This window comes from Triplophysa dalaica, chromosome 20, assembly GCF_015846415.1.
Source record: "Triplophysa dalaica isolate WHDGS20190420 chromosome 20, ASM1584641v1, whole genome shotgun sequence".
Lineage (NCBI taxonomy): Eukaryota > Metazoa > Chordata > Actinopteri > Cypriniformes > Nemacheilidae > Triplophysa > Triplophysa dalaica.
In genome coordinates this window covers 8963800-9035888 of record NC_079561.1, presented here as the reverse complement: position 1 = coordinate 9035888, position 72089 = coordinate 8963800, and the positions used below count along the sequence as shown (strand labels likewise).

At 37.1% G+C, this 72089-nt stretch overlaps 1 protein-coding gene across 1 annotated transcript; it reads right to left on the bottom strand.

Annotated features, from left to right (window-relative positions):
- Positions 1 to 18272: 18272 nt before the first annotated feature.
- On the bottom strand, positions 18273 to 48140 carry oprl1 (opiate receptor-like 1). Its single transcript, XM_056733125.1, has 4 exons — positions 47822 to 48140; positions 47230 to 47441; positions 25526 to 25878; positions 18273 to 19888 (listed from the first exon to the last, which is right to left on the bottom strand). Exons 2-4 carry the CDS (start codon positions 47436 to 47438, stop codon positions 19365 to 19367), a joined length of 1086 nt encoding a protein of 361 aa, XP_056589103.1. The 5' UTR covers positions 47439 to 47441; positions 47822 to 48140; the 3' UTR covers positions 18273 to 19364.
- Between the last annotated feature and the right edge of the window lie 23949 nt (positions 48141 to 72089).

The following is a 72089-nucleotide window of genomic DNA, read 5'->3' as shown; positions in this document are numbered from 1 at the left end:
TCCAATCAGCACTCACTGACCATCTACTTCCCCTCACAGAGGGAACAGATGACATCCGGACACTGGTTAATGTCATTGCCTTTGTGCAGTTGTGCTAATAGAACGATAGCTGCCTGCAGATGACAGGAAGTGCCTTTGAGAGGGGAGGGACATGAAATATCCTGAAACACTAAGAATCACCGTCCTGTATAAAAGCGAATTAAATGATGTCTGTGTGAACGAGTAAGTGAAGTCAAACAGCTTTTCTGTTCTCGAAATAGTTACAAATATAGATCATAACCACAGTGACAGTGCATGATGTCTCATTAATAAATGAGTCAGGACACAAGCTCATCCATCAAGTCACCAGATTCATAAAAACATGAGAAATGCAATGTAAAACAGTATTTACAATTATGCCTCTTTTAAGTACAAGGTCACCATGATATCAAAACTGACCATGTGTTAGTTCACCCAAAAATACAAATTCAAACTCACCCTCTTTTCATTTCAAACCTGTGTGACTTTCTTTCTCACAAAAGAAGCTATTTTTCGGCACCCATTCACTTCAGTTGTGTGGTGACTAAACCAGTGCAAGTGAATGCGTGCTGGTTAACAACGTTCTTCAAAATATCTTCTTTTGTGTTCTGCGGAAGAACAATGTCATAAAGATGAGTAAATGATAAAATACATTTTTATTTTTGGGCGAAGAATAACTTTAATTTACTTTTATACACTTGGCAGACACGTTTACCCAAAATAACGAAACACCGTGAACATAATCCCACACAGATTTTTAGGACCAGGAAACACATATTTTTACGAGCGCACACACACACACACACACGTAACAGAGGAGATGTTATTTGAGTTGTGTGTCACGCTAATGCCACTTGCAGACTTATTAAGCTGTTCTCCATGGTGACGATGAGTCATTCACTGGCTCCAGACCCTTTGCCGTTGTCACTGTCAACCCCAGCTTTCAGGAAAATAAATAAATAAATTTTAAGTTACATCTAACGATAGGTTATATTAAGTTCACATCATGTCCAAATCTCCGACATCACTTCCTTTGGAGACCTATTCTTATACTTTATGTTTTATGTACCCAGTAATATTTAATGACCATATCTTATGCATACTGTTTATTGACTGCCCAAGTGTGAGTAATGGTGGTCTGTCACAGCCATATTTACCTGTGACCTCAGTTATATTTATCACACGTGAGAAAGTCTGACAGACCATTTTCATAAGACGCATGAAGCACAGTCAATGTTCCTATAACTCATTAATGGCTGACGTTTAGACAGCAGCGGTCACAACGAGACCATATGTCATTCACATATACCCTTCTGCAAGACACTCTGAATATATTTTCTTCCTCTGCATCATGCCATCTACCAGAATTCATGTCATTGCCCACAATTCATCACACAAACATTCATATAGTCAATATTCATAATTACCTCACCAGCCGAATCTCATCTTAGAGAGGCTGTTCTTTACTGACGTGAAGCATGTATTGCTTCCTTTTGGCTATTCCTCTCCTAAGCTATTTTATTTTATATGCAATTTATGTCTATATTTATATTTTCCTTTTTATATTTTAAGGTTGGCTTAGTACTAAATACCAACCCCCCCAAGTCAGCACTAAAAAAAACAAAAAGCTATTTAAGGGACATTAAAGCAACGTTTATAAAAACATAACACAAATAATAATAATAAAATATTTGTCTGTTACTGTTTGTTTTGGGCAATATTTTTAACTATATTTTTATTATATTCTTTACAGTTTGTTTTTGACTGTAGACCAGAGTTATTGGTTTTGTTTTATGTTCATTTTAGTTAATTTCTTAGCAATTTTGTTAAATATTTATATACTACTATATTTATATACTACTTTAATACTACTCTATTTATATTTACCTCTTTATATTTTAAAGTTGGCTAAGTACTAAAAACCGACCCCCCCCCCCCAAGTCAGCACTAAAAACAAAAAGGTATATTTTAAGTAACATTAAAGCAACTTTTATAAAAACATAACAAAAATAATAATAATAAAATATTTGGCTGTTACTGATTGTTTTGGGCAATATTTTTAACTATATTTTTATTATATTCTTTACAGTTTGTTTTTGACTGTAGACCAGAGTTATTGGTTTTTTTGGAGTACATTTTTATTTGATTTCAATAACCAGAAGCTTCTTCTAAGTTTTAATTTTAGTAAACAAAATAACCTTGCAGACACATTTTTTTAATTCGACTGTGAGATGTATAGTCAAAGCTGTACACGCACACACACACACACACACACACACACATCTCCTCTGTTATAGAAGGGGATAAACTAAGCCGTTGTTGGGGATAAAAGGGACATAATCTCCTCTCCCTCCCTGGACAGTTCTCTTATTCAAGAACTAAAGTGTTCATTTTCTTGTTAAGAGTTTGAACCTTGAAAAAAGATTCCCTAAAGGTTTTCACACAGAATAAACAAATCTTAAAGACAGATCATGAGCGGATTTCAATGTGTATGTCTCCACTTTTGTATTTTAAGAGGCCATGCTTATGCAGGTATGCTAATTGACGATGCGCACACATTATCCGTCTGATGAAATAGATATCATCCGCTTTGGCATGGGTATAGGGATTGCAGGCAAAGGCGAAAGCAATTTATTTAGTCCACATCTGCAGAGGTCAAGCAAATAAAATTGCAAATTGATTTCCTCTCCATAATTGGGAAGCATTGTGTGTGGGGGAGAAGCAGATGTGGTGTCTCTAAACACTGCCAGATTCAATAAGCGTCAAGCAGGACTTTCTTGTGTCCACTGCGGCAGAAAACACTTATGGCTTCTGAAGAAGACCCTTCAGGTGGTCGCAGAGAAAAATATACACAGATACAGACAGATCTTGGTAGGAGAGAGCTTGTGTATAAAGCTCTAATAGGATGTGCCTGTTTGAGGCTGTCACACACGAGGGCCTTCTTACTGTGTGATAGTGGCTTGATTGTAAATGCATCCAAAGGCTTTTAAAGCAAAAGTGCTCATTTTGTAAGTGCAGGTGTGTGTGGATCAGCTTTGCCTCCATTGCGCAGGCTAGATATCACTTTAGTGGTTGTAAATCCTGAAATCACCAACCGTATGGATAGTAGGCCTACATAATACACAGTAAACTCAATAATAATGTCGCAGAGAATGTTTAAATATCCAAATGGGTTTCTGTGGTTACAACAGGTGCAGATCCAGGGTCACACAATATAATAAATCATTAAATAATTATATAACTTCTAACAAAAATTAACAAAGGGAAAAGACATAAAATATACAAAAAATATAATTAATGCCATACAGAATGATAGGGGTACATTTTACATTGGACATAAAGACATTTTTTTCAGTTTAGGGTTAGCATTCACTTCAACCAGACTCTTTATGCTATACTTTACTGACATTTTTGAAGTAGGTCAGTGGATTGAATAAAACTACTGAAAATTTGGACAAGACAAGAGCACATGCCAGCACATGCTACACTGAAGGAGAAATACAGTGACCGAGAGAAAGAGAGTTTATGATTAGATGTTGAAAGAAAGGGGCGAGACGGAGAGAGATGACCCCTAGATAGATTGAGGTGAGAAACATGAGTGGCATTATTCATAAATCATGATGGTTAAGTGAATTGCAGTTCATAGACTGAATTAAGTGCTCTAGCCTATTTTCATCTAGCCGACTTCAGCCCATACTGATTGTTTACGTTAGTATACAGCATACAAACATTTAATGCATAGAGTGTGTTTTGTATCGTGCCACATGTGTTATTGAATTGTGCTAAATGTCTAATGATTCACACAGCTTCTCACATTGCAAAGAAAAGTAATTAACACAACTTATACGTATGAACCATTAGTCCCTCTTTTATCCTGATCAACAGATGCCCGACAAAACGTTGCAAAATGTTTTTTGAATGGAAACGGTGCGGTTGAACACCCTGTTGTGATGATGCAAAAGTTGAACTATGGCAGCTGAGAAGGCCTTATTTTGTGTTCTTTTTGAAGTATTTCCGGAGCATGATAAAAAACATGTTTTGAATACTGCAAAATTCATGTCTTATATCATCAATTGTTGTGTATTCCGAGCTGCGGCTGATACATTTATAAACAACTTTACTTGTATCCATTGTGCGAGCTGTCTCTTTAATACCGCATGGGTCATATACATGATGTTGCTGATTGGGCAGACTTTCTCGAGTCACACCCAGCAAACAAAAGAAAAAGTATCTCAAACCCTGTTGCACACCATTTCCACCGTTTCAACCGCTATACTTTCGGTGCATCTCAAATGAGATATATAGCCCTACGAAGGGCCCTTCGGGAAGGGGACACCATACAAAACGTCACTCCAAATAGAGTAAAGATGACGTTTTTATGGTTCCTTTTGCCATGTAAATTTTAAACAGACAGGTTAAAAGATACAACTGCATTTTTCCCGCTAGTGTTAACACATCAAGAGCTTTATTCTTCGATGGGAGTAGGGCATATAGGGATGATCACTTCAGAATGGAACGCAGGGTTTGTTCTTCAGCTTCTTCTTGGGCAGTTGGCAAATCAGCTTATAGGTGCATTACCAATACCTTTCGGATTGGAGTGTGGATCAGAATTTATCTTGTGTATTGAAAGTTAATCCCTGATCTCTTCATCATTACAGTAAATAACTGTGTATGGTACACTAAGAATTCTGTATGCTCTTAATTCTGTGTACTGTGTAAGGTACAGTGGTTAATCAAGGTTAAACAGACATTATTACAATGTATTTTTTTTCTCATCACGGCAATTTCCTTCCTCTCCAGTGCATCAAGTGTAATGCCAGGTAGAGCGTGATATGAGGAAGTCCACAATACTATCCATAAAGACTAACACTTTCCACTTTCACACAGAGACTCTCCCATGTTTTATTCACTGGAGAGCTTGAAGTGTGCAGACCGGAGTATTAATGAGATTTAGGTGCTGTACCTGTAGATCTGAACTGCCTTCTTACTCTTTTATTCATGCTATCTCTCTTTCTCTTTGTTTGAGGAAGAAAGGGAGCCACACCAGTGTTGACTGGCTGTGTGAATCTATTAAATCGGAATGAGGACGATCTGTGTTTGAGTTTGCTGGAACAAATATAACCATTATGGATTATACAGAGGGATGCATGATCAAACAGTCAAACACGAGACACACGAACATGAACCACAAGCAAAACGTTCGTAGGGACTGCAAACACTGACGCAAAAAAAGGACATGCTAATCAGTTGACAGAACAGGAAACAAAAAGCTGTTGAGCCATATGAACAAAGTGATAGCATTACACAGACACATTTCAAATATTCAGAAAAATCATTCAGTATGGTGGTAGATCAAACATTTTTACATAGGCTGGGTAAATTGTGCATATCAGTGGTGTTCATGTGTCAAGAAACACGTGGTAGAACCCACTGCTAATGAACTAATTAGCAATCAATAACGAGGAAAACAAGAGGGCGGAATCAAAGAAGAGACCGGAGAGAGCATATGGATCGCCAATAGGAACAAAAATGCCTCTCTCCACATTAAGCAAGGAATCCTGTCATGATTCTGCCACAAGAACAAGAAAGACATGACATGATGAGGCAGAATCATGACATCATGTGGGTGCAATGGGGGCTCAAGCTGCCTCTGAAAATGTGCCCCTCTAGTGAGAGTAAAAACCTAAATTATAACCATTTTTTCAAATTACAATGCAGTTTTAAAATTGGCACTTACAAAAATAATAAAACATACAAAATCACATCCCTTGTTCAGAAGTCAGGTAGGAACTCATCGGTGCTTTCTTTGGCCAAGGCCCACCGAAGAGGCCATATGACTGACAGGTTTAGAGGCGTGGAAAATCCCCATAGTAACAGACTGATGTACATTCATGAACGTGTCAAAAGTTATCAGAAACAACAATGATTATAAATTTATGCCAAGATCCTTGCATGCCTTAAAGAATTAAGCTTTTTGTCGATCGTGATGAATTCTTATAGCAATAGTTGTAAACACTATAGCTTACTTAATTAGATTTGAAGGCTTTGTTGTTTCCAGGTGGACCGTTAAAGAATGCGACACGCACGTCTCCCGGAAACCCTGTGAAATTCAACCAATCATATGACGACTTCTACATTTTCTTAATTTTCTTTCGAACATTTTTCTTAATCGTCAAAAATATATTGTATGTTATTAAAAAAATGTATACCGTTATTATTTGAGGTAAAATAAGTTTAAATCAAGAATGATCTGAAATTAACAACATTTCAACACAACCTTTTCTCACAAATTTAAAGGCTGCTATTGAACTATTAAAGGTATACGTCATATTATGCGACCATGCATTACTCTACAGAGAGCTTACAAACTACTAGCTATATTCTGCCTTAAGACCTTGATGACTAATTAAGAGACATACAATAATTGATAAGATTCAAAATTACTCACATTTTCCCATAATCAAATGATGTGCTGCTTGTTTTGGTTTGTAAAGCGTTGGATATGTTTTCGTATTATATTTATTATGAATGCACATTTTAAGGTTCAACATTTTGGGATTTATGTGTTCATAAACTGTAAAATAGGTTGGATATTTTTATTAAAGAGACCTTTGAGTAAATAAGAACATTTTAAATGTTTGGTCAAACTGTTCTTTTAACATATCAACTTGCTGAAGGCATCTTAGCAGACAAGATCACTAACTCTGTGTCATGCCTGAGGAGACAGCAATTTTCAGCTTCTCATTTCATCAAATTAAAATGAATTACTACATAAAATTATAACTGCATTCCCCGAGGCTAAAGTGATCCTGCTCTGCGGGTTCTTCCAACCTAAAATAATGTAGTCAGAGTACCAGAATGCACTTTGTGTGGAACACCGTCATGTTTCTGCTAATATTGCTTTATATGATAAATTTTTTTTTTCATGCTAGCAGCATTTTTTTTAATAAACAACACAAAAACAGCCTATAACAGATTTAGTTTTCTTTAAAAACTTTATTATACTGTATAAAAAAAGTATGAGTGGCCATACTAGAGCGCATAAAGGCATTAAAGAATTTAAAGATTGAGAATCATATTGCACATAATTTAACCTGTTATTTTGTGTTTAGCATGAAAACAATGAGAAATGTCCAAAAAATTACGTACCCAACTGATAATGTAGATGATTAATATTGCACACTTAACACACATGACGACACGCTTTCATAACTTTACTGCCCAAACCATTAGACCTGTAGGGGGATGCATTTAAGGATTTCATTTTTGGCATACAGCGAAACGATAAAATCTAAGCAAAAGTACAGAGAGCTTTCTGTTATGGATCATTAAGCACATGCGGAGCGTGTTTCCTTGGTGGAACGATACTGTAACGGAAGCATTTAAACTCACTGATCTGTGACTGATAGAGCTGCATATACATGACGCAGGCCATGGGGAGACAGCTAAGCTGCTTTGGAGAGAAGATACAAGGCATATGGTATAAACGTCTGGCTTAGTTGCAATATTTGTTTGTGATTTTGTGGTTCCCTTATAATGTGCTCTTTATTGATACAGTTTGAATTGAGATTTGAGATCACAGATTATAAAGATTATACTGTGTCCTCTGAACTCATACACGAGGCAAATGCCAATGTGTTTAATTTGGTAATACATGAAACTGACAGTAGAAATTCAGTTGAAACAGCAGTGTAATAAAACAATCCTTAAGCAATGTGCATAAGAATCCAAAAGGCAAATAAAAGCTGCAAGTTGATGACCTATGCACCAGTGCCACCACCATCTGGTGGCTTCAGGAAAATAATGAATGTATTTAAGCAGATAAATTATTACGTATGCTAACATTTCGAAAATGAGTTTGATAATCAAAAATACATTTGTGCAATTATATATTTTTTATTACAAACTAAAATTGTATTTATGAAAATGTCTTTGTAGAATAATAAAAAACAGACAAGACAGGATCTCCTTTAAAAATCATCTCAGGGTGAGACCTCAAGAAATTTTGCACATTCTAGGCAAATGTTTCATGTAAATCAGGCCCTGATTTTTATCAAGCTTGAAGTTTGATGCAGGTTGAACATGTATGTTTGAGTTACAACAACTTACTGTTTCATAGCAGAAAACTGAAATTTGTATTGCTGCTATAGACAACTATAGACCTTTATCAACAACTCAAGATATTTGAGCAGTGCATCAAAATGGCTGACCTCCATTCAGAGCATAACAGATATAAACAGATCTAGTTGGATCTCATAAATATCATTGAAAATTTTGTGAAGAACAAAAGGAATAACAATGATAACACGGATATTAACACACATTTGTACATCACACAGGCAAGAAATTTAAATGTGCGTTCTGTGATGGACCTGTGGGGACGAACAGCTTAAATTTTTACATCAGCTATTTTTATAGTTGCAGTTCTTTTAAAAAATCCACAAGTGGGTCATGTGATTTCAGCACAACGTACACAGTCTCAAAGTGTGCATAAACATTATTTAAGCATTATTCTAATAATTGAGACGATATTGTGACAAACCTGGGCTGGTTTGTCTTTGTCAGGGTCCTCTGGCACACTCAATGGTGACGGCAAGACGTCGTTACTTTTGGCGGGTGGACTGACAGTGATGAGTGGCGTAGCCGGACCTAGGTCGTTGTCCACGCTACAAACTGTTGGTTCTTTTTTTTAATCCAGTTTCGATTGTGGATGATCAATCCATCGATCCATCTTCTTCCGCTTATCCGGGGCCGGGTCGCGGGGGCAGCAGTCTAAGCAGGGATGCCCAGACTTCCCTCTCCCTAGACACTTCCTCCAGCTCTTCAGGGGGGACACCGAGGCGTTCCCAGGCCAGCCGGTGGACATAGTCCCTCCAGCGTGTCCTAGGTCTTCCCCGGGGTCTTCTCCCGGTGGGACATGCCCGGAACACCTTCCCGGGAAGGCGTCCAGGGGGCATCCGGAAAAGATGCCCGAGCCACCTCAGCTGGCCCCTCTCGATGTGGAGGAGCAGCGGATCTACTCTGAGCTCCTCCCGAGTGACCGAGCTTCTCACCCTATCTCTAAGGGATCGCCCGGCCACCCTGCAGAGAAAGCTCATTTCGGCTGCCTGTATCCGGGATCTTGTCCTTTCGGTCATGACCCACAGCTCATGACCATAGGTGAGAGTAGGAACGTAGATTGACCGGTAAATCGAGAGCTTCGCCTTGCGGTTAAGCTCCTTCTTCACCACGACAGACCGGTACAGCGACTGCATTACTGCAGAAGCTGCCCCGATCCGTCTGTCAATCTCCCGTTCCATCCTTCCCTCACTCGTGAACAAGACCCCCAGATACTTGAACTCCTCCACTTGAGGCAGGAACTCTCCACTTACCTAATGTGGATGATGAAACGAGATAATGAATTGCAATTTGCAATCGTGAAATTATGAAATGCACGTAGCTTGCCTGTCCTGTGTGCTTTCCATATGTAAGTGTCTGAGCACGCTATATGAAACAACCAATCAAAATGCGACTTTGCCAAACATTATGTCCTTAACTAAATATTAATTTGTATTTTAACATCCACAGAATAAACTCAACACAGTTCACAAATGAAATTTATAAATAAGATGTTAAAACATCTCATTCCTTAAAATTCTAATTAATTTTGATCGCCCCGTGGGGCCTGCCCTGCCTCCTTTTGGGTTTAGGTTTCTGCTATAGGAAACCTTCCATATTCCCTCCACTTTTTTTTTTTAAATAACCTTTACTTACAATAAAATATACACCGTTTTACGTAAACCTCCAGTCTGTTTCTGTAATTTGAAATATTTATCACAAAACTATTTAAAATAATGTTGTCTTACAGCATACATGTATGTTGAAGGTAGCAGGAAGAGCACTTTGTTTAAAATTTTGTAGGTGGCGCAATTTTGCAATAGATGGTTTCAGCAGCAACATGTCACGAATTTGTAAGGGAAGAACCCAAACGCAAGCAGCAGTGGTGAAAGGGTTAACAGATTTATTACATACAAAACAAAACACCCACAAAGGGGAACACTAGGGACAGGACTAATGATAAAACAAAGCAAAACAATTCCCACGTGAGGGCAAAACAGGAGTTCAAGGAATAGCAAAATAGCAAAACGAGCGAGCACACGATAGCAAACACAAGGGCAATAAATAGGGAGACTAGCAAAGGAAGATAATAATGGGCAGGTGTGGATAATGATACGCAGTTGGAATGCTAAACGAGGAACGAGAGGGGCGGGGCCAAAGGCAAAACTGGAGAGAGTGCATATTATGTCATGATAACAATAATATATTTCTCCACCCAAAACCTAAGGCTTTGCCATGACTCTGCCACAAGACCAAGAAAGACGTGACATGATTCGGTAGAATCATGACACAACAACATAAACAAATACTATGTATTTTTTTATACTTCAGGTAAACCAAACTGTTGAGTACATTTACATTTAGTCATTTAGCAGATGCTTTTATCCAAAGTGACTTACAAAGAGTTGAGGGAGCGATAAGCGAAATATCATACAGGAGCAATAATACAGTAGGTAACAATATAAAGTTACTGGTTTCAACAAAAGCTAGACCACTACCTGTTGAAAGAAACTACCTGTTTTTTTGTCTGTCAAGTATTCAAGTATTGTAGTTTTATTTTTATAAAATTATTATTCAATAAAAAATTCATGTTAATTATATTCATGTTAATTAATTAAAAAATAAATTGTTATGGTATAACTAAACACAGACTGGAAGTTTTTTAGAGTATGTTTAGGCCCTAAAAAATGCGATTCATTTCAGAGAATAACAATAAAGAGAGCAATTCCAATATAGGGTCCTTGCACCATTGGTGCTTGGGCTTAAAAAATAAGAAACTAAGAAAAAAATAAGAAACAAGAAAATAAGAATTCATCAAAAAAAAGATCCCCAATTTCAAATTTATTATTAAAGTTTTAAATTAATCCTTCAGTATGTTTGTCATATTCCAGTAAAAGTAACAAGGAAATATCTAATGTCTAAAAGAAAAGAAATGGGTCTGGTCATTGCAAATCAAGTACATTTGGTTTACTTACTTTATGATTGGAATATTTTGATTTCAAAGTGGAAATGAAGGTGAAGACTGAAGAAATCTTGAGCTAGAGAAAATTAACCAACTGAAAAACAGGTTGTTAAAGCTTGTCATAATGAGGGAGACTGGCTCTATGACCTTCTGCTTTGACATTTCTGTCACTTGGCAATTGTAGAGCAGGAACACCTGAGGGGAAAAAGCATGCAGAGGCGGAGTGAGACGGGGTCCTCACCGCCAGTAATTTGACATTGGACAGAAATGGTGCAAACATAGAGCATCATTCAGAGACGGAAAAGGAGAGAAAAATAGACTGCCATCTACGTTTGCTTGCAGGAGAGAAAGAGATGACTTTTACATCTCTGCATGAGCGGTTGCATGAAAGTTCTGAGCTAAACGTAACCGAAAATTATAGTCAACAGCTGTAAAAGGAATTCTGTGTTGTTTGGCAACCTAAACAGAAGAGAAAATAAATAATCACCAACTAATGTGTTTTGTGATAGATGTTCTCTCTTTTACCAAGAGTCTAAAATGCTCTCAGCTAGATAAAGAGAGGGAATAGCCGGGTAAAAACAAAACTTTGGTTGAACGCGAAACATACAATACATTTTAATCAAATAACCAAGTTAATTTATCCCTTATTTAAGCACAAAAAAGTAAATCGATCGAGTTAAGTGTGAAATTTCACTGCACGCATGCCTTACTAGTTTAATGCACAAACACACTTTACACTATAATGTGAAGAATAAGAGTGGCCTAAAGCACAGACATTGATGGTTCTCATTGAGTCTCAATGACCTTGTGTTTCGAAAGGCCTTCAGCTAAGAAGAAAAAGAAAGTTATACAACAAGACATTTAAAATAGAATGACGGAATTAATGAAAACACATGAACAAACACTCATTGTGTAACTGCCCTAATAAAAAAAAACGCTGGTTAGGCATGTTTTGAAGCATGTTTCAAGCTGGTTAGAGCTGGTTTATGCTCATGAGCAGCTTAAACCAGCTCAAACTAGCTACCATGCAACACACCTAACCAGCATATTCTTTTTTAGCAGGGTGAACATCAATCATATTTCCGAGAGAGAGAGAGAGAGAGAGAGAGAGAGAGATGCAGCATATTACACAGGATATGACCAGTTAATGAGCAACAGGGGAAACATGACTTAAGACATGACATTTAGTATTTGTGTGTGTGCATGCATAATAATATAACCCAAAAGACTCCTTATTAAACCTCAATGTTCAGTCAAAAAGTGTATAAAAACACCAAAACAAGACAACTGCACTGTAAAACTTTGCTATAATTTGGCAGCAGGTTTAATTTACTGTAGATTTAATTTACAATTTAGTTTCAAGCAAAAACTTACATAGTTTCTTTCATTAAAACAAATCTGAATGTTTTTTCCTTTTATGTTAATGTATCATAATTTAAAAAGTTTTAAGTGTTTTTACTAGAAAACAAGACAAAAATGCATAGGAATATCCTTTTTTTGCAGTGTTGCTGTGCTAATGCCAGTCTCTTGGTCATTTTGAAACTCAAATGTCAAAGTGCTTTTATTTCGATCAAAGTAATTGAAAACTGTTCTAATAGGAAAGTAGAATTAAGCAGTAATTTAATCTACAGTAAGTTAAAAACCTGCTGCAAAACTACAGTAAGGTTTTACAGTGTGTGTGAGGGTGGTTCATGGCATGGAAATATTAGATATCAATGCTAACGGAAATATTGTACAAAACTGGACATAAGCAAATGGCCATGCTTTGATAAACATATGCTTATTTGGGCCCGCACAGGGCACACAAGCTTAATGGTGTTTGTTGCTTGCTACAGCATAGGGTTTGATGTTGGTATATGTGGGCGTTTGGAATGTCACCCTGGGGGAACGATCTGCACATCATCAAAGCACATCATAGAGAAACAGAAGGAGGCTGAGAGGAGAGAATAATGCAAGTAGCGGGCAGATTTAGAAATTGTATACACTGAGATTGTAAGGATATAATTTTACAGCCATGATTTTACGTATTGTACCCAACCATCATCAAACAAAAAAAGCACACTTGAGTAAACGTGAAATCATTACCTAGTGAGGCAGGTGGCCAGATCCAAGCTTCTAATTAAAGCATTCGTTAAGGTTGCTTGTTACTACCACCGTAATGATTCAGTGAGATCAAGAGAGCATGAACTGGTCATAAAGAGGGGCCATAAATAAACTCGAGTGTAGTTAAGTCTCACAGTTCAAATTTGAGAGCAAGTTATTTTCAACATGCATGTACATGATGTCCCATGGAAGATTTTACCTTATTTTTTACCATAGATTTTACACTTTCAGCGGGGAATCTAACGTGTCGAAGGTTTGTGCACGGCCACTACGAATTTAAATCACCTTAAATTCTCAATCCTAATGCTGTTGCATACAATGATATTGTGGAAAATTGTGTGCTCCAAACTTTGTGGCAACAGTTTGTGATGGGACGTCATAAAAGTATGGGAGAAATAAGAGACCACGGCAACTATTTACTATTTATGTGTTTTTTTGTAAAATTATCGTTTTTGTTCCAGTATGTGAACTACTGACAACATTTCCTCCACATTCCAAATGAAGATCTTTTTTAATATTTGCATTCATTTGTGGAAAATTACTCACAAAGAGTGCAAACTGATTAAAATAACAGAAAAGAAGCAAGTTTATATTCATGTTTAAACAACCTAATACTAACATTTAATTAGTTTAGAATCATTTAAAAAATGCATATATGTTTGAATAAACATGATTTTCTCACCACTTTTGCATTCTTTAAGTCTTTTACATCACTGTTGAGTGACTTTGTGTCATTACTGACATTTCTTTCTGTTGAATTTCAACAGACACTGGGCTGGAAATGTCTCAATACATGCATAAAGACAAAACAGGAGATCTTTTTCCTGCAGCTGTATACTCCAGCATGTCCACATCCCTATGCAAGAAGAATAAAGAAACGTTTAAAGGGGTGTGGAGCCGGTAGATCGATTTGAGTAGAATGGATTGGTAATGTTTTTAAAAAATATATCATGTTAAATAGTTCAAAACTATAACAAGCTGTTTTTCCTTTCATATACAACTTTTTAAGGATTTGCCATTAGTGATCAACCAGTGTTACGCCATGTCTCATCGCGACTCAACAAAAACAATAAACCCCATTATAAACACGATATTTGTTGCTTCTTATTGGAACACAATTGCAGATTATAAGGATTTATGTTGACTTTTTTCACGTTGAGCGCCTGTCTGCATTCGCAGATCACAGAGAAACAACATGCTCTACAAACACATGACAAACTCAACTCGTGTTAATCTCTTACAAAGTCTTTTACAATGAAAATATACTTACAGGCTGCGAATCTGAAGCACCAGAAAGTCCTTGCGAACTTGTAAAGGTTGGATTGCCCCACTTTTTAACAAAAGCTTTTGTGAACAGCCGGCCTTGATCTCTCCCAGGTTCATGAAGCAATCATCTGTGAATTGCGCTGCACACACTTGAATAGTATTGTAAATAAAATATAACCATATCGTTTTTAGTTGTCTCATCTTTTGGAAGGGCAAACAAAGAGGCTTTCTTTTCTTGACGAAACACAATGCGTCTCCACAACATGGCTGCGGCGGCGACGATACAATGAGATTTACAAGTACGCCCACCTTACTTTGCATATACATTTGGGCGGTCTTAGTCAAGTCAAACCTCAAATTAACGTAGATTTGTGGGGGTGTGGTTACACAAGGCTTTTCACGCAGGTCTGGGTGAGCATTCGCTTTTAGATAGAATGCATCTTTTGTTCCGACACTTTCATTTTTGCAATTTTACATGTCTAATACATGCATGGGCACTTATAACACACCAAAGACACAGAAAAACATGTTATCGCATCACATGACCCCTTTAACAAAGCCTAGTGTGGAGAACCTTGGCTGGTCTTTACAAAATGTATACCTGAACCCCATCAATACCTTTTGGGATGAATTTTAACTCCAATTGTGAACCAAACCTCTATTATACAACATGCACTTATGCCTGAATGTGGACAAATCCCTACAATCTTGATTCAGCTAGTCTATTTATACTATATGCTAAATAACAAGTGCTTGTGCATCCACATACATTTAATCATATATTGTTGAGCAGCATCTAAACTGATGGAGTCTTTAAGTACGCTGAGAATGATCTGCTGCGTAAAAGAAAAGTACAAAATTAGTTCAAGTTTGTTTTGAGGTTATATTCGAGAAAAACAGTTAAGCCCCACTTCTAATGTCATCTTATATCACAGACCCATATATTTTCAAAAACGTTCCCCATGTCCACACCAAAATTGGAAATAAGATGGGGATGAGAAGTCATGTTGCCATGGCAACAAAATGAAAACATCAAATATTGATGAAATGCACGCATGCCTGCTAGAGTTGGGCATGTGTCTCATTTTAGAAACGGGATTGTTTGTTTGGCCGGGAGTACTTGACATACATGTGTGGGCTGTGACCCAACGATGTGTCTTTATTTATTTCTAGCCTGTTGCTGTATTGAAGCTAATATATTCATTAAGTATTAAATGTACAGGCTAAACTGAGAGCTGATACATTGTATACAAGCTGAACTGGATTTATGTTAAATAATGTATGAATTTTCTACTGAACAGGATTAATGGTTTAGAATCTGGGCTGTGTGAGAAGTTGATTCTATCTATGGTAAGAGAACCAGACAATCGTAGTGGTTCTGTCACCACTGTATACATAAGCAAATTGTTTTGCACTAAAGAAACAATCCAGTGACCAATATCAGATTAGGTCTTGCAAACCTCAAAGAATCCATTCTCATCTGAAGGGCCAGAAAGTCCTTGCAAAGCTGTAATGGTTGGATTGTACCACTTTTCAACAAAAGCTTTCGTGCACAGCCGAGATTGATCTCTCCCAGGTTCATAAATCAATCATCTGTGAATTGCGCTCCACACACTTGAATATTCGGATTGTACTGTTCTATAAAAGTATTGTAAATAAAATGTCACCAATCGTTTTTAGTTGTCTCATCTTTTGGAAGGGCAAACAAAGACGCTTACTTTTCGCAATGAAACACAAAGCGTCCCCACAACATGGCTGCGGCGGCGGTGATACAATGAGATTTACAAGTACGCCCACCTTACTTGAGTATATAGTTGGGTGGTTTTAGTCAAGTCATACCACGAAATTACGTAGATTTGTGGGGGTGTGGTTACACGAGCCGTTTCAGACAGGTCTGGGTGAGCATTCGAAATTAGAATTTAGAAGTTAGACATAATTAATATTGCATATAAAAATTTATTGTCCGTTTCATATTTGACCTGTGGTTCTCTCTCCTATGTGTGCTTTCACTGTGCGTGTGTGTGAGTGTGTTTGCGTGTGTGGGTCTATGTCAATGTGTGTAAGTATGTATGCATATTGTGTGTGTGGAGCATTTGTAAGTCTGTCTTTTGTGTTTTCACCTTTTTCTTGTTTTTACAGGTATATGCCTTTAGTTGTTTTCCTTGTATTCAATGTGTCTCATGTACAGCTGCTTTGTTACAATGAAAATTGTAAAAAGCTTTATAAAAATAAAGTTGAGTTGAGCATTCGCTTTTAGATAGAATGCTTCGTTTGTTCCGACAATTTAATTTTTGCAAAGTTTTAAAGTTGAAAAAATCCACAGCATATTGTATTAATACTCTAGATAAGATGGATTTTGCTTATATATTTACAGTACATGTATTATAGTATATACAGTGGAACCCCACGATTGTGGATCAAAAATCTTAAACTGAAATTGAACAGGAAATTCATAAAGATAAAAATGCAAGATTATTTGTAAGAATGATCAATTATGTTACATTGTGAACTCCTTAACAACTCCATCATCAAAAAACAAGTTACCTTCAGGTAAGTTCAAGAGAAGTTCAAATGGAACATTCTCAAACATGCTTGTATAACATAATTCCTTAGGTTTTGCACGCACACACACATTTTGTCTATCGAAATAATCTTTACAAATGAACACAATATTTATTACTTTTAAAGCCAAAATACAATTGACCCTTCGCATGGAGTTTGATTGACAGGCAACCGAACCAATCATAACGGAAATATTATGCGCCCCCCCTGTAAGTCCTTTGTGATTGTTGGTAGCCATCACAAAGTCATGTCACAGTGTGAAATCTTAGTGTTAATAATGTACAACAATGAAGACTTCTTTAAACCGACTCATTCAAGAAAACTTCGAGATTTACCTCGTAGACTGACAGTCATTCGATCTGCGCTGAAGGACTGCATCTCATCAACACTGCCAGAATTTTATCGGAGGTAAAATTTGATAATCACAGTTTCACCCGTTGGCTAAACATTTCAGGAACCACTGGCGTTATCCAGACGTTGTGTAGTTACAGCAAGCTCAGTATATTATGCTAAAGATTTAATCTTTATTTTGTTTTCTTAATTCCGAGTCACTTTTACATCCTGAATATATACTTCAAATGCATATTGCAGACTTTCTTATTGCTTTTGACTTAAAGTACACAAATTATTATTTTATGATTAATATTCTTTAGTTATATTTATATAGTTTTACAATTGTCAGAAATGAAAGGCTATATGAGGCAACAGAATACACAACGGTCACTCGAAATCAACACCACCAAGCCTATGACAAACAATAGATGTTTTTTGAGATTTGTGTCCATGTTAAATATTTGTGAGATTTTTATGCATCCCCGACAACATCTGTGGTCGTACACCATGCAGCAACTTATCAACTGCCATTTTTAAGACATGGCAAAGCTTTTAAAATCACGGGCAGGTCATTACTGGTGTGATTTATGTTAGAATGTTGTGTGGAATGAAACAATAACTCCCTTCCGGATTTTGCAAACATGTCATCACCATAGCTCTTTAAATAATAATAAAACTAAAATAACAATGTAATTAGAAATGCAAAACATGTATTTCATTAGAAATCTGAATGAAATAAAAACCATCTAAATAGTGCACTCAGACCTTTGGCACCCCCTGTTTTTGCATTACATTTATGCTTTAACCTATATTTATCTCGCCCTTATTTTTAAATGACTACAACTCAGCAACAAACAGAAGATCTTTTTCATAACTGCTCTTTAATAGAGGAGAAAATATTTCCATATAGTTGCTTTGTAAACATCCACAGCACAAGATGGGGTTTCTTTTCAGTCCATCAGAATATGATCCCATCAGTAAATAAATATGCAGGTAAATGAACAGCCAGTCAATGCAGCGGGTAAACAAGTCAAGAAACAAACACAATATCAAGTAGCACTGAAATGTACAATATCTCTATATTTCACTGACACTTATATATCTTTTAAATTTGGTGTATTTGTAGTCTTTTCACATTCAATGGTCTTCGATGTAAACCTATGATACAGTAGTGCAAGCTCTTTCTTGTGTTTCTCTTAAGTCGAGAGTCTGTATGTATACCAAGCAAGAATTAGAGCCGAGCACAAAACATTCAAGAAGTTTGTGGAGGTTATACTAACCGACATCAACAATGCTAAGCCTCAAAAGCGACTGACTTCATTGTATGCACATATATTATAGAACAACACAGCAACTGTTTGCAATACTTTTCGTTTCTGTACAAATATTTTTCTTTAAACTTGAATCTGTGCTACCAAACATACATAATATCAAATGTTTTTCCTTTTTTTACAGTGGAACCAAGAAAAATAGCAACTTTTTTGAAAATAACAAACAGGTTTAACAAGTCTCCGTAGTTTCAGCTTTTGTGTCATAACTGTATATCGTTACATAATATATAGTATAAAACATACACTATATGATGTACTTAGTACAGTCCACCACTTGGCAATATCACGAAAAAGGGCAGAGAAGTGAAACCCTTAGGTTTTGATTGTATAAAGCCATGTAATCCTACAGGCTTATCTTTCAATAGAAACATTGTAAAGAACGACACAAAAGCATCTATACAAGTCTGCAACATTTAACAACAAAGTGTAATAATTCCCCCACAAGAACGAAATAAGTCATGTAGACAAGGACATCCAATTAAGACACTGTAAAGTGAGCCCCTTTGTCCCTAAAAGGGTGTGTCATTTAATTTGACTCCGCCCTTACTCTTAGCCCAACCCTTTCCCCCGCCCACGTGGCAGAGGTAAGTGTGGTGCTAGAGATTTGTAATCTGAGTGAGCTCAGAGTTTGAGTTTCCTGTCCCTGGATTGGGTCGTGGCTCAGGGCTGACCAGGGGCAGCTTCACGCCTAGTCATGCGGGGTTACTGTTCCCGTCCGCAGTCTTGCAGTTGTAGGCGAGCTCGCGTGCAATATTGCGCATGCGGCCCGACTGCTGCGTGTCGAGGCCAAAGGGCGATGGGTGGCAGAACTCACGAAAGCAACGTTTGAAGTTTTCGTCGAGGAATGCGTAGAGGACGGGGTTCAGGCTGCTGTTGACATAGCCCAGGACGATGCAGAAATGCATGAACACCACCGTCTGAACGCTGCCTAGGTTGAAGCCCAGCGACTGCGCCAGGGCCATGATATGGATGGGCGTCCAGCACACGATGAAGGCGGCGACCACTACCAGTACCATGCGCGTGATGCGACGAAGGTTGCGGTCTTTCTCCTTGGACCCCGAAAGGATGCGGACGCTTCGGAGACGTTTCACCATCAGGCTGTAGCACACGCTGATGATCGCCACGGGAAAAAGAAAGGAGAGGAGGAAGATGCATGTACCAAACACTGGGTCCCAGTAGCTGCGAGGGTCGGGCAGGACCAAGATGCACTCGATGCCTGATGAGAAAGAAAATAAGAATGTCTTTTAATATGGCCGATTATTCTCAATGGAGTTAGTCCGTTTCTCTCAAACCTGTCATTTCTCATAATATCTCAAAAGAGACAAATACAGAGTTTGAACATGAGGGTAAACAAATAATGACAAGATTTATATTTTTGAGGTGAACTAACCCATTAAGGGTGGAATCTAATATTGCGACCACCATTTACTTGCACATGTTGCCCAGTTGTTTTAACGCCTAATTTACAAAATAACTTACACAAATTAGGTAAACTGTCGGAAAAAAAATTATCTTGCGTACAATTTAAGTACTGTATTGTAGAGGATTCACCATGTCTTTTTTTGCCGAAAAAATGGCAATAATTGAAATGTGTTGCATTGCTAATGTATTTTCAAGCGTGCATTGGCGTCCCATGCTTTAAAATTCTGAGAACGACTGACAGTAAATATTCAAAAATTACCAGAAAATATCTGCACTCATAAAAATAAATCTGTTATCAAATCTTCAACTGGAGATAATGTAAATAATAAATCCCTTGTAGAGGTGCATCCACAATATTGATTTTATCAACATGAACTTTAGAGAAAATAATGTTTTTCTCAGTTAATCATTTTTTTCTGCCACTCTTAACATTTTTGATAGCAGCCTCAGACAACATTAAAAGCCTCTCCATTCTTTGAGAAATTTCAATTACCGGTGCCAAGACTTGCTTTCTCACCTGTATCTCGGCAGAACTCTTCTTTTAAGTTGGCAAGAAGGTTCAACATATACCCGTATAGACTGAAGAAATCCACAGATTCTGGATTAGATTCACTTGGAATTTCATAGCCTGGCTGTATAAAGTGTATTGGTTGATCAAAAGCAAACCATGTACAGTACTTAAAATATGTAAGGCCATTTGTTGTGCAGTAGCTTTTAAGAATAAGACCAGTTTTTGATGGAAAGAAAAGCAGCCAGCAGGTCCCCAGCATGTATAAAAACCCAACAATACTGATTTAATGTTTCTTTAAAAAGAACTAAGCCAATTTAATTCAAAGCTAAACATATTAATGAAAATTTAAATAAAACTACAATTTACAAACTGCGACTCAAATTGTTTTACAGTTTTGTCTGCTTTGTTATTATAAATGTTGCAAAATAGCAACAATAAAGAAAAACTTGCCAATCTAAACCAGTAAAGATAACATTAAAGGGATAGTTCACCCTTATAATAGAAATTCTGTCATCATTTACTCAACCTCATGTCATTTCAAACCTGTATGACTTTCTTTCTTCTGCAGAACTCAAAAGAAGATATTTTGAAGAATGTAGGTAACCAAACAACGGCGGTGCCCATTCACTTCTATTGTACAGACACAACACTATTGCAAATCATTGAGAACTTCCGTTTGTCAGTTACGTTCCTCCAAACATTTTTTGCGTTCTGCAGAAGAAAGTCATACAGGTTTAAAATGGCAAGAAATGACGACAGAATTGTCATTTTTGGGTGAACTATCACTTTAAGATTGAGGAATGTACGGTCAACCCTTTCTCATTATCACTGCTTTGTGCAGGTTATCTCTGTCAACCGTGCTATCTTCTCTTGTGTTTTGTAGAATATTGTGTATTATGCTACAGTATGTGCAAGTTTGCATCACAATGGCCTGGAACTAAATATACACCCCTTGCCCTAACTACATAAACAAAATATTTTTTTGACAGCAGTGAGATTAAATGGAGGAAAATCTATCCATATAGTCTAGTAACAATGTCATGACGAATGTCACCAACAACAATCATCTCAATTGAGTCCTTTTTTTGGCAGTAACAGTTTTTGAAGAAACACCAAAGGCTTAAATGACACTTAAAATATAAGTGTGAACTTCAGTATGTTTCCTGGGCTATGAACCCAGATATAAACTAATAAATATACAGTTTATCTCTCGGTAGATCTGCATGCATTCCTGGAGGTCAGTACATCAAAAATATGTCTCTAACTGGTGGGCATCTTTTTATATGTTAAACTATTTTTCTTGCTGCAATGCAAAGTTATTGTAATCCGGTATGCTGATCATTAAATGTTTTATTGAATGCATTCTCAAAGTGGTGTGAAAACTATGTCTCTTAAGTGCATGTTTGTTTGCTTGCTTGTTACTTTGATATGTTGAAGCAAAACAGCATCTCTGAGAAGTAAACATGGAACATTTGTCCACACTGACTGGGCATTTGCTTATGGACCTATTCCACCATCTCCCTCCACATCTACATCTCTCTCATCCTCCCTCTCTTTCATTCTGTCAAAGGCAGCAGAACGCAACCCGCATGAAGTGATGAATAAATAAATATGTTGCAAGTTGGCAGCAGTGGAAAACACTGTTTATGAAAGAAAGCTGTTCAAACATTCTGAAGAAGATACAGTACTCATCTAACTACTCTGTGTTTGTCCAAAGCTTTAGTTGTTTTTATAAAACTATATGAAACACACACGCATGCCCGCGCATTAATTCTGTATGATTTATAAGCTTGCTTCCTCATGGGGACCAAAAAATGTCCCCACAAGGACAAGGATTTTGGATATTGCCAGCTTGAAAATTGCCTTAAAAATATTTCAAATGAAAAGAATGTTGCAAAAACATGACAAAAATACAGAGCAAGAACATGGTTTTGCCATTTAGCATCATGCCGAAAATATGATTTGTAATGTTTATTAGTGGACTTCACGAGGAGGGAAGCAGAGATTACAAGTCGTTTACGTTGAAAGTTTGTCCCTTTAGGGCTACTGCAGAAAACCTGTGGTGTTTGTAGATAGAAATAGCTCATTCTAAGGTAATAAAAGCATAATACTTCATTATGTTAGGTCTTTATACACCTGTGAAGCATGGGCGCCGTAAAGGGGTGGAAGGTTAGGACGATTCTAAGGGCCCAGCCTGATTTAGAGCCCAGAAGAGCAGACCCCCTTTTTATTTTCCTATTTCTTTTCTCTTTTTTTTAATACATACATTAAATATGCTAGGGCCTCTCGTGCACTAAATGTGTATTTTGTCCGTTTTGACCATAGATTTAATATTTAAAAAACAAATAATGTAATTACTGTTTCGGTCACAACCCTCCCTGCTCCCTCTCACAATGGTTCATTCCACCTGCGCTCGCTAGTGTAGCGTCTCTTGCTTATTGGACTTGCCGCAGACAGTGACACACGCAGACACGTCACATCAAAAGTCAGGGAAACAAAAACGGAAAGAAAAGAAGTCAAGAGAAGACAGAGAACGCCAAAGTCGACAGTATGTCACACAGTTTTTCAAAAAGAAAGGTAGCTTGCCATATTCCTGTATTCCAAAACTTATTTTTGTTGCTACATGACCTGCTTTTATCTAGCTAGCTTAGTAAAATAATTACTGAATTATGATTTACATCCAACAATAATAACATCTCTGCTGTCTCCGGGACGGGTTATCATGTCTCGTAGACACAGATTCAGCGGCTGCTGCACACCCACGTCTCCCACCCCCCGTCCCCGTCTCAGCCGAACAAGGTGAGCCTGAGCGCGAAACTTCGCGAAGATTGAAGCCTCTAAACACGTCTTATCTACTGTGTTCGCCACATGATGATAACTTCGCAAAACAAAAAGTAATCTACACGCTTCAAAAATTACAAAATTAGTTTGCCGTGTCGTGTGTTCTGTGAAGTGACAGTGCGGCTGCTAAGATCGATACTGTCAAACTTGACGTTCTTAATATGAATAAAATGCCCCAGAAAAATATAATATAAAATTGAATAAAACGTGTCTCTACTGTAGCTGATGTTTCCTGAATGAGCAGTTTGACCCAGCTAAAGCTTGTTCATGTTAAGTATATGTCAATACATAATGTTCTCTTGTGCTTGCAATTGCAATTGAGATAATAAATGTTCTCCCTTTTATGTAAACAAGTACATATTTCTAAAAAAAATTCTTGTTTTTGTAGGCTTTGTACTCATCTTTAGACATTTTAACTATGCAATGTGCTAAGTATCTTTTTTTAAGTATACAGGGCATGTTTATTGGGTTAAATTTTATCTGTAAAAAATGTAGGGGGCCCAGAAATTTTGGTTTCCATAGGGCCCAGAATTTCTGGCGGCACCCCTGCTGTGAAGACATGTATACTATATTGCATTTCTGTCAGTAAATCCTCAAAAATTTCACATTGAACCTTTAAAACAATCAACATTACAGTAATGAGAAACGAATCAGAATTACCATACAAACTTACACACATGAATGCATATCCTTACATATAATTATATAAATATATATATATTTATTATAGTACAGTATGTACACTGTACTTAAGAAGAAGGACAACCTCTCTATGGTGTTAAAGCTGTTTCCTGCTGATGCAATTAACACCTCTCTCATGATTTTTTACAGAAATACACCACATTTAATAAAAACACGTTATGATTATTAAGAAGTCAAAGCCACAGGGAGGAAAGGCACCTACTGTTCTGTTTGAAAACAGAAGCAATTAAGTCTAAAGAATCTGGTAACTGCTGAATGATTTCATTAGCATTGAAATGCCCCATTGTATGGTACATGTATTATTAACATGCCATCCCACACACATATACACTGTCATATTATGGTTTGCTGCAGACCCCAGGTGCTGTTATTTGTTAGTCGGTGTGCCGTTGTTTCCTGTCGTAGCAAAACAGCTGCTCTCTTGTTGGAAAGCTGCATAAATGTTTAAAGGCCACAGTCTTTGGCTGTTTTAGAGGCTTTGATTGTTTTTTTTGAGTGTTTAACAATGGATGTTCATGTTTCGAATTTCGAAAAACGCTTTATATTTCACATATTTCAAGTCTATTGTTCATAGCTGTCCCTCTTCTCACAAAACGACTGGATTTATTCCGGTCTATATAAAGTCCCTCCTTCCGAAACGCTCTGATTGGTAAAGCTGACCAGGTCTGTGACGATTGGTTCCCCGCTTAGAGTGTGTGTGTAGATGTCCCACCTATACCATATCAGCGAGCTTCCTTCGGGCTGTTGTGATTGGTCGGTGCCCCTCTCAGTGCACGTGTTATAAACTTTTAGCAATAAACAGTAACAATGGATTCAATTTAAATTGACTCCAATTTAAACACACACACACACAATATCAGTGTGTTACACATAACAGCTTTCACAGCCGATGTTAAAGTCATGGAAGCTGTTATTTGACCGTTTAATATCTTAGAATGTGTGTAAATGAAATCTTATAACCAGCTGTTGGACTATGTTGAAATTGAAAGTGGTTTAGCGCGTAGCTCTCTAAGGAAGATTCCTGTGGGCGGAGGTTATTAAAAACACTCGGAATGATGACATCCTGTAACCGGGAAGTAGAGGTCCGACCCAGCCGTTATCTGTAGTCCTTGAAAATCGTATTCTGTTAAAGACAATATCTCGCTTGGCACTGAAATTTGAGCTTTATCATTTTGCAGGTATCATTTATGCTCTTACAGCAACATTACACACTAACTAAAGGTTGAAAAACTGTTTTGGTCAACAACTCCTTAAATTTGGTGCATTTAATATTTTCAAGACTTATATATAAGTCTTGTTATATATAACAAAAGTTGTTTTGTAGAAACATCCTTTTAATTTTAAAATATTTATTCACACAACTGTAGACACACTCACCATTGTCATCCTCCACGTCTCCAAGGACCATAGCAGGGACCCCGATGGCTGAGGCCAAGACCCACACACAGATATTGACCACCTTAGCCTTGTGGGGTGTCCTCATGTCCAGGGCTTTCACAGGATGGCACACGGCCACGTATCGATCCATGCTCATCACGGTCAAGGTGAACACACTGGTAAACATGTTATAGTAGTCGATGGAGATAACAGTCTTGCACAGGGCATTGCCGAAGGGCCAGAAACCGAGGAACACATCTGTGCCCTGGAAAGGTAGCGTTGCCAAAACCAAGGCATCAGCCAGCGCCAGATTAAAGATATAGATGTTGGTAGCTGTCTTCATCTTGGTATATCTATAGAAGTAAAAGAATAAGAATAAGAGACAGTGAGAATTAAATAATAAACCAGGTCGAGTAGTCTAAAATTAGTAAGTTACTTTTAGTGCCTGTTGCAATTGTAGTGGCAATATTGTATAATATAAATTGTGCAATGTAATAAAAAGATCGTCCAAATCTCTGATGTCTAATGATCTGTCTAGAATTATGGTCCTTGCATTTAACAATAATCACAAACAAACCATGTTTAATACAGTATATAGAAAATTTAAATAACATTTTGCCTTATAACTGTGTATGTACCAAGGCACTTCCTGTTTCTTTACACAACAACATCGACATCCCCTGGCCTGGTGTGCATACTACATCGTTTTATCCGTTATCCTTGATCCTTGTAAATTCAGACCGTTTTGATAAAGCTGTCATGTGTACGTGAAACTTTTCAAAAACGCATCATGTAAACGTGGCCTTATTGCATTACATACCTTTCTATCAAAGTTGTCTGACATTATCAAGATTCATTTGTTCTCACACAGTTTAACCTTTGAGGTATTTCGTAATTAATACCATTTTCTGAACTTTAGACAATAAACTGTGATAATGTGAGACATGTTGAAGTTGTCTGAATAAACATTGGTTTGACTTTAAAGAAGAGTGTGAAACTTTAGTACTTTATTGGCATGGTTGTTTACAATACTATCAATGCATCAAAGACAATGACGGAAGTGAAAAAGGTACCAATAATATAAATAATAAAATAATTTGATGAAAATTTTAACACTTTCATTCATGAACAACTTTAGTCGGAATTGTTATGGCATGAAAGCAATATTTGAGGATTTTTACACAAATTCTTCCCATATTTACATATATTTTCCACATACAATCACTATAGGTGACTATCACAGTTATCTTAAGTTTTGGTTTTGTCGCCTTTGTTCATGAATCATTATTAGTTAATAAGTCCAACACCTGTTTCTGTTCATCCTTATTATATAGTGCGCTTGCTCACAGCCCTTCCGTGACAGTAGGCTTGTTCGACTTGATGCGGCGCTGCAAGATCCAACAGGCGGATGACATCGAAGTACCGCGATAGCGATTCGAAACCAAATTTTTAATGATTTTTTCGAAATCGCACTCGTGGTGCTTTGGTGTAATTCGCCTGTCGAACAAGCCTAGTGTATAGACCAATTTGCAGTCGACATCATGGTTACGTCACTGCCAGCTGCCTGCCCATACTGGTTGCGGAAAAACTGTGAAAAAAATGGAATACCGTTGTTGAATATGCCATTTTAAGCTAAACAAGTCATTAAATGAACAGGCTGGACTGACGGAAACTGTGTTTATTTTATTTCAGGTAAGGTTTTCTATTATATTTTTAAGTCCTAACTAATTTGTATACCGTATCCGTGTAATTCTCTAGTCGTTATGAAGGCTATTTCTTGTTTTTTCTGCAGCCAAGATGCATGCGCATCACGAATGTTTACAAACTTATAATTAGCCTATAGGATGCGTCACTGTGCCATTATGCCATCAAACTCATGCATGCACTATATGAAACGGTTGTAATAAAATGAACTTTTCGCAGGCTGTGCTGGATGGACGGACGATTGCACTCTTCCTCACTTGCACTTGTCTATATGTGTGCGCGTGTGTTTCTATTGAGTAAAACGTATAATGAGTTTTGGGAGTTTGGAACGGTTCTTTCTTATATCTGTAACCTTATTACAGTGAAAGAAAAAGTGTGTCTCAGTCTGTGGTCACTGTATTAGTGAGGTTTAGACTTTTTTCTTCTCTTGGAAACCAAAAGAATGACGCATTTCTCTACAGCTAAACTGTGCTCAATCTGTATGTAAATCTGTAATGATGGTGATGCTGGAGATACAGCCAGATCAAATGTTTTATCGTGATCCAATAACATTTCGACTTACTTTGATGTTTATTCTTGTTTTATTACATTGTCATAAATTGATGCTATAATGCTTTCTTCCTCCTCTGGCGTCTCTTTTCTGGCCATTATGCAACAGCGAGAGCCAGACAGAGTAAGTATAGTGTCAAAGAAGAAAGAAATCAACACATTACTCCTCCAGTTGTGATTCATGCAGGTGTAGAGCAATTTTAATCATCCTACACTCAAAAAACACCAAGAAACCATGAAATGCATGCTTAAATCAACTCAATGTATATGTGAATTTAAATGCGAAAAACTGTCATTTTCACAAGTGCCCTTTTGAACTCCATTAATACTTTATTTTATGATTAAGCATCCATAAAAAATATTTAATCACATTTTCACACAGGTTTGGTAATTACAGCAGTGTGATAGGGCGATAAATGCACTCAAAGGAGTATACAGGGTATATACCACTGTGATCTGACAAAAGTAATAATATTTTTATTCGACTTCATAACTCTGATTGTGAGGCTGTGTGCTGAGTCAGAGAGAGCTATTCCACTGATATTAACAGGCTGCTTAGTAGCCCCTTCGGGTTTATTGTGAAAAGTTGAAGCAGAAAGTAAAAATATCACACTAAGAAATATTGTATTTAATAAGGAAAGGGCAGACTTCGTCATTACTGTTGAAGCTAACTGTAATTCTCTTATATTGGGCTCATAATTACAGAGAACGCCTTATTTTGATCACAATATTAAACAACAATAACAGCTACTTTTCCTGATAATAAAATCAACAAAATAAAATGTAACCCTACAAATTCCTGTCTCTAAGCCAGTGGGCAGAACAAATGAATCAATGAATTAGATATAGACGGTTTTATCTTAACAACATAAACAAATGTTACTGCGCTTGCACACTTTTGTGACCCCAACCTAACTTCCGGTACACATTCACAAACAAAAGAGTGCCAGTAGATTATTTCTGATAACAAGCAAAAGAAACCGAGAAGTACCGTTAGCTAAACTTGTCTCTTTTATTTTAATATAGACTCCGATACCAAGCTTACCCGCTAGATGTCAATGAATCATACGGTTTGTATAAATGCGACCAAACCACGGGACCCATTCAACAAATTGTTTATTTCATAAAACGAACCTACAACAAAATTAAACAAATCATTTATTTAATACAATTATTGCATTGTATATTGTGAAATAGTAATACAAATTAATATTAACATAAATTAAATTAAATATAAATAGTAACTGTATATTATTAGACACTTTCCAAACACAGAAGTTAACGCACGTGCACGCACGTCCGATGAAATTGTCTATAGAGCGAAAGATACAGAGCCCTTCTCGTATTTGTCTCCAGTAACAGAAGCCAGTGATCCCATATGTCTACTGTAGAGTTTTAAAAGAGATGTCATGAAAGAACCTTCCATCTGGAAGTGAAATACATTATTAGTGTCTTTCGTTTTCAGCAGCAAGAGACAGCTTGACTCATGAATGATGGATGGCTTGTTTTGATTGCCAGAAACCCAGATAATACATATTTAATTACGAAAAACTCCTACATAATTCTTTATTAAAATATTTCAAAAGTGTATTTTTGTCAAGGGAAAAACAGAAAGGATTCTCAAGCTTTGCTTGGATTTCGTGATTCTCTTACTGTGTGTCATCAAGTGTCTCTTTTTGTATTAATTTTAATGCATACACTCTCAAAAAAAGGTGCTTCAAAAGGGTCTTCGATGCCGAAGAACCTCTTGGTTCCATAAAGACCCTTAAAGATCGGGTAACAAACTCAGTTTTTGCACGTTACAGTAACAGCACGCAACACATCAATCCCTTTGTGTTTTGTACATTATGCAAATACACGCCAATTGCCAACAAGACATAGACATATGACTTAGTTTCACTTACTGAGTGCAGTTCATGTCCGGCATCTTTTAGCGCTGGGACCAAGCCATCTATCAGTTTAAACGATCTCCAAATCCAGTGTTATAACCACTATTTATATAACATCCATCACTGAAATGCCATGAACAAACATACACACCTAGACTTCAGCTCATGTTGACGCAGCGCCGATCACATTGATGGTAAGCGGGTCTCGCTCGTCGGTTGGCTCGTGGGGGGGGGAAAGGTTCTTTAGATTATAAAAAAGTTAGAAAGAGATGGTTCTTTAAAGAACATTTGGCTGAATGTTTTTTTGTGGAACCAAAAATGGTTCTTGTATTGCATCGCTGTGAAGAACAGTTTATGCACATTTATTTTTAAGAGTTTATGTTGAGGGTATACATAAGTGACAGAGAAGGCAAGGGAAACTCTAAACGTCTCTTTTGGCGTAAAAAAACTACTGTTGGTATTTACTAAAGACACACAGTGAAAATTAGCGCTGAAAAGGCGTGGACACAGCCGTTTTTGCGACTGGCCTTATTGCTTATGAATTTGTAGTAGTTTCCATTTCAGATGCAAACTTTATGGGAGTGTATTTAAATTAATCATGCAACATGATTTATTAAGATTCACATTTGTCATTGTACGGGTATTCGCGATTTTATTTAACACCCAAAAAAAGCATGTATTAAATCATGTGCTATTTTGTGCTCCTCTTAGTAGATTGAGTTGGTCATTTTGGGAATGAGATGTATTGCACTTGTGTTATGTAATGTGCGCCTTGTTATTACACTTTTTTGCCCTGTTTAGTCAATATGGCTCTTGAATTTAGGTACATTAAAGCAATGATGTTAACATTATGTGAAACATTTTTTCACAAAATTATTCAGATGAAGACGATAATATTTCATTTTGTCTAAAATTATTCTAATTAAAAGCATTGATATGTCATTCCTAAATCCAATTAGGTTTCATTGTCACATTGAAGCAAGCCAGCCAGTGATTACATTGAAAAATCATGTAAATATAGGGCACAATGTACCATATGAATAAAATGATTTTTCGTATTGATTAAAAAAAATATTTCACATGTATTCTGAATTTTGCACTGCATTGTGTTGTGCTTTAGGGTTAATGTAATGGATAATGTCCTGGTCTACGCCGGGTAGAACACGCGAGTCTCGCATCTTGTTTTTTGTTTCAGATGTCGGCCCGGTAGTGGGTTGGGGACCTCGGATTTAAAGAATACATTTTATTTCCTTTCTTCTCAGTATCGTCTGGTCATTCAGACTTGTCACCAGTTGAGCCATTTTGGCATTTCTTTTTTTTCATAGCTTATCAAGTCAAGCTAAAAAGAACAGAGATGACATGAAAAGTCATACATTGCACAGCAGGCATGGTTGTAGCGAAACATAAATAAACTTGGATGAGAAAAGTTAATTCTCCCTCGACACAGAAAGTTTACTTTGAAATGTGACACTGATAGTTTGGGTCGGTTGAGGAAGGGACTCGAGAGAGTTGTGGTTGATCTTTGACAGCTCATCCACATTTTAAAACCAGGCTGAGATCAGACAAAGCTGAAACCAGGCCCTGACCCTCTTGAAACGTTGGAGAGGAATAGAGGAGAGAGAGATCAATACAGTAGAGAGATGGAGAGAGTGATGCAGGTTTAGAGATCCGGCAGTTCAGAACTGAAGAGCTGACGAAGCAGCAGCGAGAATACATTCACACACATAATCTCTCTCTCTCTCTCTCTCTTTCTCTCTCTCTCTCACTCTCTGTGTATATAATCTTGTCACACTTACAGAATTTTTGGCTTAACTATCTATAGTTTTTTTTTGCATAGGCTAATCTCAGTCTTTCAATTGATGCCGTAATGGGAAATTGTGATAATCAAGGGAGAATAGACACAAAAAAAGCATCCGGGTTTTTAGTCTCTTATAATGAAAATTTGCAGATAACATAGTATTGCAATGCAGTCGGTGTTAGTATCATAGTATTTGATGAAATCATGTGATTAGATGTAACATGTTTCAGTATGATTTTATCTCAACATTTAAGAAACACACACTTTATTGAATTTAAAGGCAGTATAGCCTGTGTCTTATTGACAATTTATATGAAATAAACAGTTGCATCAAAAGTGCTATTTATGAAGCACAAAGCAAAACCACTTACGTTTGAAAAATCACTTTCTCGTCTCTTCTTGAATAGAATGAACCATTAAAGTTTCTCAATCGTCTAGATGTTAGATGAAATAACTCTTTAAATATATATTCTGATTGACAGGGAGAGAGACAGAGTGGTGTTTTCATGTGTAATTCAACTCTAATTTTTGGTCTATGATACAGCCTTCCCATATATTAGATATCCGTGCGGAAAAAGGGAATGAAAAATCACTTGATCTGTGGGATGAATTTTACATGACCTGCCATGTATGATGATATATTTATGTTAATTCAATCATTTCTCTGTCTTGGAGCCAAAAAGTCCCCAGGGGACGGGTGGAGGTAATCAGAATTTAATTTCATCTTCTGCAGAGTAATATCTCAAATCTTAAAAGGCAACGTTGTTCAGAGAGTGTTTGTCAACTTTTGTCTCAAATGATATAATATACACTATGCACTTAAACTATGCACAATGCACTCAACCATATAGTGTATGAATTTCAGAAGAGTAGTATCATCCCAAATGGAATCCTTAACGTATTTATACTAAAGAGAAGAATATCGGTATCCCAGACGAGCGCAAATGATATCAATCGCACAGCATGCGTGCAAATAAAAACCAATTTGTGCATTGTACATTTACAATAATTGCAAGTGTTAGACGTGAGAGGATGAGTTAGTGTTTGAGAAACTATTTGTGCATGACAAATTAAGAGAAAGGTGTGTGGGTAAGCAAGACAATATATATTTTATAAAAAACAAAATAAACTTTTTCAAAGCTTCTGAATACTGTGACAGGTACAATGTTTTTATTTCACATTTATAAAGTCAATGCCAATGTTACTATAAACGGTTTCATCGAATGCACGCGCCTGGCCCAAACATCTGGTCTGTGTGTTTTATACAGAATTAATGATCACGGTAATGACTTTTATAATGAACTCAATATAAATGTAAAAAGACATGGACAATTAACCTGTGTAAAGGAGCAGACCCTAAGCCCACATCAAGCAACATGCGCCACAGTCCTCGTGGACCCCATTAATACCGACAAAAAGAACCGGAGAGACGGATGAAAATTACACAATGACTGGCAGTTCACTTCAGTTGCCATGATGGGGATGATTTGTGTAAATTAGACAAAGCACACTTTCTGACTGATATCACTTGCAAAATAATGACATGCAGGGGTGTGTTAACTCTGGGGGGAAGGAATAACTAAATATTGTGAGATGATTATATTGCACCTTTATAGATTACGGAGCAGACCCATAGGAGTCTCTAAATTCAGTAATAAAAAAAAATATTTATGTATTAATAAAAAAAAACTAAATCCAGTCAGTTGCTTTGGCATAGGGCTAAACAATGGTTCACCAATGTCTGCCTTTTAGCTCTGCCATAATGTAAAGAACATTTATGATCAACGTCATACCGGCTGTACAAAAAATGACTTTCATAGAGTAAGTAAATTGACATTTTTAATTGCATCCATTATACTTAATGTTTCAGGCCAATTAAACCTATTAAAAACGGACTTCTTGAAAGTTTGTTTTTATTGCGTTAATATATATATTCATATCCTTGCAACCCAGCTCATAAACAACATCAGTCATCATTGAAACAGTCGAGAAACACCAACTCCCAGGCTAAAAACGATTCCAAATCTAATCTGTGTCCATGAATCACATGCCAAACTCTCACAGTGCGCTCGAACACATTTAGCGGCGTGCCTGATGAATCCCATCAGTGCCTGTGTAAAGCTTCTGTTTTGATTGAATGCATTCAAAAACAAAATTGAGTTTTATGCCAGCCAGTGCCAGCGCTTCAGCTAATACCCAGCCGACTCGGTGAGGATTACAGCACATGGGAAAGTACTGCAGGAGAATGCAATGACAACAAACAACTCAATTCATTCTGCGTGGGCACAAATCAAACAAGCACGGTGCTTTCAAATGAATTTCAATAAACATTGGTTAGAGTATTGTAAAAAGCCATTTAGGATAGCAATACAATGCAACATAAAAGCAAAACTCAATGGCAAGAGCAAATATTTAATGTTAATGGTCTGTGCATGTAAAATTTATATTTAATTATATCACTACATCTAGTGATAGAAGTTCAGTAGTAAAACAGAGGAAGTTTGGGATGAGCAAAACATCCTCAGTACTTTTGATACCTGCACAGTTGAGAGCATTCTATCTGGCTGAATTACCGTCTGGTGTAGAAACAGCACCGCCGGCAACCGCAAAGCACTGCAGAGAGTTGCAGGAACTGCCCATCGTGTTGTGGGAGATGAGCTTCTCTCTCTCCAGGACATCTACACCAGGCGGTGTATGAGGAAACCCAGGAAGATCATCAGTGTTCCAGCCACCCAAACCACAGGCTGCTCTCCTTGCTGCCTTCGGGCAGATGATACCGGAGCATCCGGTCCCACACAAACCGGATGAAGGACAGTTTTTTCCTCAGGCTATAAGACTGCTCAACATCAAAACTGATACACTCCACAAACTCACACTTCTTTTGACCATGCACTACAGTTTCATGGACTATAACGCACCATGCATTGTACCGAATGCAATAACAATCCATTACCAAACTTCCATATCTATATCTGTACTATCTGGACTTTATGGTTGATCCATTATACATACACGTTCATTTGTACACCTGCATATTAAATGTGTATGTTCAACGTCTAATTTGTATCTCTTGTGTATATTGTGTATATACTGTCCATATGTGTATAATGTATAATGTCTTTATTGTTCAGTCTGTCTATTTATACTTTGCACTGTTCATCTGCACTACATACTGTCACTTAAATCTGTAAAGCCATCCAGTTGTTTGTCATACAGTTGTCTGTCCAGCTGCATTCTACTTTGTATGGATTACACACCCAAAACTTTAACAATAAAAGTGAGTTGAGATAGAATTAACTCATGGATGTTAAATTAAACATAAAGTTCAACATCTTTATTCTGAAATTATGTACTGGTCACAGTTGTCACAAACAAGTTGATGCATGACGGGCAGAATTAAGCAAAATAAACTGATTTCAATAATAATGAATAATAATATTTTGTCAGGAATCTGACAGAGTTCACATTTGACAACAATTACAAACAGACGCAAACAAGCATGCGACCTGTTGCATTTTAATACACGCACAACAAATTGAGATACTTCCAAAACAAACAGCCTGGAAAATATGAATACAGGGGAGTAAATTGAATTACCTCTTAATGTTCAAAATGAATGATTTACAAATCCAAATAGAAAGAGAGCATGATAATTGTACATTTTTCTCATTTGGCAAGATGCTGGAAATCCTCATTTACTGTCTGCCAAGTCTAGTGAAGTGTTTGCATCAGACTGTCTTATCAACTGTATGCACTGCAGATGCGTAAACATTCCCATTTTGACGTTTCTTCAAATACAGACACTTTTAGCCTCAGGGATTGATTTTTTTGTAAAAAAGCAGTTTACATTGTTTACTTATTGTTTTATGAATGAATGAATGAAAAGTTTTATTTCGAACATGTAAAAATAATAACATTTTAGATTATAAACAAAACAATAGCAACATAATCTTAACATATACATGTCCGAAAAGGATTAGGAAGAAGAAACAGCATATATATTACCCCCTTCTCAACTACCCAATTATGATCATCATATTATCTTTGGAATTCTGTCACCATAAACCATTATTTAATAAAATAATTACAATTTGCTGCATGTGTTTGTTTTTATCCCCATACAACTAAAGAATCCAAAAACCCACATAGTTACATTTATATCCACCGTAAAGATGAATAATGTCAAAAAAATAAACCAACACAAAAACACGACTACAATAAATAAATGGCTGGTGCAAAACACCTTGTGAAAACCCTTCTTCCTCCCTGTACCTTGTAAAAAAACATATTTTTGTACCGCTTTTTAAACTGGCTCATATTTGGACACATCTGTTCCACACTTTTACTCCACATACAGAAATACAAAAACTATTTTAAATGGTACGGACACAAAGATGATTAAAATTATTTGAAAAGATTGAAAATGAACCAAATCATTCCATTTTAGTGTATTTGATTTTAAAAATAATTAATTTGTATGATCTCTGAAACCAGTATTGGGAATTATCCTAAACGTTCTTTTTTGTAACATAGATATATGAAGGTAACATTTTGATATTTTGATATTATGTTGTATGCTGTAGATATTATTGTCTTACTCTTGAAAATATGTTTTAAATATAAATACATTATGAATTAACCTTTACTTTTTTCTTGTGTTAAAATTATTCTATTAATTTTGCCCACACAAATAAATATATGTAACATACAGTATGTATATACAGTACTGTGCAAAAGTCTTAGGTTACCATACGAATTTAGCAATGGTATTTAAACAATGCTAGAATGACTTTATAATAATTTCTCAGTCTTGTTATTGGAAAACAGACAATACAGAATATATGTGTGTATTACTAAACAAAAACAAAAAATAATCTGACAAAAAACAGCTTTTATAATGTTGCTGTCCTTCTAAAATCACGGATGTCCAAATTCAGGGTTTTTCAGGAAACTAAAAAAATCACTTTTTTAATGTTTAAATAATGTGTAGTCACAGTTGACAAGCACGTTTAATACTTTTATTGTTTACATATTTGCAAAACCCAGTGATAAACATAAAGGGTGACTAAAAATGTTAATAATAATAATAATGTTTGCCTGAAGAAGCCATTTTGTGTGTGTACGCGTGCGTGATATACAGTTGACGTGTGATGTTAAAACAGTCTAGTGGAATAGAGTAAAAATCAGTTAAAAAAGTAAAAATAGGTAAATCACCCCTTGAGGAAACTTAAAACTGGTAAATTGCTCCTTGATGCTGCATTAACAAAAACGGCTCAGTGTGTAAAGAAGATAAAAAGGTAACTCAGCTTAGTTTCGCGTTCACATGTACACCCATTAGAGCCATTAGACTTAAAAAATCGTACAAATCAATAAACGTAAAACCCACATAATGAATACTAGAATACTTTTCTGGCATAGTGGGGGTTGTTTCAATAAAATAGACCCTGTATTCATGTCCATGACCTTTGCTCTGCTAACAAAATGCTCCACCAACTGAGCGACAGAAACACCGTTTACTCCAAATGAGTCTGTATAAATGCCTGACCTTTTCTTAATACATACAAAAGAATGGCAAAGTTTTAAGGCCGAACACATTCTACTGTTAATAACACTTTCACACCCATCTGTTTAGAGTCCTGATACAGTCATCGTCTTTCATGTGATGTACCATTGCTCACAATTTGATCTGTCTGTCTCTATTACTGAAGGGTGAATTAGTTCTTGAGTAGATGTTAAGTGACTTGCATTCTCTTGTAGAAATGACTTTCCACTGCTCGGCCATTAAGTGAAATCTTTTCCACCAGGATGAGCCATAGTTTAAACGTTCATCGTCATTATACATTCTTCTAAATGTTCAGTGACAAGCGACAGGTGCTTCCACAGCATCTAGGTAAGTGCATGTCTGTTATTTCGGAGGATGTTGATTTATTCAGGAAAAATTGATATATTTAGGTTAGATATTCTTGTGTTTGATCTGAGATGATATTATATCCCGCCAGCAATTCTGTCGTTCCTTTTTGGCTCTTTGGCTTTGATCATAGCTAATGAATTGTTGTGAAAGGAGCACACATTTCAAATTCTCATAGAGCCTTTTGTTTTCCGCATTACGCCGAGAAGCAATCAAGTGGAACTAATAATGCCAATGGTAATACGCCCTTTGACAGCACCATCCACCTTGTGTTGAACAGGACTTGGTGGATAAATGCGTCTACATAATGGTGCATGCAGATAGAGAAGAATGTATATTTTTTGTTAATAAGGAAGCTGGAATTATTTAGGCTTGCTTAGCCTTTCTTCTAATAAGGTCACACACAATAATGTGAACTTACACTCCGAAACATTTATGCATGGCACAAGGATGCAATAAAGTTTTCTTTTACAACAAATTTTCATCGTAAATGAATGACATGTAGACTGTGGTGAAGAAGGCGGGATGGGAGCCGTGAGGCGGGGCCGGTGGCGTGAGTGATAGTTGGAATCAGCTGTGCGCACACCGGTCCCGCATATCTCACGGAGGAAATCGGGAGCATGAGAAGACGAGTGACGGGACTGCTGACGAGAGAGGACCGGCCCCGGACATCTGTTTACGTTTGTATTTATGTTCCGTATTATTGTTTATTTATTTAAGTTATTTCAATGGCTGCCGGTTGCCACCTCCTTCCTTCCTTTTTCTGAACCCCGTTACATAGACCATCTGTGTTGGAGGTCCATGGTTGGAGAGTTGTACATGTACGTCTTTGGCAGACGCTTTTATCCAAAGCGACTTAAATTGCATAATAGTATGTATCAGACTGTGTGAAAGTTTACATCAGAAATGTATGAGGTAGAGTATGAGGCATGTGGAGGACGGTGTTATGGGTAAACCTTAAATAAAAATAAATTGTATTCTCCCTAATGTTGTTTAAAACCTGTCTATGACTCTTGTGTTCTTCTGACGAACACAAAAAAGCTATTTTGAGATGTTCTCTTTATGGTTCTGTCTTCATACAATGGAGTTCAATGTTGTTGGGTTACAACATTTTTCAAAATATGTTTATAAAGAAAGTATTTCATACAGGTTTGAAATGAGTGAGTTAATGGTGAAACGTTTTCATGTTTGGATAAACTTTATAGCTCCATTGGCTGAACACAGACGCATGAGGACGCTCAAAGATTTCTGAACCGGTTGAGAAATGGTCATGAAAATCATAGGCGATCTGATTCAAGTCTGTGATTTTCATTATATCATGTTGATTGTATTTCAAAATGAGTTATTTATGCTCTTCTTAACTCATTTATGAAACATAACCAGTCAGATTCACTCTAGAGTCATTCTTCCATGAATCAGACTGGTAGTGCATGTTTGTTGCTGGGTTGTTTCCGATTATTTTTTCTGTCACATCATTGAATTCAGACTGGAAGTACATTACTCAGGTGAAACATAACTTCTTTCGTAGTAGTAATAAGAAAAATGCTTTGTCAGGTAAGCTATATGCTTCATAGGGAAATTGCATTAAATTTGACCACAATTGATCGAATCAACCTGGCTACATTAAGTTACACCAACTGATGTCTTTTGGATAGATCAATTAGAAATGTAACCTTCAGAATAGATTTTTAAATGATCTAAACATTACAAATGACTCTTGCTTGAGTAACCTCATGCAGTAGGTCGATTCAGTCATATTAATTTGAATTTATATACTCTGTGGCAAATTTATTTCACCACAAACAGCTGTAGATATCCACTACATGTGAGGGGTTGCATGAACTAGTCGACATTAATGCTCTGACATTTAAAGCTTGACGTGACTAGTCACGTGACATGAGATTTTATGACACTGTACCTTTAAGAAAATGGCTGACTGTTCCAATAGACCTGCGCGGAGCAGATTTCAATCGCACCTGCTTCAGCGGGATTCTGTCACACTCCCGGCAATAATATATGTAGTCTTGTCCTGCTTCCGCATCAGTCACAATGTGTCCTGTTTTCGCCTGCACTCATTTACGATTCGCCTGCAAACACCCACTCAAGTCATGTGACTTGAGTCCCCCACCTCTGGCTGTAGGTATCCACCTGCTGCTCTTTTACTGCATGGTCCCGCTACCACTGACCTCACGGTTTAAAATAGTTGTATTGTAGTTAAGTTCGGTTGCTGCTATAAATAAATTTATATTTATTTAAATACTATACATTTAGAGTCTATATTGCGGGAGTCCCGCCATTCTCCCGCAGCCCGCCCACCAACACATTCTCACTCCTGACTCAACACATTCTCACGAGTGTCTGACTGCCCACACCCACCTGCTCGAAAAACATTCCTTAGATCTTATTTTATTTATTAATGACATCATTGACTAGTCGACGTGACTTTTATTACATAAAAGTCGTCTTTAACACATCTGAGGTCGTTCAACTACTACATGTCACTGTTTTTTACAGTGAATAAATATTAGGCCTACCAGTATTTAAAAAAAGGTTCTTAGTTCTTGAATGTAACTGTGACCAATTAACATTACAGTTTCACCAGGACTGGAGCAACACAAGCTAGAGCTTTTAAAGACCTCATTCCTGTTTATTGATTTTTAGGTAGGCTATAGCATTGCTGTGGTCAAGAGGGGCAGGCGTACATGCATGAATGTGTTTTTCAGCATCTTTAAAACAAAGTGGTGACCTCAGTGACCCTGAGGTGATTCAATTCTATAGCATCGAGCAGAGAGGTGACGTCAGCTGCTGTGCAATCGACTTGAACAGCTTTCACTAGACTGGACTAAACTGAGATTCTAAAGACCAATTTGGAGTCGTCGCATACTGGTTGCAGAATAACAGTGGAAACAAAGCAGAAATGAGTAGACGGAGTAGACAATTCCTTCAAAAACATGTTTTTGTGTTGTTGAATGTCAGAATAGGAATTGCATATTTATGGAATTATTTCCTATGGAATACCGCCGTTGAATATGCCATTTTAAGCCAAACAACTCAATAAACGAACAGGCTAGACTGACAAAATCATCCGGGTCTGTGTTTATTTTATTTTAGGTATCCGTGTAATTTTCTAGTCGTTATTAAGGCTTATCTCTTGTGGGTTTTTCTGCAACCAATAGCGTGCACATCCCGAATGTTAACAAACTTATTATTAGCCTATAGGGTTAAGACATGGTTCTTTTGAACGCTTTTGAAAATGGTTAGCTCTTAAGGCCTTGAACCAACTCCAGTAAGAGAACACTGTGACTTTCTCAACGTTCTGTATCTTATTCATAAAATTAATTGGAACTCATGTAAGTGACCAAAACTCACTCATGGCTTTTCATGTAAAGCCTTGAATGAATTCCCCAAATGAGCAAAACTGAAATTAGAGTTATTGTTTAATATAAATAAGATTATTGAATTATATTGTAGCAGTCTATCTAGATGAAAAATGAAGATAAAAATGCTGTGACGCACAGATGAAAAGAATGTAAAAGTTGAATTCTTCTGAACTTAATACCATTTTTGTGGCTTACACAACAGGACAAATCTTTAAAACGTTACATTGATGTTTTTAGCAGATGCTTTTATCTAAAGTGACTTACAGTATATTCAAGGCAAACATTTGTTATCACTATGTGCATTCCCTGGGAACTAATAACTAATGCAATGCTTTATCTACATTAGCACATACTGTATGTACAGTTTACGTTCAGTTCAGTGATAATTTGTGAAAATGATAGTTCACCCAAAAATTCTGTCATCATTTGTTCACCCTCTTGTCATTTCAAACCTGTGTGACTTTCTTTCTTTTGCAGAACACAAAAGAGGATCTTTTGAAAAATGATGTTAACAGGAACACCATTCACTTGCATTTGTTTTGTGTCCGTACAATAGAAGTGAATGGTGTCCAGTGCTGTTCGGTTACCAACTTTTTTCAAAATATCTTCTTTTGTGTACTGCGGAAAAAACTCATATACTGTAAAAGCTGAGGAATTCAGACAGACTGAGTGCATTGAGCATGCATCCACAATAGGGGTCTAACAATATACCGGCATTTACAATAACCGAGATATTAAAACACACAAGTATCATAATCCTAGTAATTCTACACACATCGTGATATTGTAAACTACTCAGCACCCATTACAAATTTTGGCATAACCGTTACAACTCTCTCTCTGCATTCATAAAACACAAAATAAAAAATGAATGTCAATAATTGCATCATTTATTTCTTTTTGATTAACATTTTGATAAATATTGAGAAAATATTCTTATCGTCGTGAAAATTGGATATCTTGATAGCCCTAATCCATAAATAAACAAATTCACTGATGCAAGCTGCAAAACACATAACCAATTTTTTACGTAATAAATGGAAGATTGCAAAACCTAAAGAAATTTTGTCCATGCCGTGTGGGGGAGGTTAAAGTTATCATGCTGGAGAACAATAGTGGTTTCCTTCTTTTGATGAAACTGCAGAAAGATTTGATCATACAGTAGATACAGGGCAGTCATAAAGGGATCTTATATTAGATCCATTTTACAGAAAGAAGAAATCGCAAGAGGGCCCGACATCAAAACCAGAGCCCACTTTGATTTGACATTGGCCACAAAATACCACAAACAACAGCCAAGAAGCATTTGCACAGATCAACAGGGCTGTGCCAATGCTGTTATGTGGCTTCATATTCATTGTAATGTACTGTCAGATCACGGACAGAGGATGAATTCATTATGCTTTGACTTAACAGGCCTCAGCTGAGTCAACTAGAAATGTATTTGCACGAAATGCCCATTCATAAACACACACTTCCGCCAAATGGCTGGACAGATAAGTGGATGGATGGATGGATGGATGGAGGGATGGACTGAGCTACCTCAGTAATCTCAGTAATCAGTCATGCATATGATAAACTAACAAATGTACAAAATCTCTTATTAGGAAAAATGGAGTTGCAATTATACACAAGTGCAACACAAGCTCGCATACTGTGTCATCCCTCACAGCTTGTCAATCATTCTGATTGGCTGAGAGACTGTTGAAAACGCTGGTCTAGCAAGTGGTAAAGTATTGCTGCGGTCAACTGCTTGCATTTACATTCCTACACACAACAAGTGATTGATTCATAGGCGCTGCACAACATGTGAGTGGGAGAGTGAGCAATGTATTGTGTGCGGTGAGAAAAACAAAAAGCAGCTGAACTCATCAAACTGGACGCCAGTCATCCGAGCAGAAGAAATCATACATTGGGTTTATAATTAAAGCCTTCCCTTCAGAGAAAGAGATGGGTGAGCTGGGCTTGAGTGGGTGAAGACCTAAAGACTCAGGAAACTGTGGGTGCCTGATGACATCACTGTGTGCCATGTGGAGGGTCATTACAAGACAACCAGACAAACCACATAAGCAGGTCATGTGACCAGAACCAAATGGGATGAAATGAACCAGAGGACATGTGACCTTGACATGACGTCCAATTTTAAAGATTTCTGCCCTCGTATCGGCTCATATTATAATTTAATTATATACAAAAATGACATTGTCATATTAATAGAAATCTGTGTTGGGATCATCATTAATAATTCATCATTAATAATTACTGAGAAAGACTTGAAACAGCATCCGTAATATTAACATATTACAAAAAACTGGAATAGATAATGTGAAAGAATGATTTGGAAAAGGTACGGACACTTACAGCACAGATTACTCTTAATGTAAGAAAATGTGAGAAACAATGAAGCAGTGAATGAAACTAAGTGGCACATTTGTTTAATAGATTTCTGATCTATGACTGTAGCCTTTGCTGACACAATGACACTTCAAGATGAAAGCATGTGGTTCTAAGAATTAAAGAGAGAAGGGGTTGGTGGGGGATGATACGCAATGGGAGGTAATTGAGTGAAAGCATGTATGTGAAACAGAAAGTGTGAAAATTAATTTAGTATCTTTAGGCCTAAAGATGCATGGTTAAGGATCTCGATCGGGGGGGGGTTGGCATGCATACGTGTCTTCTGTATTCACGTTGCGTGCATTCGCATGTATAATATGTCTGTCTGCCATCACATACTTAAGTGGTCCACCGAGAAAACTCACAGAATGCCAGATGGCCAGTCCGACCCGGCCTTCAAGTTGTTCCAAGCCTTCATACATTTTTTGTTCTGCTGTCTGTAACCAAACAATGCTCGGGCACCATTGAGAACTATAGTATGAAAAATCTACTATGGTAGTCAATAGAACATTTTAGTTTCCCGCATTCTTTAAAATATTTTATTTTCTGTTATATATAACAAAGACATTGAAACAGGTTTGAAACTACTTGAGGTTGAGTATGACAAAATTTTCATTTTGGGTGAACTATCACTTTTCTATCTGAACTATCCGATTTTTACAACCCAAAATAATTCAAGGTAGTAATATTATAATAATATCAATTTAAAAGTAATCTAAAATGGTTAGGGTAAATATTATAAATAATTATTTAATGTTGCTCAGTGGTTAAAGCATTGCGCTAGCAACACCAAGTTAATGGGTGTGATCCCAGGGATCGCACATACTAAAATACAAATGTATAGGATCATGTAATGTAAGTCGCTATGGATAAAAGCGTCTGTCATATGTATAAATGAAAAATGTAAATGCTATCAGTACTTCCTTTAATATTTGAGTTTTCTTTTTTTGGGTAAATAAATTGCTCTCCAAATAAAGTTGCAGAAAGGCAGAGAGAGAGAATCTGTAACTCTTGTGAATCTTAAAGCAAACTTTAAACTGCTGAATTTGACACTGAAAATCAGATTCTACAAAATCATTTTTAAACTGTTTTCAATGAACGTCAATTAAAAAAAATACGAGTTAGAAGGCTCTCCATGATTACTATAAAAATGTACCTATTACTCCCTGTTAATCATAAACATGTACTCAATAGTCACTGACTGCAGCTTTAATCATGTCAAGCTGCCTTGAAATATTGCAACGTTGTAAAAAGCATTACAATATATAAAAAAATGAAACTTAAATTTACAATATGTGTAGAATTAACACAGTATCGATAATCATGGCTTTTAGTATCACGGCTATTTACATTTATTCATATAGCAGACGCTTTTATCCAAAGCTACTTACAGATGGGGTTAACAATGGAAGTAATTGGGACAGCATAAGTGCAAGACCGGTCTCATATAGCCTACCTCAGAATAAGGAGCTAAGATAGGATTTTTTTAAAGAGTAGAAAAGAGATAGAACTCAGAACTGATCAAGTGAGTGTTGACGGAAGAGATGTGTTTTCAGATGATTCTTAAAGATGGCTGAAGAATCTGCTGATCTTGGAGCAGCGGGGAGATCCTTCCACATACGTGGAACCGATCCAGAGAAGGTAGTGAGAGAGATTTCTTACCTTTATTGGAAAGCACCACAAATGTGTGCATTATTTGACTCTCATAATGTCCAGCATTCGTTTTAAGCATCAGGTCGCAAGAGACAAAAACATACACTAGTACCCCAACTTTGTTTCTAAGTGCTCCCAGAGACACTATAAATGTACGGACAAAAGAATTGGGACACCCCCATCTAATGAATGGTTTTGACTACTTATTTCTGTGAGTAGAAATCTTAATGCAAAAGCCTATAATGATATTCTAGAGAATTGTGTGCTTCTGATTTTATAGCAAAAGTTTGGGCAGGACCCTTTTCGTTCCCATTATGACAATGCCTCTGTGCGCAAGATTTGGAAATAAATTCAGTCTATAGTGTGAAAGAATTTGACTGGTCTTCATAAAGTCCAGACCTGAACCCAGCTAATCACCTTTGAGTCAAACACTTATCACCCAGACCCATCAATGAGTTAAATGCAGAGCTATAGTCAATTAAAAACAGAAAAATGGCCTTGCAAAACGGTTGCATCAAAAAATTTAACAAAGATTGGAATTACTGGAATATATAAACATGTTTATTAGAAGTGAGCGTCCCAATAAATACAGTTTGCGTTGAAACACAAATTTCTTCAATGTTTCTTAAAGGTGCAGTGTTGCACTAGTTTTACAACAAAACCCTATTCTTCATAACCCCTGCTAATGGCAAATAGAAAGTGTTTTTGAATTGGAGCACCTAAAATTACAGTAACATTGTTGATAGTGCTACAGAGCCAGAATGACATTCAAAATTAAACCTGGGAAATCCAATGTAATTTTGTATATAAAAAACAATTCAATCCAGGAGCAAGAAGCTCACTTCTTGAAATTCGTTTGCTATGTCTCCAAAAAAGGATTATAGGCCAATATATTCTTTATATATGATGGTTTATGACTGTTTTGATTGTCTGATTGACTGTTTCTCCTCTGGATATAATTGTCTATTACTGCTAATGAAAGTGAGTGATTTATCATTTATTGAATAGTTTATTGGATACACGTGTGTTGAGATGTAAGTATATATATAGATATAAATATGAAGAGTTTCTAGATGTGAAATACTGAAGAAGAAACGCTTGTTCATTTTAAACATGAACTGAGCACTTTTTTTGCACATTGTGAATAAAGAGGATTGCCAGGTTTTTTCCGGCATAGAAACATTTGAGGGTCCGCCTCCGTCAAATTTGGCGCCGCCTCAGTCTCTCACAAAAATTATGTCGGGTCTCCACAAAAACACTCAGTTTGTAAGAATTTTGCAGTAAAATATCCAAAAACCACTACGCCAATGTTATATATTTTTTTCAACTGCTTTTAAATCCTGAGAAAATCGGAATTCTTAACAGTGGACCGAGACCGTTCAGTCGCCTGTCAATGGCGTCATATCGCGTTACCCTTTGTTCCCACCATTACTGACGTAGCAACCGCATGACACTGTCATAGACAGATGCGGGTAGTTTGTACCATCAGTCCAGCATTATTACAAATGATGTGGGTATGTTCAAAATAACGTTTACTATGATTCATTTGAACTTAAAGTACCAGTGAAATACAATAGGCCTACCTATTTTTTCATGAAATATTGCGACGTTTATTGTAAATAGTTTATCAATGTGGGCCATTCTCTTTTTACATTTTTTGTGCCTTCATAATCTGTAATTAAAATCGGCAAATGCACTTCCATCCCGTAATGACTATCTTTCTTAAACGACTTATGCTAGACGACTTTTCTCATTCGAAATTCCAAATGCGTAAAAATACGGAAGTAAAAACTACCGCAACTTCCGGTTCACAGGGACTTTAATAATTGCAATGATTGTTTCATCAAATTTTTATGCTTTAATATGTAAAGTGTTTGGTAAAGCCACTTAAAGAAGACCTACATTTGTGTACAAGATAAGGATGGCATCCCCTCCGCCTCATTTTGAGACAGGAAAAACCCTGATTGCTTTTATCTTGCCTGTAATCCTTTTTGGAGACATAACAAACACATTTTAAGAAGTGAGCTTCTTGCTCTCGTAAAGAATTGATTGACAACTTGAAATCGTATATAATGTGATTGGAATTCAGCGCAAGATCCTCAGTTTGTCTTTTTTGGTATTTAAAAACCATGCAGAAATACATCACCATTAAGTCTCTGCGGTTATTAGACACACAAAATTGAACAGAAAAGTTGCCTTTACAACTGTCACCAATTTAATGTAAACAAACACCTCAGTCAGTGTGGCACAGGGTCATGACCCACTGGCCTACAGTCACACTGTGTTGTCTAGGCTGTGAGAATGCCTAGTGGTTCCTTCCCGTGGACCTATTTGCCTTATTTTAGTGTTTAAACTGCATTGCCAAAGATTCCACAGTCCTTTTCATCCGCCTTCTTGCCCAATAATATCAACCAAGCAGGTGAACTTACCTGATGATGACGTACATGACCAAGCAGTTTCCCACGAGCCCCACAACGCAGACGATCATGTAGACCACGACTATAGTGATTTTGACGCCACGAGGGAAGAGGCTGTCAGTCCCGTTGAAGGCGCTGAAGTTGTTCTGGAACAGAGACTCGTTGTACAGATGGAAGTGTCTGGGGTCAGCATAGCCGCTGAAGTCATTTGGGAACTCCATGAGCTACCAAAAGCCAAACAGCAAAGACAGCAACACATAAACAAACGCGCGCACTGCAAGCTGTGTAAAATGACAACACGCATACGAGGAAATCATTTGTTCGATGTTTCATATCGAGGGATAAATGTTTATGTATTGTAAATGAATTGTGGATGCAGTTAATCCTATGGGATATGATATGCAAAAGCTATTGCATGCCAAACCGAGAGCACACCGTTTACTGTACTGTCAACAGTTTGCGCATGAGACAAATACAAAACATAACCTCTAAATTCCTTGTAGTAGATGTTCAAACCGGACAAGGCAAAAAGTATTCAATCATTTTCTCCCAGCATCGCTCCAGGGAGCACAACTAAAGCGTTGGATATAGTAAGACCACATACCGTTGTTTAAAGAAATGCCCCAAATCCCTTATGATCGTTTATGCCTGTTTGCGACGCCGCGTCCTGTAAGACTCCTGTAAGCAAGCGCAAATCGCCCTGTTGCCGTTATTCTTCTCTGTTTAAATCAGTCTCAAAGCTGCGTTTTCAACAGCAGAGAAATGCACATCGCTGTGTATCGCAGGCATATCACAACCGTATTTTTGGGCGAGCGCAATGGGAGGGGGAGGTGCGGTAAAGGACTTGCTTGTTGTTGCGAATCTTCAGCAGCGACTTGCATCTCCACTAGGTATCTTTTTCCTCTCTCGCTCTCCCCATCTGTCTTTCTCGCGCTCTCCTGGCACGCGCTCTAACCCAAACGTTGAATACGCGGCGGTGGCGCGCGCCTGCAGGTGTCTGTGGTGTGCGCGCGCCTGAACAGGTGTCAGTGATGTTTACTTTTGTCTGACTCTTGACAAAGATGTCAAGTTCTTGGTCTTTGTCATTTCCAGTTTTTGTATTTGCCTAAACTCGACGACATCGCTGGGTAACGAAGTACAACGGATGGTTAAATAATTGGTTTGCATTTAAAATGAAATACTGCGATATGCAACATGTGCCTTAAGAAAAGGGTTTTACTATAGTAACCATAACCATGTTTTTATATTTGTAGTAAAACCATCGTCATCACTATGGTCTTAACTATGGTATTTGTAGTAAAACCATGGTAATACATAGGGTAATCGAAAGACATACAAACGCTATTACTATACTAACACCGTTGTTAGTATTCCTAAGGGTCAGTCCACATTTGCACAATGGAGCTGCATGCACGTGTGTTTTCTGAGTCCCACGGGAAAGAATAGAGCAGTGCACAAACGCGTTATCAACTCTGAATGTCACTGATGCACGTGTATGCGGTGCTCTTAAATGTTTCAGCATTGAGCCATCACTGCTTTAATGTGTTTATGAGTGGGAGTGTTGGCTACAGGGGGTGCTCATGCTCAGGTTGAAACGCACCGGTGATAAATCACAGCGTCGTTACTTTGACACACCGCGTCAAACCCAACAGCCGCACAAGCATCGGTTCACCTGTGCATCATTATGCATATAGGAACTTCGAAGGCTACTTGGTGCACTAATGTAGTCCCATTAACGTTTTGCTCTGTGGATAATTCCTCTCCTGTGCTATTTTTCAGTGCAATGTTTGCACCAAGGGAATAAGAAAAGCTCCCAACATTAATAAAATCAATGCTGGTGAAAAAGTGTTTAGAAGAGTTTAATTGTGAATTAAGATTGTAGTGGTTGCTGTCCTTGGTCCTGAAATCTACAAATGGCAAACATACGAGCTCTCAGTTGCCGATAATAAGCATTTAAACAGTAATGTTGAACTACAAAATAATATAGACCATACACTGCATAAGATAACTGAAAATGGTCTTCGCTGTTTAACCACATTATCCTGAGAGTGCAGTATCACTCTGTAAAGACAACCTGTAATAGGCTGTTTAAAGGAATAGTTCACTGGAAAAAGAAGAATTTCCCATAAATTACCATTTGAATGTAACTAAGTAATATCCTGGCTATTCCCATTTTTGGGTTATGGTTTGGGTATTGAAATGTTGTCACAGGGACAACATGGTTTGAGACATCACTCACTTGGGAAAACTGGTTTGAGCAGAGAACAGTGCGAATTGCCCTGATCCTCTCTTCTATTTTAGGTTGAAGGAATAATTCAAACCGTGTTAACAGACCAGCAATATTGCAGCACAGCATACATTATTTTAATCCCAGTTGATTAGACCAGTTGATGTAAATATGAAATATCCTGCTGTGCATTTACATAACAGGAAATTAACAGCATGTTCTGTTCTGATTCATTTGATCACGGGTATCTTATACATAGCAAATGGGTTTGCTATATAAGTGTCAATGTTAAGAATAATATGAAAATGTTGCACCACTCAAATGCTAATGGAACCTTCCTTCGCAGTGTTGTAAAACCTGGCAGTATTACTGTGCTGATGTAATCCCTGATGTCATGCGCTACCATATCTATTTTCCCCTCTCTTGTGTACACATAGGCAACACGCCCACCGTTGAATCAGTTCCATTAAATACGATAAGGATTCACCTAATAGGTTTCAGATAAGATGTATCCTTTAACACACATCTTTTATAACCCCTTAATCAATAAATTAATTTCTGCACCCATTCTCTAACACAAGGGTTTTTATTACACAGTAGACATTCACCAATTTTGGGGGAGTGAAGGCTTCAGTGCACTGACAAACAAAACAGAAGCATGTATTAAATAAAAGCAGAAATATATATTTTTAAAATGCAAAACAGATACATTAAAGGCAATTACTTAATGATTTATTTATGAGTGCATGCTGGGAACTCATGCAAACATAAGATACAGAGTTCTTATATTTTTTAGTTTAAACAAAAAAAAATCATGTTATTTTACACCCACATTTGTTTTACCATATTTAGAATATAAAGTAAAATTCTAGTTTTAACAGTGTTAATCCTTCAAAAGTTGTGATAACAAACAGACAAATAATTTTTGTTCTGCCCTCAGAAACCGAAGAATTATAGGATTTGAAGTGAAAAGAGGTTGATGGAGCATTTAAAGGGCTGAAATGTGAAGACGCGAGTGGAGGTCTGCGGGGAGCAGATGAGTGATTACAATAATGGCCCGCCAGCTACATAGTGGGAACAGAAAATGACCAATAATAGATGAGAAGAACCAGGGAGGTTAAGAGATGTAACTGCTCCAAAAACACTGGATGGAGAAACGATGAAAGAACATTGAAAGTATACTGGGATTGCGATGCTTCTTTCAAACATTTCAAAGTCTCTGAAATCCACAGGATTTCTCTGTTGTCATTTAATGTGACAGTGCATGGAAGAATGCTTGGAGGTTAGAAGTTGAAAAATAAAAGGGTTTGATGCTGAAAATAAAGTAGTTTTAAAGGCAGAACAATTTTGAACATTGTTTAATTTACAAAAGACATGAAAAGTATGCTACCTGTAAATATGCCACCTGATAGCAAAAATATGACAAGGAGAGCCATTCAGATTCACTCAGAGTATACACCAAATAAATCTTATATAGTCTGTGGGTTTTAGTACAATTTTATTTTTATACCTGCTGAGTTTTCTAGAAAAGCGCTAAACATTCTACATCCCGTAATGCCACACTAACTCAACAGGATATGAACGCCACAAAGCACTCGTCATCTATGTGCTCTCAGCATTCTGACACCTGCCAGTCATGAATTAGTCCTACAGCAATCTGTCATGTTGTCAATGACCACCGATCATGCCTATAAATGCTCCGTAGCAACACGACTTATTAGCAGATCAAGGACAAGAGAACATCCTGTGGGAAAACACACACATGCGACCGAGATTTATCAAAGCTCATGTGTGTAAAGAACATCATAAAAGAATAACACGATAAAGAGCTGACAATTGATGCCCGTCATTGAGCAAGTCAAAAGGTGTGCGTAGAATATTTATAAGAATATAAGAATTTTGAAGTTCAGAGTGTAAGTGTGGCTCATTTCAATCCAACATACAAAGGAAATAGAGGTTTAAAAACAGAAACTGAGAGAGACGGATCATTAATCATTTATCGTGCAACCATTTCTTTTAGAAATTACCTGTTTGAGTTTGTATTGATTTTTAAGCTCGATTAAAGTTGCAAACTGTGTTATTGACTAGATAACAACAACCTGAGAATTTTGCACTTGCGACACATTAAAAGGAGTTGAATCACAGAAATGTGATGGTAACACTTTACAATAAGGGTGTATTTATTAACAATTACTAAATACATTAGCTATCATGAATTAACAATGAACAATATAGTTTTTCATAATTTATTAATTATAAACATTAATTAATGTTAGTTAATACAATGCTGGTTCATTGTGCATTAACTTGTGTTAACAGATGCAACTTTTAAATAATAGATGTACCGTTTTAGTAAATGCTGAAATCTCAGATTTATAAATGCTGTCGAAGTTTTGTTCTGTCTTGTTAGTTCATGTTAATTTATGCATTAACTAATGTTAACAATTACAACCTTATTGTAAACTCAAAACTCCTATGCATTGAACCATATTTTTTGTTTACACATTTCATAACATGTGCAGTTAGAGACAACAAACAACTACAACAATCCAATTCAGGACCATGGTTACTTTCCCTTACGGCCTTTCTGAGATTGTACTGTGTTCAGTTCATTTCCAGATAATATTTTCTCTCTGACTGGTCAGACGGGTTAAGCAGGCACGTGCCAATGTTGCTTTCTTTGCATTTCAGTCAATTACAAACACACCTACGCAAACACAACCAGAGACACTCGTACCAGTCATAAACAAGACAAACAAAACAGCCAGTCTGCCAGTGGGTGTCCTTTTCATAAACAAAGAGGTCTGACTCCACACTAATGATTCCCACCCGACCACCAATGCTAAGCTACATCAGCATCCCTGGGTCTCATTTGTCCACGAACCTGTTGAAAACACACACACGCACACCTGATTCTTTGCCATTATAACACTCAGAAATCATGCGTCCCTCTAACACGCAGGAAACTGAAAATTGTCTGTGTCAGCTTCCTGGATGCAACACGAGAAGCATTTATAAGGCCCGGCACATGTAATGAATGAGAACACGAGCGAGACTGACTGAAAAGCAATAACTAATTATCTCCATCTCATATTAGCCAACACGCCACACTGAACATTTGTTTCAAAACATCGCCTGTTAGGAATGTTTTGATGAGGAGGAAATTGGTTTAGAAGGCGGATGATAAACTGAAAATCTAAAATAAAGGAAACGTTTGAGCCGTGAATCAGCTTAGCTGCTTCGGAAAAGCTTGAGACACATTCTTGTGCTGCCCATCAGCCGGTTAGGAATATTGGCATGTCAGGATTCGATTTTCCTGTGGCTCCATAGTGATTCATCACATAACGCTACAGCTAAAGCAATTGGCTGAAAAACACATGTCCAGAGCATGCATGACCAACGATGGCAAAATGATCTTTCAGTTGGGGGGGGTCACGTGAGAGCCAGTTGCCATTGAGATGAATGGGAAAGTAGCTTTCTCCGGGTAATATAGAACAATTAAGAGACCATTCCAAATGTTTTAGATATATTGCGGCCATGCAAGTCCAGTTGAGTTTCAATAAAATTAAACCTCAGGAGTGTCATAAAGACATCTTACAGTTATGTGAGTACTGTCAGCATCACAAGACACATGAAAACGGATTAAAATCCAGGTTATCACATACATGTTTTTTCTAAATACATCTACAAATACAACTGTTGTATTGATTTATAGTGAATTTGAACGTGTTTTTTTTTCAGTTTTTGAGGTCTGAAAAAATACAGCGCATCTTTTCTTTTATTTGGAGGCATTTCTCCTGTTAAAATTTTCTGCAAAAAAAAGGAATTTGAAACAATGTTGCTTTTTGAAATATTGTTAGTAGTTCACAAAATAAATAACAAAATTGACAATATAGTAAATTTTGTAAATTTTGTAAAAATACTTCAAAATAGTAAATAAAAAAACTGAAACAATTTGAAATGGTCTCTTAATTTTTTGATTATGTATATTTTGTATTGATCCTCCTGAAAGAGTAACACCCAAAAGTATTTTTCTGGTGAGAATCATATAACAGTGTTATTAGAAGAATGGATCATTTAGACTGCAAATTAGCAGATGGCCAGATATGAGCATTTAAAAGTCTTCTTCTGATGTATTGAGACTGTGGGTGTGAGGGTGCGCTTATTATGACCGTGCGTCTTTCACATCGAGAATGGCAAACCCCCTCCGCACGCGGACATTCACGCACAGACCCTCTGCACGTCACTCGTGTGGGCAGGTCAGCCCCTGCCCATCTGCCTGACCTGCTGGAAAGCTGTGGAGGGAGAGAGAGACCGAACAGACAGGCAATTACACTGACGCAGAGCTTGACGGACAGCCGTGAAGGTCAAAATGCCAATCTGCAACACAAATGTGCAAAAAACGCACGCTCACACTGAAGACAGTGCTTTCTCAATCAGAACAGAATGTCTATGTTGGAGGTTTGAAGAACTGTGTGGGATGTCTGATCTGGGTGTCTGGGTGGGTGTCAAAAATATACTTTGTTTTTGTGGATCGATCGAGATGGAATAATGGTGAGCATTACAAATAGACATGTTTTTTTTGTAATTAAGACTTGTCAGAAGAGGCGTAATTCCACTGACAAGGATACAGAAAGGGAGAAAAAGTTTTTTTCTAAAGGAAAAAATCATTTATTTGCTAAATTTATAATAAATCAGAAATTAATAGAAGGTCTCAGACTTCTCAAAGTTTAGTGTGATCCTTAACATTTCAGTAAAACAAATTTTATATGTAGCACCGTCACAAGAAATATTTGAACTCTTATTAACAATTTACTTTTTAACAATTGACTTTGCCTTTCGGGGGGCACTGTGGCTTAGTGGTTAGCACGTTCGCCTCACACCTCCAGGGTTGGGGGTTCGATTCCCGCTTCCGACTTGTGTGTGTGGAGTTTGCATGTTCTCCCCGTGCCTCGGGGGTTTCCTCCGGGTACTCCGGTTTCCTCCCCTGGTCCAAAGACATGCATGGTAGGTTGGTTGGCATCTCTGGAAAAAATTGTCCGTAGGGTGTGAGTGCGTGAGTGAATGAGTGAGTGTGTGTGCCCTGCGATGGGTTGGCACTCCATCCAGGGTGTATCCTGCCTTGATGCCCGATGACTCCTGAGATAGGCACAGGCTCCCTGTGACCTGAGGTAGTTCGGATAAGTGGAAGAAAATGGAATGGAATGGAATGGAATGGAATCGAATGGAATTGACTTTGCCTTTCCAGATGTATATGACTTTTATTAAAATATTTGTTTTTATCGTCCAGCTTTAGATAATTTACGTTTTTGTCCATTGACTTTTGGTCACTATGACATACAGTTTAGTTCCATCATTAAAGTGATTCAAACAACTCAAAACATCCATCATAAAATGTTACTGTATATAGGAAGAGTTTGGTTCCAAAATGAGATAAAATCATATTTTCTATCATGTTATCATGTTTTTATTGTGTTTTATTGTGTTAGTTAGCTGTATTGTTATTATGGCTTAAATCAAAACAAACCATGTGTAGTGTTATTGATATTAATTGGAATGCACAATAAAAAACATTTATGTTATTTTGGAAGCAAACTCTTCATATATACAGCCGTGGAAAAAAAGAGACAATGAGTTTATTGTTTATAGGTATGTGTTTAGGTCAAATGGATTTTGTTGTTCTTCTATGAACTACTATATTTCTCCCATATTTCAATTTCAACTTTTGCTTCTATTTGCATTTGTTTGCAGAAAAAGAAAACTGGAGAAACAGAATAACAGAGTTAAAAAAACAGAAAAATGCTCTGTATTTTTTCAGACATCAAATACTGCAAAGAAAACAAGTTCATATTCACTTTTAAGCAATACAACAGTAATATTTGTATTTAGGAAATTAATTCAAAAATTACTTTTCATGTGATAACCTCGATTTGTATGACAGTTTTCATGTGTCTTGTGATAGTGTCAGTCTTTCATATGGCTGTTGGATGACTTTATGTCACTCCTAAGGTTTGATTTTATTGAATTTCACCAGCCACTGGATTGGAATGGCCACAATACATCTAGAAATGTTTTTTGAATGAGAATTTTGATTTGAATTTCTTCTGTTATTGCTCAGCTGACAAAGTGAATCAATACATAGGAGATTGCTTATGTGTGATTAAATGATGTGAAAAAAAATCTTTTTGGGGGGAATAATTCCCTTAAATGAAGAAATAAGTGATCATTTTTCAATTGTCATTTTGATTTAATGGTTTCTTTTTTACTACACTAACAAAAATTTGACAAAAAATGAGCCTGTTAAATCTTTGATTTTAATTGTCTGACAAAAATCGGTAGCATCAAATCAATTCAATCCAGTCTTGACACACACAATCCCACCAACTGCTTCCTTGGATGTTATTTTACTTCTTAATTATTTATTTCTAATTACTTTCTGTGATACCTGTATGACATCTAAACCACACCTGCTGTGAGTCTGACAGTGAGTGTGATGGGATTCACTTCATCCACTGAATTTATTGCAGTGACATAAACTACTGACCTTACAAATGGAGTTTATTCCACAAACCCCCCCTGACTGCCACGGGGGACGTTCCTCAGCAGCAGCAGTGCAATAGACATGTTTTAAGTTCACAAAATGAATCATTGTGTCTCTATCCAATCAATTCAACCCATCAACAACATAACTAATCCTTCACTAGTAACTAGGGTGTTATGGATGGTCAACAAGGCCCTACAATGTGGCACCTCCAAGCTCTTCCCGATCCCTCTAATTTATTGTTTGCCAGTCAAAAAACTCAATCAAAACACAGCAGCACCAACCATACTGGGCCAAATAATATGTTAAGTATCATTTATGAACAGAGCACTTGCAATATGACATACTGGACAGTATTTACATTTACATTTAGTCATTTGGCAGACGCTTTTATCCAAAGTGACTTACATTACTTTATCCTATACATTTTACATAGGCAATTGCAATCCCCTGGGTTCGAACCCACAACCTTGCGGTGTTTACGCAATGCTCTTACCACTGAGCTACAGGAAAGCATTCGCTGAAGATAAATACAGAGAGGCTTGTTCAAAATCGTCAACCTTAAATTATCAGACTGAATTATATATCTCTGAAGTATTTTTTCCCATTTTTTCATACAAAAATGAGCTAAGAGCTATTAATCAAACCAGTGAGACCAAAGAGGCTTGGTTTAGTGCCACCTCAAGAATAATAGCGTAGCACTGAGACTGTGAAGTGACATGAGACATTGAGGGGCATATTACATGCCTAGCATCTTATATGAGGAAATCACAAAAGAGAAGATGTGTCTCTTCAGATTTCTGTTTCCTAGTAAAGCATGAGAACAACTTGAGTGGTCTATTTAAAAATTCTCAACTCCAGCGTCTTAAGGACCTTACTGGAAAGTAAATGAGGATTAAAAGACAGTTATGTGATAGGCCATTGATATACCTTTATAATTTATATTACGTTATGAAATTTACCAGCAAAACAAAATAGTGCTGATACACAACACACTTCACAATCATTATTTAACATTAAAGCTACAGTTACATTACTAGGCATTTTTGGTTCACATACACAGAGACCTTATTAGCTGCATTAGCAAAGACATTCTAAAGGCAGAGTGGTTTCCATATTATTAACATATTTATAATAGGTTATCCCTTACATTTCAATTTAATTCAATTCCATTCAACTAAATTTGTAATTCAGTTTGGATGTGTAATATAAAAGATATAGAAAACAGTCCCACAAACCTGTTGACAGCATTACATTCAACCCTTATTACAGTATTATATTTTTTTATGTAAAAAGCCATAAATTTGTACTTTCCAAATTTAGGGCTGTCAAACGATGGTTAATCATATACAGAGTAAAAGTATGTGTTTACATAATGTTTGTCTCCACACTCCACACCATATATAGTATTTATTAACATATAAGGGTCCCTATCAAAAGAAATGTGCAAAACTGATTTTATGTCCATACAAACAATATTGAATGTAAATTATATGTCTACTTTTATGGAATCAAAGCTTTTGGAGAATAAAATGTCAAAATTTGGTTAAATTAATGTCACATTGTCAATCAGTGTAACACAATATTTATGTACGGTTCTTGAAAGGTTCTTCAATGATGGTTCGGGTTATAATAAGAAGGTTCTTCTGAAGAATTCTTTTTCAGCTGAAATGGTTAATTGTTTTATAAAAGGGGCCTTTTTCCCTACCATTTTCTGATTCAAATAAATCAGTTATTTAGCAGCTGCCTCCTGGTAGGTCCTGCATCAAATCCTGATGTAATGGAAATTTAGAGAAATCGGGCTAACACTCGGAGAACCAAGTTTTTGTGGTGTTTAAAGTCAACAGTGTTAAAGTGAGACAAGTAAGAACTTTCTATCAAATGGAACACATGGGGAAAGGTGACAGTCTGAGACTGTTTCTAAGTCATCAGATAACGTTCCCTCTGCTCTAATTGGCAAATTTAACGCTACAAAGTCTTCACATTTAAGCTGCCCAGACAGCAAAAGGCACAGGTGCCTATTGTATTGGGTTTGTAGGTGGCAGATTGTAGGGTTGAGACCCGGCTTTCCATTTTTTCTCATTCAATTTAGAGGAACCATCTGACCGTAACATTTTTTGTTGTCAGGATCAGTTCTCCTGCTTTAATAGTCCTGAGATGCCCGCAGACGGACACACCTGCCCACCTTAAATTATAAGATAACGTACCTGTGTACTTTAAAGGTCAAAAAAGGTTTATATCTATTTCTTGGGTCATACCTTCCAAGGTGGCATAGTTGGTTTCTCTTTTCTAAGTATATGTCTCGCATGGTTGAGAACAACGCGTGAGACTTGTTACATCCTGACATGGCCGCGTTTCGGCTACGTTCTAAAGTACTCGACAGGGCACGGTTACACTAACATCAATCATTTTCAGTCAGGACCACTTACGTTTGAAAACAGATTTTATTGAATAGTAATGCATCTATTTGGTATTGGGGTTATGGTTCTGTTCTGGGCCAACTCCATGCGCTCGTCCGGCACGATTTCCTGGAAAGGGGGGGGAAGTCAGAGAGTCGAAACCCCCCTGGGTATGGAACCGAACCATGATATACATGCATGTGATACACAAACGCATGATCGCTGAACCGCAGATTTTATTTAGTAAATGAAGTGGAGTTGGGGATGGAGGGGGGGGATCCGGTGAGTTACTGCCGAGACTGTGATGCGGAATGAATGGGAATTTAAATGCTGCACTGTGGTGTGTGTCAGATTAGGATTGGTGCATGTCAGAAAAGCTGACTGTCAGCTGGAGCAATCTAAACTGACGTGACCTGCCTGAACTAACGCGATGCTTGATTAGTCTCCATGTCTCATCTTAAGGCTTCTGAAGACAACTGAGACTTGCTTCATTCGGGTGATGCTCAAGGATGATGATCACAGCTGGAAAGTGGTGGGAATCTGCAATGATCATTGCCTACAAATTTGAGCCCCATGCCAGACCCTATATTTTTGCTTGGCCAAACACTCAAAATCATTATCACACATAGAACTAATGGATGTAGTGTCCAACCACTTAACACAGTAAAAAAAAATTCTATTTAGCAACAAAGGTTTTCAGCTATCGATACAAGCAGAAGAACCCTTTTTCGGTACTATTTAGAACCATTTCTCTTAAGAAACAAATTCAAACAACATGCTTATTCTGACTTGGTCATGTTAAAATATATAAATAATAAGGGAGCATATTAATATTGATATAATGAGTAAAAAAATGTTATTGACAAATCTGCAAAACCTAAATTACAACCAGTTAGTCTTTTAATATATCATTAATAGATTTTTGTTCTATATATGCCTTACAATATTGTTACACTGAACGACATTTTAGTGGGTGTCTTCTGTAAATGAGGAAATCATTTGTATATTTTTTGCTCAGAAAAACAAAAATGCAATTCAATTAAAAAGAAAACTTTTTCTTTTTTTAACAACAACAATTTAAAGCAGTGTTACATTTATTGTGTTTATCATTAAACCCATTTTCGTCTTTGACCCTTACACATACATGTATACATATTTAGGAAATATTTACTTGTGTTTACCAATAACTTTGTTTGTTTGTTGGCCCTCCTTTTCTGTGGGGCCTATTGACTGCTTTTTCAATTATTTTAGGTTTAAAGTCAATGTCAGCAAATCCTGACCCACAAACAAAATCCCGTCCAGAGATAAGTGAGGGAATACCACCAAATTGTGTTTTACTGTGAGTCTGAGACAACAAGATCTAATTATATGACAAGGGTCTGCCCAGAAACGGCCCTGTTTCTCCATTTACTCCCTCTCCTCTCATCCTCCTTCACGCGCACTATACCGTCATTAGCTCTTCTCCAACTGTGATTCATTCATTCTGCTTTGACCTTTATTTAAACAACAAACCATTTATCAGCTTCACAATTGACCCAACCTCTAAACGCACTCCAAGAACCTCTTGAAGTTGTTTAAGACTTGTTTCGAAAACTACATACTAACAGCGGACACCAGTTAAATTAAAATACTGTACATTTCTTATTTTTGTTCACATACTGTAGGCCTTTATTACATTAACATTTAGTCATTTAGCAGACACTTTTATCCAAAGCGTCTTACAAATGAGGTAAACAATGGAAGCAATTGGAACCACAAAATGATAACAAAAAGTCATTCCATAGTATACAGAGCTAAGTTATTATTTTTATATATATAGAAAGAGTACAAAAGAGATACAAGTAAGAACTGATCGGTCAGGTGCTGACGGAAGAGAAGTGTTTTCAGCCAATCTTTAAAGATGGCAACAGAATCTGCGGTCTTGTGGCAGCGCCAGATCACTCCACAAATGTGGAACCGATCTAGAAAAGGTATGTGAGAGCGATTTTTTACCTTTTCGTAATGGCACCACAAGACGTTGTTCTTTTGCAGAATGTAGGGATCTGGCGGGTACATAAGTCTGCATTAGCGAATGAAGATAAGGGGGTGTCGAACCAGTATTAGTCATGTCGGATAAGAGTCTTGAATTTGATGCTAGCGACTATATGGAGCCAATGTAACTTAATGAAGAGAGGAGTGACGTGTGCTCTTTTCGGTTCATTGAAGACCACTCTTGCCGTTACATTCTGGATCTGTAGATGTTTTGTCGTGCAAGCATGAAGTCCAGCTAGTTGCGCTTTGCAATAGTCCAGTCTCGACCGATCCAGAGCCTGAACTAGCACTTGCGTAGTATGATCGGATACGAAAGGTCTAATTTTCCAACTATTGTAGAAGAAAAATCTACAGGATCGAGTGGTGCTGGCAACCTTATCTGTGAAATTTAGCTAATCATCGATCACCCCTCCCAGGTTTTTGGCCATTCTGGAAGATGTGATGGTTGATGAGCCCAGTTGAATGGAGAGGTTATGATGAATCTTTGTGTTGGCCGGGATTACAAGCAGTTCTGTTTTTCCAAGGTTCATCCGCAGGTGATGGTCCGTCATCCAGAGTGAAATGTCACTCAGGCATGCTGAAATGCGTTGTTTCCGAATGACAGAGCCCAGGGATGTCATGTATATAGAAAAGAGCAACGGTCCGTGCACTGAGCCCTGAGGCACCCCTGTATCGAGATGTTGGGACTGAGAGATCTCACCTCTCCAGGACACTCTAAATTACCTACCTGACAGGTAAGACCTGAACCATTGTAGCACCATTCCAGAGACACCCATAGCCTTGAGGGTCGACAGGAGGATGTGGTGGTTTACAGTGTCAATAGCGGCAGATAGATGTAGTAGGATGAGTACAGATGAGTCAGAGGTGGCTCTTGCAAGTCTCAAGGCTTCAATGACAGAGAGAAGCGCAGTCTTAGTGGAAAGACCGCTCTTGAAACAAGAGTTGTTGCTGTCCAGGATGTGGTTCTGTGTGAGAAAGGAGGAGAGCCGGTTACATAAAACACGCTCAAGAGTTTTAGCAACGAAGGGGAGGAGAGATAATGGTCTGTGGTTATCTAACAGTGCAGGATTAAGAGTGGGTATCTTCAGCAGTGGGGTAATTCGGACCTCATTGAAGACTGTGGGAAATGTACCAGTAATGAGAGACGAGTTGATAATGTGGTTCAGAACAGTAGCAACCAATTGAGATACGGCCTGGAGGAGATGAGCGGGGATGGGATCTGTCAGGTCGTTGGGTGGTTAGAAGACATGACCTTGGAAATATCATCTTCAGATAGGAGAGAGAAAGAGGGGAGCGAGCATGTGTCAGGGGTTAAAAGGTGTTCAAGAGGCGGCAGTGCAGGGAAATGACTGCTGACGGTGGTCGTTTTCTTAACGAAGAAAGAATCGAAATCATCAGCTGTTAAGTCCAATGAAGGTGCGGGGGCAGGCGGGCGAAGAAGAGCAGAGAAAGTTTTAAAGAGAGTATGAGAGTCAGGTGAGTTATTGATTTTAGCGTGGTAGTACTGAGTTTTCGAAGAGGAGACATCTGAAGAGAAAGAAGAAAGGTGAGACTGATAGAGACAGAGGTCGGTAGGTTCTTCAGATTTGTGCCAATTTCTCTCAGCAGACCTGAGTGTGGCACGATACTCACGGAGAACATCAGATAACCAGGGGGGAGAAGGGGATGCACGAAATGGCCTAGATGTAAGAGTGCATAAATTGACTAAGCAGAAGGTTAGTGTGGAAAGATTGTCGGTGGTGCGGTTAGTATCCTAAAGAGAGCTGTTCAGAGGGAGGGAGCGTGGTGGAGACTGCAGAGGATAAGAGGGAGGAAAAGAGTGTTCAACACCTCCAAGAAATGTCCAAGCTGACCTGGGGGACGATATTACATGAATTTTTTTTGCCAGTTGAGATACAACAGAAAGTAATGGACTAGGAATACGGCCAGGAAATTATGTTTAATGTGAACATGTTCTCATCAGACCACTCTAACATAAACACTGCCCACTGATAACCATTGTGTGACTTGCAAAGAAGACAATGACACCAAAACAATGTCTAATTTACTCCTCTATTATGAGAGCAACTGCTAATTAGCATACACTATTATTATTATTATAAAGAATAACAATGTACATGGTGAAAAGACATTAAAGGAAAAGGGGAAGGCACTCACCTCAGTCATCTGAGATAATGTGTCATTTAATTCAACTAGTCCAGCGAATTAAAAATATCAAAGAGAAAATCCAGGTGATGCTTCCTTTCTAGTCAAGAAAGCACGCAAGATGGACTAATAACCAAAGGAACAGCCCATTTAATGAGATCTCACATTTACATAAGTACAAAATTAGCATCCTAAATATGCATAACAGACTCTTGAACATGCTTTCAAGAAGCAGAGCTTCAAAATCTGGTTCAGTAACTCTTGTCATAGGCTCAGTTTTAAGAACATCATCCATCATCACTGCAAATGACAAAGAGTTCAGAAGTGAGTCTAGAATGTTATGAGAGGAAGTTCCAAGAAATCATTGTCTCATATTGCATTACGGCTTACATTTATAATACATATTTCTGTCAAGGGTTTAAATAAATAAAAATCTTATTTTGCATAAAAAAATATGCCATCATTTCAGAGTACCAGTTTGGTACTGTGGTCTGCCTTTAACATAAGTTAATGAAGCAGCTAACATAAACAAACATTGAATAATACTTCTAGAGCAGTTAATTTTAGTTCACGTTCATTTCAATAATTAATAACAGATTTTTTAAATCAAAAGTTGTAATTTTTTGCTATATGCACAATGAACTAACATGAATAATTGTATTGACAACATTAAATTAACATTTAAAAACAAAAGAACTGCATGCTTATTGTTATTTCATGTTATGTTATGCATTACTGGTCATTCTAAAGAAAGATCACAAAAAGCGTTCATTCAACCAACTGAGCAACTGAATTATTAAAGTAATTGGTCATCATTTTGTGTGAACGCTTATTTCAGGATTTCTAAAAACAAATTACGCTTGTAAAGGGAAGGATTTTTTCTAATAGACACACACAGGACGAAAATGCCTTTGATTTCAGCTCAAATTATCCTGAGGGCCTTTATCAAGACTGACTGTCCAACACAAAGGTATACAAAACATTCTATTTGTTTCCTCTGTGTCCGCTTCATGCGAGACTTGGCCTGGCTTTGTACATCCTATAATTTGGTTGAATAGAGGCAGAAAACAGGATCCATGAATGTTGTGTACAGCAGTTGCCGGCTGATTAAGGTTGCCAGAAGTGTTATATCAGTGAACCTATCTGATTTCTAATTCGTCCCTTGATTAGCTCTCACTGCCCACAGAGAGAAGATTAATGCAAAAATAGAGATGGATAAAAAGCAAAACATAACAGCATGGGAGAAAATAACACTGTGTCCTTTTGTTGATAGATTACCAAAGATGAAGGCCTCATAGCTTTGTTTGGATGTTTATTTTTCAGTTTAATTCCGGAAACATGCATTATGTTCCCTTAGAGATTTTGTAAAGATGTCATCCAGTTTAAGTGTGAATATTGTATACTACTCCCATTGTAGGAAAATTGACCTTATTATTTTTTTGTTCTGTTGAAGACATTTTGAAGAATGCAGGACAGCAAACAGTTCTGGGGCACTTTTGGCTAACATCGTTTTTTTCCTACTATGGTTATCAATGGGGGGAAAAACCTGTCTGGTTATAATCATTATTCCAAATATCTTTCTCTGTGTTCATTAGAACAAATAAATGTATACAGATTTGGAACAACTAGAAGGTAAATAATTACAGAATTTCCATTTTTGGGTGAAGTATACCTTTAATCTTGCGAGATCTTGTGGCATGAGAATTTGCAAACCCCTAATAGACACCCTTTCATTTTTAAGGAAACTCATGGGAAGACTTTTCAGTGTTGATAACAGTAAACAATAAAAACAAGTAATATGAGTGTTGGTACTTTTTCCGTACTGTTCTTTAAAAATATGTTGAGGCTCTTGTTGGTGATAAAGAATGGAATATTTTTCCTTGTTGTATGTCCAAATAGTTCAAAATTATCCTGCTTCAATATTTGTAACATCAAATAGGATTTAAATTAAAAGTAATCTAAATGTTATCCAAAAGTAGTCAGATTACGTTACCAAAAATGTGTTATCTAAGATATTACGTTACTAACTACAAATTGTCATGTAATCTGTTACCAGTAACTGATTACAATTCATAAGTTATTTTTCCAGCTCTGTCTTTGCCACACAATATGGTTTTGTCATTGTTTTTTAGCTTTTCTTATAGACTTTATGTACAATTAAAGTATCAAGAAAATCTAAAAAGAACGGATACTGATGCAAGAATGAGGCAAAACATAACCGCAGATTTGCAGATAAATGTGGTGTGCTATTAACACTCCTTCTTTGATATTAGCTGATTTCTTTTCATGCTTCAGAATAGCACAGATTCCCTTGCCAGCAACTTTTCCATTTCTCTGACGATGAGAATATTTCATTTAGTTAATGATGCATTTACCCAGAGGAATGAATTATAAATACACCATCTCCACAATCCCAAGAATCTTATTCTTTCCCTTAATCATCAGATCCACTGTAGCAATTTTACTGAATATGGAGCAGATCACTCTCTATTTTAGCAAATCTATTAGAGTTTATTTGACGATCAGTATGTTTTAGTATATTACAGTAAATTGGGAAGGAAAATATCATAAAATTCTCACAAACAGTAAAAAAAACACGTAAATGTTACAGACATCATTTAAAAAAATAAAAAAATATCTCAAACAATTTTTTACAATTTTTTATACAATTTCAATTGATTATTGTCAACATTAAAAAATATACAGTATATTAAATGCTTCAAATTATATTTGACCCAAAATGCAAAATCTGCAATCAATAACTCACCCATCAACCAGTTGTTCCTAACCTGTATACATTTCTTTGTTCTGCTGAACACAAATGAAAATATCTGAAAGAATGATAGCAATGTTCAGTTCTACAAAATTTTTCTAAATATCAAATTTTGTGTTCAAAGGAACACACTTTTTTTCTTCTATGGTAGTGACTGATGTCCCAGAACTGACAATTCCTTATATTCTTCCAATATATTTGTTCAACCAAACAAAGACATTTTTATAATTTTTGAACAAGTCCAGAAGATTAGTAAATGGTTACAGAATTAAAACTTTTTAGGTGAACTATCCCTTTAACTAAGCGTCAGTGCTTCCTACAGCACTAAAATAATAAAATAGCATAGATGATGGATGGATTAGTTGTATGTATTTGATAGTTGTTTAACGAACGTTTAAACAGCCACTACAGAGAAAAAAACTGCACTTGGACATTACAACTTGGTCCTGTATCCTCCAGCATGATTTCAATGATCACTGATTATAAAAGCAACTAATGATGAATGAACTCTCAAAAAATGAGGTTACACTTTGAAGCCCGTTCTCAGACATAGCTAGAAGCCTTTCTCCAAGCAAAGACGGATCTGAGAGCAGGAGAACACAAACCCACCCTTAATGAGGACAGCAAAGATACAGGATCTGAAGAAGAAGGCAACAGGGCCACAGCGATAGCATCAGAAAAAAGAGCACAGTGGCTAATTAGAGCAAACCTTGCTTTTATTTACAGAGAGGACACAAGATGTGACATAAATGAGACTCAGAGTTAGTCATTATGCTGTTGTCTGGGAGGTCTTGCCAAACAATGAACACAAAAACGTGGGCATTTCAGCTTGAGGAACCCGGGTGTGCATGGGCATTCTTGAATATGAAAGAAGAGCGCCCAATTACGTAAAAAAAAACTGTTCCACAGATCTGAACTTTAGCCAGCTTTAGATTCAGACCTGAATATAGACTGCACTTAAGACTACATAGTCTTTCTGTAGCCTTCTCCACAGACCTGCTGTTTTAGAGAGGTGAAGCATTACACATTCTATCAACATTAACACACCTGTATGACTTTCTTTCTTCTTCAGAACACAAAAATATACATTTTGAAATACCCTGATGACCAAACAACAAGACATTTCTCAAAATATCTTCATTTGTTTTCTGCAAAAGAAAGACTCATATACAGGTTTTGAACCACATGTGGGGTAATAAATGATGACAGAATTTGTATGTTTGGGTGAACTGTCCTTTTAACTAACCACAACGGAATATTTGCTTGTTGAATCTGTGGCCTAAGGGGTTGTTAAATCAAAACCTCTTTTCCATGGAAGGAATACAAATATTTTAAGCAAGGCATGCAAAATGCTTTACACGCCTCAGGTCTCTGTGTTCACACATGCATCCTGATTTATTCAACAATCAAAGAACAAACAGTGATCCCAGAGGAGACGGCACAACATCTATCAGTGTCTACTCTATATGCTAAAGTGCTACTGGGCTTAATTGTTAAGACCAACCAGCACTAACCAACACAATACTACCTGTTTGTGCAGAAATAACGTATATCTGTTGTTGTTTTTGTTAACCACGTCACTCTGACTTGCTTTTAACAGCTGAATGTGGAAATTAATCTTGCTCAGTTCATTTCCTCTTCATCTTCTACGTACAGTTTCAAACTTGGATTCCTCCGACACTCAGTGTCTTCATACAGATATGGTGCCAATCTGTTGTTAAATAGCCTCACTTTGGATGTCTCGTTTTGGGGGTGTCTAGTGCTAATAACGCGTGCCTGTTTACTTTGGATGCCATAGTGTTAGGAAGTTGACAGGAGCTTTACTCAGCTTTATTAGGGGTGAGCAGGGATTGAAGGAAATGACTGTTGGCTGCAGCTGAGGGAAATGAAAGTGGAAACCATCAATTTGGGTGTAGATTGTGGTGTATTTATCGATTAATTCCATCTGACCCATCAGGTCACCACTTGTGCCAGGCACTGCCTTTCCACTGTTGAGGATGATTCACCACCTCCAATTGCTTTCCCATTATCACAGACATGAGTAATATATGAAAAACTGGCTTTTAATTTGTTGTTAGAGGGGGGATTTAATGCTGTTTGATGCATTCTGACTTCTTAACAATGTTAAACGTGCCGGCTTCTCATGCTTAACATGGCAACCTGTCAAAAAAAACGAGTTGGACGTATTACAAGGCAAGGCGAAAGAAGTTTCCCGGCCTTGCATCAACCAACGAGTGATAGGACGACCCACTTATCATCAAGATTGGCTGCGCTTCATCAAGATTGGCTGCGCTGCATCAAGATTGGCTTCTCTGCAAAGTGTTACTCTTGTGGTAGTTGGAGAAGTCAAGGTGTGTTTGTTTGTTCGCATAATTTCAGTGATGGATTTTATTTACGGTGGATACAACGCTGGATTTGAAGATCGTTTTAAGCTGATAGATGGAGCGATCCCAGCGCTAAAAAATGCAGGACATGAAATGCACGCGGTAAGTGAAACTAATTCATGTCTGTGTTTTGTTGGCAATCTAAACAGTTTTCTATCTTTTATAATTGGCAGAAACTGCCTGTTCAACCGGACCTCTGAAGTTGCACGTAAAATCTTTCATTTTCGATCGTTACTCCAAGACAGACAACAATAGATAAAGACTTTTTCCTATGAATGTGCCATACGTAAGTTTTGCTTTTCTATCGCCATATTTGTTTGAAACATAAAATTGCAGGTTACTTTACATACATTTATTTATGTGGAGTCCTGCACAGGTAGGCATACTGTTTGATAAACCCGCTTCCGCCCGCAGACACAGTCATTAAAAAGAACACCCGACTCGACATCCGACAGCAGCACTCATTTAATTCCGTACCCGACCTTACCTGTTTGACAAAATTGCCGCGACCCAAAACGCACCCGCATTACATCTACATGATGTAGATGAAACCATTTATTTTCTTAAGCAATAAAAAGGAATAGGTTGTTTGCGCATGTCATGGCACTGTGCGAAGTGCCGATGGAGGGAATCAAGTGATTTTCTCCATAGGATATCACTATAACAAACTCAAAATACTCAAAAATAACTTTAAATCGGAAAAAGTGATAAAATGATGGTGATAAAGAGCTTGACGCGAGATTTATCACTGTATCCGTTTATTCAGGAATTGATCTTTGCAGCTAGTGTTTATTACAAGGTTTGACAGAAATTTGAGCTCACCTGTTCGTTGTTTAGGTACGTTAACATTTCCTGTGAAGTCCAACCCAACAGCACAAAATATTACTTGGAAATTTGAGCGTTATATGGATGATACAAATTCAGGCAGAAATATAGATTTTCGAAGAATGTATTTATTAACAATATATTGAACCATCTGATCTTTTTATACTAAACCCCTGATGACTGAGTTCATTTTTGAGAGACAACAAACTTCTTTAGTAAGTAAGATCTGCACATCAGAAATAATACCATAAAAATGGAGAAGGGGTGCCTCTTCATAGACCACAAGTATATGAAGTCTATGACCCATTCGGGGAAAGGTAAGGTCTCTGAATAGTAATTTTTAAATCAACTTTTTTTATACGGTTTCAAAGTGACAACATAAAAAACATTACTGCGCGTGCTTGCGTTCGTGGAGTGCCCTTATCTTCCGATAAATATTCACAAACAATAGAGTGCATGTAGATTATTTCTGACAACAAGCAAAAGAATCAGAAAAGAACCGTTACTTGGCTAAACTCGTCGATGCAATATTTTGTATTTAGACTCCGATACAAATTTCAACCGCTAGATGTCAATGTACAATGCGGTTTCTTTAAATGCGTCAAACTACATTACACATTCAACAAAAAGTTTATTTAATACAATTATTATTCAATAAAATAATTACATTGAGAAATATTAACATAAATTAAATTAAATATAAATAGTTATATTATTAGACACCTGCCAAACACAGACCGGAAATTGACTGCAGCCCCAGCGCACACATCCGGTGAAACAGTCTATCAATGGCTGTGTCTCGTTTCGGGAGGCTGTGTCCTTGTGTCCTCTTAATGTCTCCTCCTCTAGTCTAGTAATGGTCGTTTATACATAACATAAAATAGTATTTGTCTTTTAAAAGTTACCATGAAGTTAATTGAGTTGTCTCCTGCGATTTCGTTTAAATGTCTTCAAAACTTGTCACGTGATTGCAGGTAAGAGAACATAGGGAGCATCAATGCGAGAATTTTGCGAATTAGACAGCCCTTAAAATGGCTGACTCCCTGGTCAGTGCCCTGACTACTGAACAAGGGAGCTGATTGAGGCAAAGCCTATAGAACACCTGATTCAAAACACACTAACAAGTTGATGATAACTAGGGAGATTAATAAAACGTAAATAAAGAGATATGCATTTTTTTCTTATATATAAAAATGAAACATGTCTTTACATGTATAAAGTAAATGTTTCATGACCAAACCTTTTCCCAACCCTTTCTCTGTCTTAGTCTAAAAAAAGTATTTCTTTGTCTGGGTGTTAAGAGTCAGTTTTTACCCCATGGAATTGTAATTACTTCCTAAGTAGGGAATGTACCGCAATTTACTGGTGATCATTTCTGAGTCATGAGCTTTTTCAAATAGCTCATTGGTTTGAAAAGGTCTTACTGACATGCAGCTTGTAAAGAGCACAGAGTATATACTGGAATGGGTTTCAAAAGTCTAAGACCACATTAAAAAGCAGAGATTCAAATGTATTGGACCTGGGAAAAATAAATTTGTAGGAATTTAAGAATGAATACAACAACTAATACAAAATGATCAATGATCTTTATGACACAAAAAAGTGCATGATTTTCAAGATTGTTTTCATTAAAGCACAGAAGAGGGTCTTTTGGACATTGTCAAATAATGCTGGGATAATATGGACCATCAGGTGTTGCTTTGTTAAAATTCTTTCCTCTTTGAATCCCTTTCATGTCATTCCAAACCTGTATAGTCTGTATAATCTTTCTTGCCTCTGCAGAACACAAAATATGATATTTTGAAGAATGTTGGTAACTAAACAACATTGGACCCCACTGACTTGCAGTTCACCTTACAAAGCAAGTGGCCTATTCTTATGTGTCCATACTTTATATGCGTGCAGTGAAGCGTCTATGTTCACATCGATGTGGGAATCACACTATGATATAATATAATATAGGCGAATTGATCAATAAGAGTTGATCTTACCCTAAATTTTCATAATCAATTGCTCATTTACCCTCTAGATGATGTCTTGTCCTCCACACCATATGCTGGGGAATGTGCAACTGCCTGATCTAGCAGCGCATGCAATATCACGACTGCAGCCGAGCTGAAATCCGTCGGGAGCGAAATCTCTTGAAGTAATCACATCTGTAACAGAAGAAAGACGAAGGAAAGCGGGAGAAACAGACAGATCATAAGTCAAAGCCTCTTTCTCTATCTTCAACTGTATCCCAATAAAAATAGGTGCTTAGCTTGTCACAAGAGCTGCCGTTTGGCAGAAATGCTTTCGTATAACATCCATGATCCACATCAGCAGGGTCGTTCAGCCACAATTTCTCACTCAAAAGCTGGTTCTTCACTTGTCAATCACAGAGGTAATTGTGTTGTTTCTGAAAAAAAGGAGTATAGATCCACCAGAAGTGCAACATTCTGAAAGGCCTGATGAACTGGACTTGTTTATTGTGTTATACCGTTATATGAGGTCTACTTATGACGTTTGCGTGGTTTTTACATTCAAAAGCATCAAAATTAATCAGTAGTAGGCTTTTTCTACCCAGGTTTTGAGGCAAACTCTGCATAAGCTCGGTTTTATTGGGCGTTCCGCATTGAAGTCACTTGGAAGTAAACACCCACCGCTTTGATTGGATAGAAGTTTGCGTAGTTGGAGCCTTCTGTGAATTTGGTTACAAGGTTACACATTAGCCCCATTCACAGTTTTCGCAGGGCATTAGTATTATCTGGAGACCTCCTGTGATTTTTAAGTGACCTCCTCACATCAGTATTTTATGTGACGCATTCAAATGGGAAGATTTTACTTAAATTTACTGACTTATTTCCCGGATGTGATGGCAAGGCTTTGCATATGGCTTGTATTGCCTATACTTGTATTGCGTTTAATGAAATACAACCATACCTGTCAGCATTTGAGACCAGTGATCTCGAACAGGACAAAAGATCGAAAAGTGCTCAGGGCACATCAAGCGATCTCTAACAAAGCATAGTGACGGATAGCTCAAACATGTTTTACTCACAAAAGATTGCTGCGCCATTCCTATCGGATCCAATATTGAACGCACAGCACTGCCTTTTAATTTTAAACTCTCCACAAATTTAGTGTCGACCTGTGCCTTGCTCACGAAGGAATCCTCTGAGAAATGAAACGAACAAACGCTCCATGTATTCCCATATGAGCTGGAACGTCTTTAAAAATAAACTTTAATCAAACATTCCTAATATCAGAATCCAAAGGAAGGTTACGCAGCGACTGTATTCTTCCAGAACCAGAGATGGCCAATATTTAGCTATCTTTAATGGCATATTTCATTATTGCTTGCTCGCTCCATCTGGTTCCGCGCCACTTATGGTACTTCAGTTCTGTCATGTGCAAACCAGTGGGCGGGACTTAAGAAGTAGTCGTTGATATTTTTCTGTGGAGGCGGTGTTCAACCTATCAATGTCGTCATAGCAATGTGCATTCCAGAACTTGCTGTCCGCTGTGCCTGGTGTCAATAACATATATAATTTCAGTAACAAGGGCG

What these genes read in the sequence shown, in the direction of transcription:
- oprl1 (XM_056733125.1), bottom strand. Translation starts at nt 47,438, where the DNA reads ATGGAGTTCCCAAATGACTTCAGCGGCTATGCTGACCCCAGACACTTC. An exon ending in GTCATGTACGTCATCATCAG is followed by an intron (nt 25,879 to 47,229) that starts GTAAGTTCACCT and finishes TTACTTCTATAG; the next exon opens with ATATACCAAGATGAAGACAG. An exon ending in AGACGTGGAGGATGACAATG is followed by an intron (nt 19,889 to 25,525) that starts GTGAGTGTGTCT and finishes CTTTCTCATCAG; the next exon opens with GCATCGAGTGCATCTTGGTC.